Source organism: Silene latifolia, chromosome 2, assembly GCF_048544455.1.
Source record: "Silene latifolia isolate original U9 population chromosome 2, ASM4854445v1, whole genome shotgun sequence".
NCBI classification, from domain to species: domain Eukaryota; kingdom Viridiplantae; phylum Streptophyta; class Magnoliopsida; order Caryophyllales; family Caryophyllaceae; genus Silene; species Silene latifolia.
The window spans coordinates 197,623,942-197,696,030 of record NC_133527.1 but is presented as its reverse complement, the minus strand read 5'-3'; the positions used below and the strand labels follow the sequence as shown (position 1 = coordinate 197,696,030).

The window sequence follows — 72,089 nt, the reverse complement described above, 5'->3', positions numbered from 1 at the left end:
TCATACTTTATTTTAACATAAAAGTAACATTGATTATTTACTTGCTGATGTTGAGAGAGTATATTGAGATGACACATAGATTGATAGCAAAATGACCACTTATCACGTTATTAAATTGCTCAAATCAAGAGTTAGTGGGAAAACTGTATAAACTTAAGGGTACCATGGGAAAATTCTTAAATTTTAATGGATATCTGGGGAAGAATGTATAAATCACAAGGGTACCGTGGAAAAATGCATAAACTTTTATTTTTTTCAACAAATTATGCATATTAAATTGATTTTCTCATCAAGCTAATCTATGATTAATATTGTCACGCCATCACAGGTTAACGCCCCTTTAACGAAGGTTACGCTAAGGGTTATCATGTTGAGATATAAATAAATAATATTTCATTCTTTCTACTTTTACTTCACACATATCAAGTATTTTTTGTATTCCTTAAGTAAGTTTGATTTATTGCTTACAATCCTCGATATGAAAATGGAATACTAACTTAGGGGTTGTGAGGTTGTCATTGAGACAAAACAAACAATCATATAGATTCAAGGGTTTTGGCGTCATTCCTCATTACATAGTTTTGAACAAAACTACAAAAAAAAGTCAAACCCATGATTTTCACGGGTCACAAAACTAGTTTTCTTTTTAAAAGAACGTTTTTACACTGATTTTATTACCGAGGATGCACTTAAATTGGAAGGAATACTTATTTACAAATTACAAGAAAGTGAATGTATTGTAATGAGGTACGTTATAATAATTGTACAACCGAAACAGCTTAATTACTTTTATAGCATTCGAGATCGTAAAAATGTCTCATTCTATCTTCTAATGTAAATAGCCTCACATCTTTTGTTTGCATATGGTCCTAGAAAAAAACTATACGATAATTATTGTAAGGGCCTCACCTAATATTTCGAACATGGCCACCATATTTGTCCGACCGCCCCTAGTGGATCTAAAGGAAGGCCAATGATGGGAGCACTAGAATTTGTTTTTTAACAGGGACAGCTGGTGTTGCAATTGTTGGGCTTTTTGGAGGTGTGAGAGCCCAAGGAAGGTCAATGATGGGAGAGGGAAGGTAGGTATTATTCAGATATAAAGGGAAGAAGATGAATCTGTTAATAAATAAAAATAAATAATAGTAATAATAATAATAATAATAATAATAATAATAATAGTAATAAGCCACAAGCATATTGGGCAGAAACAATTAGTTGGGAAGTCATTATTCCTTCACATAGGATTACTATTTCTCTAGCTCTGGAGAAACATCTTCCTACAGTTGACAACATTATAGGAAAGGCATGCTCATGCTTAACAGGTGTAGCCTCTGTAAAGCTGGAGCTGAGAGCCATATGCATTTGTTCTTCAATTGTATCTATGCTAAGGATGTATGGCAGGGGATGCAAAATTTGATTGGCATCAACATGAGAGGTATGAATTTAAAGCAGGAAATTGGATGGTTTAGAAGCAGGAAACACCGCAAGCATTGGTCATCAAGCTGGTTCATCTGCACTCTTGTTGGCTTGCTGCTACTGTGCATTTCCTTTGGCATGAACGAAACCAAAGAGTCTTTACTGGCCAGGAGAGAAGTCATGAAATCCTAGCAAAGCCGGTCAAATACCTAGTGGGAGTTCGATTATTAGCTTATAGCAAGGATAGTGTGTACAATGCCATAGTTGAACATCTAAATAGTTAGTTTTTTCATTGTTTGGCACTTGGATGCCAAGCTAGTAGATAGTTTTGTAAGTTTACTCCTTCTATTTACCCATTATTGGATGAATAAAATAGAGGTAATTTCTTGCAAAAAAAATAAAATAATAAAAAGCCGCACATTAAAGGTTACTTGTTGCATCAAGTGAAAACGAAGCCATTTCTATTATAAGGGAGGGGGTAAGTATATTTTTTTTTTTTTTGCGGGGAAAACCCCCAAAGGGGATTAAATCATATCATTAATATCGCTAGAAATAGCATCAACAATGTTACGAGGAGCGTCCTCAACCAAGAAACGTCTCCCATACACCCACGATACCGAATGAGCCACAATGTGCGCGACACAATTCGATTCCGTCTAACAAAAGAAAACTCAACTGATAAAAAAGAACTACATAAATGTAAAATATCGTCATAGATACGGAAAACGTCAGCCCTTACCGTCTTTTGTCCCACAACTCTATGATGACATTTAAGCAATCACTTTCAACGATTACTCTCGGATGTCCTACGCGCTTTGCTTCATTTAATCTCATAAGCACCGCCCCTGCTTCCGCCATTTTAGGATCACGAACCGCCTCGAGCTGAAACACCACTGCCATTCCAACACCCCCTTGAACTCCTCGTAACCGCCCCCAAACCAGTTCCCAAACCATTCACCACCCCTGCATCAGTGTTTATTTTTACCACCCCTTCGCTTGTCCGTCTAAAGTGAGAATTTGTAATTGTTCAGAGTATTCGCATTAAATAACCTTATATTTTATTTAACATTTGGTTCGTTCCAATTTTTTTGCTTTTGTGTTTCACTGTTTCTTATGAAGTAGGGGTCAGTAATGTATATATAACTGACCCATTCTTTATTTATAATAATTCTTTCTACTAAATATTTGAGCTAGTTAGGGGTAAGATTATTTGTGAGTCTTGAGACAAGAGTCGCATGAATTTTGAAAGAAGTCTCATTCAAGACTCTTAATAATTTGCCCTAGTCATGACAAAGTTTTAAGTTGAGTCATGGAAATCCAAGACTCAACTTAAACTCTACAAGAATCTTGACCCCACCTGTTTAGAGATGACAACCAATAATTGACTTTCCCGTGTAAAACTATTATTCCTTTTCCTTTTTATTTAAAACCCCGCAAAAAAAAAAGTTGTAGAAAAGTAGAATTATAAGTTGAGTATGAGGTATAATGTAAAAAGTCTGAGAAGAATTTGAACAATAAAATAATAATAAAGTTAGTGATAAGATGATGTGATAGAGTTTTAAAACTTTGGTGAATCTAATCAATTATCACACCCTAACAAATGACAATTGATACTAATTGGCAATAAACAACAACATGTGGCTCCATTAAGGGCTCATCTAGCTTAAAATCCATTATGTCAAACCCAATTACATAATTTCAATATAATGGATCATGAGAACCGTTTAAATATTGCAAGGTTTGAAATTAGGTTATGAGTAGATCTGGTAAAATTGAGCCACTACGAATAACCTGACTTGTACAATCGTATTCGATCCAACTTTTGAACTGAGAACAAACTTAACCTGCATTTGAATTGACCTGACCCAAATGTTTATTGCTACAAACTGATCGTTATTCCTAAATAACTTGATAATACGAAGGAATTGGCTTGGCCCGACCCAAATGTTTATTGTTGCCTCGGTAAGACTCGAACTTAACCCGCATTTGAATTGACCCAATCCGAATGTTTATTGTTGACGAATCGAAAATGCCTCAGCTGGATACGAATTCTGTTACACCTGAAAATAGCATGACCCGAACAAACCCAATCCAAAACTGTCTCAATTGACATATTTATCACGTATAGTTATGAGTAATATCTCCCATCATTTTACCAATTATGTTAATTGACATCTGTAGAAACCCGACACATTACGCACATAAAACAATTCCGAAAAGTCATTATCCTATCTAGTGACAAAATCATAAACGGTAGGCCCAAAAAATAAGTAATGACAACAATATAAAGCCCACATGGCCCAGATCCAAGAAAGATGGGACGTGCACTTCATTGAAAATGGGCCATAGTTTGTTGGTACACACGTTTGTGCACATCGATGTTGGGTTACTACCTTACAATCGGCCCACAACTTTTGATCCGCTAGATCTTTTGTGCTAATAGGCCCCAATTACTTGGTGTGTCATGTTAAGATTTGACATCATTTTTTGGCAATTTGAAGTTGTTTTAATTTAATTTACAATAAAAATTTAACGATACAAATTGTTTTACAGGACGATTTTATAATATATTACTATATTAGTATATATATAATCATAATAAGGCCATTATTAAGCACTTATTTTGTAATATGTTTAATGATATGTCTTAAATATAAATTATAATGTTGTTAAAATAAGATCATAAATTGTATAAACACCATGTAAACATTTTAATCATAGATACCATTAAATAACTTGTAATTTTTTGATACCATTATTACTTTAGAAATATAAATTACAATAATTATATCGTAAGACCATTCTTAAGAGATTTACTGTTGTTTATGTGACGAAAGCAAAAATATAAATTGAACCAACTCTTAATGTATTAGTATGTCGACCTAATGCCAAATTTTGCTTCGATCACTGAACTATAAATATTACTCGTCCATCTTGGTCATTTGTTTAGCTAATTGTTCACCTTTCTATTTTAGAAATGTCTTTACTGAATTACTGGGCAATTCGATCCTCACATTCAATTTTAGTCTCACTTGTCATTTGATAATTGACTCTCTTTTTAATCCTTAATCTTTATGCCAAAATTAAAGGTAAACAAATAAACGAAACAGAGAGACCAGATTCTCAATAATTGAAGCAAATTGAACGTTAAAACAATTTAACCTTGGACTCATGAAGCAATTGGACCCTACGCCAGCTTTTGCTCTCCTCCAAATAATAAAATTTATTTACGAACAATTTTATGTTATATTTATATGGACAATATTAGCTCAATTCAAGGACTAACGAAAAAAACAAGTCATGAAGAGTGTTGTCAAAGGCCGGCAAAGTCAGCCCTGCATGAACTTATTGAGGGAAATTGTGTTGCGATTACGTACAAAAACATTAAAAATGTGGTCCAAATATATGAAGAAAATGAGGTAATGAAATTAATATTATGTCTCATGGATAGAATAAAGGGACCTCTTTAAATTTCGATATGCCTTGATCATTTCATGAATTATGTCGGACCCGACCCGATACGTTATATTCAGTCCTATTTTTTGAAGTGTATTAATATATAATTTTCTAGTACATAATCGAGTACAATTATATGCTTAATGGGTTAGTCTCAACTCTCAACCATAAGAGTGTCCTATAATAACTAATATTGATATTCTTAACATGTCTTTATAGTTTATATTAATACGATTATGAAAGTTTGAGTAAAAAATAAGCGAGTACATATTACTATAGCATCTAATCCCCCTACTACTAAGAGAATAAAAATTCTCTTAGTTTTCCCTCCAAAGGAGATCTAGCTAAATAAGGTAACAAGTAAAAAAAATTCATTACATTATTATCTTTTCAATTAATATATTCTTATAATTAAACTCTAATCTTTTAATTAAAATTCATATTATGACTTTTTTTATTAAAATCCATAATTTATTATGATTATTTCCATTTCCATTGATATTATTTTTTATCAGTAACACTCTAAAATTACGCAAACCTGCTTCTTATGCAGTCTTTAACATAATTATTGTCATCACGTACACCCTAAAATTACGTAAATCTATTTCTTATATTATCATTCACTAGTTACACTCTAAATATATATGGTGTATATTTTAAAAGATCTAACAATTTTTATGTATTTTTTTAAATTAAAAAAAATATTAGTCTAATTATTCGTAAATCGTCTTTTTTAGTGCGTAGTATACTGTTTTTACCTGTTTTTGTTATAAGGTTTATACGCGTTTTAATTAGATTTTACATTTTTACATCACTTAATTGTAATTTAATGTCATAAATTAGTTTCATGCAATGATATAACATTATTTTTTTTTTTCGTTATGAAGTTAATTTTTATAGTAAAGTAAAATGGTTTAAGACAAAAATAACTTAATTTAAAGCGTCTTTTGATGGTAGTAAACCTTCATTTTATACCTCTTACTAAGATTATATTAGTACATTATAACATTAAAGATACAGTTAATTTAAGCAATTAATTTAATGAGAATGTCTCTTTATAAAACAAAATAAAAAATACTGTGCTGTAGCACGGGGATCTACACTAGTTTATATGAACAAGTCATTGTTTGTGACTCGTGAATGATTGCACCAACCCTGATATCAGAAAAAAAATACGGATATTTATTTACATATGAATACACAAAAATTATCAGTTAATAGATCCTACAACCAGTTGTACCCAGTTGTATGCTCTAAAACCTGAGCTATATAATAAAGTTTTCGAGTTTTGTTTTAAAGAAGTCGAGTTATACCATAAAATTTCTGAACTCACTCACTTAAACATAAAAGAAATTAACGTTAAGAAAGCTCAAAACAATTACACATAAGCTCGATAAGTTATAACTTGGTTGTACGATACTATTGTACCACTGGAGGTATAATGTTATTTGTGAAAAATTATAAGGTACACCTTGTTTGCTTTTATAGTCAATTACCGTTTATCAACAGGAATGTACCGATATATTACCTATTATACTCCTATATATTTTATGTTTCAGCTGGTTAGAAAGTATGTTAACATGATATACCGAATATACCAAGTAAATAATCCTCTAAATACATTTATAAAAGCACTTTTTAGATATTCTTATCTTCTGGCCGAAAAAAGGGCAATTGTTGCAAAATAAAGCAGACGGCTATGCGACCCATTTTCTTTATCACAAAATTACGGCGATATCCGTCACAAGCTTGTGACGGATACCGTTTTCTCTCACAAAATACCCATGAGAGTTGAGTGGGAAAGCACATGGGGGATGCCCCACCTTGTCCCCTCTCCCTTTTTGTGAGAGGTCTTCAGCTTGTGACGGGATTAGCCCGTCACAAGCAAGACGCTTGCTTTCTTTATATAAAACAAACATTATGATGTAAATTCTAGCACTTCCTAGACTAGTTTATAAAGAGGTCATGATGCATATGCGCATTATATATATACACGACATTTCAATGTGATCGTACTAAGACGCGGTTGTTATATACTCCCTCCAATTCATCATAATGATCCTTTTAAGATGGGCACAATACTTAAGAAAAATGAATAAAAATGAATAAAGGACAAATGTGGGGTTTGTTGATAGGAGAGAGAGATGAATTATTAGCAGTTAAATAAGGAGTTGTGGGGCCAAAACATTAAGGAAAATAATAAAATAAGAGTAAAAGAGTTGTGTGGTGTTTGGTAATAGGAGAGAATGGAGATGAATGAATAAAATAAGAGTAAAAGTTACCAAAAAAAAAAAAAGGGAACATTACTTGAATAATCCGTTTCGGAAAAGAGGGAACATTATAGCGAATTGGATGGAGTATATTGTACTCGATTATGTTTACATATATATTCTACCGTGAAACAGTCCATTTTATAAAAAAAAAAAAATCTTTTAATACTAATAAATAGTTGTCGTTTTATACAAAATGAAACTGTCTCATAACATAAGACCGTTGCATACGATAAACCAATAACTAAGAGTTTGTTTAATTATAATATCAAAATTAGCTGGCAACAAATAAGTAATTACATTAATTAAATATTTTTTTAATGATCCGTAAGTCAAAGCCTTTAGCCTTTTACTCTTTTAGTCGTCTGCCTTCAACGAAAAGCTGGCTAATTATGCAATCAAGTTTCGTATTAATTTCCAATCATAAGCAAACAACCATCATCATATAATTCTTGTATATATAAGTAGGCATGGCATTATAAAAATGATTTTTTAATTTCCTATATTTTTTCCTTATCTACATTTTCTTAAAAAAGGCGACATGAAAATGTTTAATCAGTGAAAATTTTCGTGAATTTTGTTAGAGTATAAAATCGATCTTGGATTTCCAACCATCAGCATAAATTTTTGGTTGAGATGGTTTCTTGACAAGTTTCACAATGTTTTCACTTAAATCGGCAAATTGTATTGTTACAAGAATTGCAACCAGTTACATTACTCACCTCTACATCGCTTATGTAACGAGTAGTTTGTACGGAGTACGAGATAAACGACAATTTTATGCAATTCATTCCATATTATTGGTCCTTTTAAAAGAGACAATTTTGGTCATGTAAGTTATGTAACACGATAATTTCTTGATATTTTTTAATAAAAGTCCGTCAAAATTTCTCGACACGATTGCGACCATTCATCACCCACCCGGCCACCTCTACATTGCCAATGTATTAAGTTCTTATGCATGGCTCCGGCAACATAAAGAGAGGAGCATAAGTAGATGTTTGTAGTGTCACATTCATATTGCCTAACCCATGCATCGTGCAATTGCTAATACCCCACTCGTATCTTTGACAACCACAAAAGCAAGTTGTGTGTCCATCCATTGTTATCAATTTATCATGATAATAATTGAATCTTTATCTTTGCCATTGTTCATGCATCATTTTACTCTTTGCGATTGTTCATGCATCATTTTACTCTTTGCGATTGTTCATGCATCATTTTACTCGGTGACGGAGTCAGGATTTGAACTTAGGGGAGACAGATGGGTAATAGTATAAGTCACCATCGAAAAAAATATGAAAAATTTAACTAAAAGTTTCGAAAAAATCAACCGCCAGAGGGACGACCGCCCCTGCTAACCCCCTAGCTCCGCCATTGATTTTACTAATTCAAAAAACAATAATTATTTTTGTATAAAATCGTTCTGTAAAACTGTAGAAGTGTTGTTATAAAATCAAAGAATATTTTATTTATATAATTCCAATAAAGTAACTTTTATCAATTATCACTTTCTACTATAAGAATATCAAGATCATCATAATATGGTTTTTAGAATTTTTTCTGTAAAACCGTTTTAAATGAGATTTATTCTTCATAAAAAATGCAACAAGGATTCTCTCCATTTCTTTTTTCTCCATTTTCTCTCACAAACCCATTTAATAATATTATCTCATCTATACTCTATTAACCCTTTATTTTTATGCATAAATCGTGAACCGTTCAATGTTGACATGATACAATCTGAGCCGTTGATAGGTAATGGCCTCTCCATTTCTTTTTAGAAAATGGAGAGAATTTTGGCTCTAAAAAATGAGCTAACTGTAATTTTAAGCTTTTTGTTCTTCAACTCTCTGATTTTGACATGCTACAAGAAACATAATTTGGTATGTCTCAACTTTCTTTTACTTTTTTGTCCAAACTAGATAGGTGCCTAAAGTGAATTATTGTAGTTACTTATTAGGTGATCTAGGTAAAAGCCTCCAACGACCATTGGTGGATCCATCAAGGAGTAATCAAGTAACACGATACTATAAAGATAATTTATTTATGTACATTTTGAGTTTTTGACAATTTTTTTTACTAAAAATTTCTCATAGTAATGAATCCGTTTTAAGTATAAGAGGGATATTTCATATCTCTATATTAAACAAAAAATTGTGTAAAAAAATTTCAGTAAAAGACTCCACATTATACGAGCAAATGAGCAATAAAAGTGACATGATGAAGTGGAATTATTATAATTTAAATACAAATTTTAGAATAAAACGCTCTCATATCATGAAATGGTCTTTTTCTAAAAAAAATTCTAATTTAATGCTATTACTAGATTAATAAAAGAGTGATTTTTAATACAAATTGTTTGTCCTACAGTTTGAGAACCGTCTCACACAATATTACTGTTTTCGATTTTTTTGTCTTACTTTTCTACACAAATTCTCATTTAAGATGACACTATTCATTTTAAACTTAAGACGAATCAAGTATGAGTTATCACTTGTATATGTATGTAAGACAAATATACACAAATAATGTACTTAACCCGTCTTAAATTTAAGATACGAAATTTTCTAAGGTGTTAGAGACAAATGACTTTCTCATTACCTAAGCAAAGTTGGGTATTACCCAAGTGAGAAAAAGATGGAGAAATGGCCACGTTATACGTAACATATTGTACGTGTAATGCTGCATGAGAGTGGAAGAACCAAGTGTACGTAAACTGGTGTGATCCCTAAATTACTCTGTCTAAATCTTGCCTTACATTCAATCTAGTCTTTCCAACATAAACATAATCTTAACAAAAAAAAAAAAAAAAGAGATCTGAAAAAATGGCAAGCCACCCTACAGTCCCCGGCCAAGCCACCAAGACCGGCACATCCGTGCTTGAGACCGCCACCGCTGCCATCCAAAAGTTTGGCCCCGTTAACAAAATCCATCAGCATCTTTGCGCGTATGATCCTTCTTTTCATCTATCATATTCCTTTAGAATATGATCATTACTAATTCATTGTCACATTATCAAAATTTAACGTCCATTTAACAGCAGTTACATTAGGAGGTATTTTAGGCAAATTCTTAAAGGTAGGGGTATCATGAGAAATTGACAAAATTAAGGGGTATCATGACAAATTTCCGTATATTTTATTTAATATTAATAACTTAAAGCCTGCAATTACATGTAAGACCGTCTTATTCTTAAATTTGTGTACATTTTCATTATCAGAATAATGTTTTTCATGTGCATGTGCTAGTTGTAAACTCAACTAATGTTCAAAAGGGTAAATCCATTACTATTGGAGTGATTATGAACCGGTTACTCATGTTTTAAGACGGTAATATCGGTTTTAATGATAAGACTAATCAAAACATTTCCTGGCGATAATAATACAAACGAGTACAATCCAAAATAATTTTGTAGGTTTCATTTCTATGGGCACGATATGACGAGGCAAGTAGAGGCGCACCATTTTTGCGGGCACCAAAACGAGGAAATGCGACAATGCCTGATTTACGACAGCCCGGAAGCCGATGCTCGACTAATTGGAATAGAATACATAATCTCGGAGAACTTGTTCATGACGCTACCAGATTCGGAGAAGCGAATGTGGCATTCACATGAGTACGAGGTGAAGAGTGGTGTACTCTTTTTCCCTGGTATCATTCCGGGTGCTATACAACGTCAAGACCTAGCTAAGGTGGCCCAAACTTATGGGAAAACCATCCATTTTTGGCAAGTTGATCGCGGTGATAATCTTCCTTTGGGTATTCCTCAGATCATGATGGCTCTTACTCGTGACGGACAACTTTACCACAGTCTCTCTGAAGGTAACCACAGTCTCTCTGAAGGTAAATTACGGGTTAAGTCTATTATATTGTGTGAATGTCATTCTCCTAGCTACTGCAGGGGCGAACCCAGAAATAAAATTTTGGGGTAGCGAATTTTTCTGATGTTGTTTTATACTTATGTTAAGGTGCATATTTAAAAAAATTGGGGTAGCAAAAGTCGATAATCTTAACCATTTTCTGGGAATTTGGGGTGGCGAGTCTTTCTGCTTTTTCTTATGTAGGTTCCCCCCGCTCCTGGCGGGGGACTGCTCATGTAAAGACTCGCTACCCCAGACTTCCAAAAAATAGTCAAGATTATCTATATTTTTGCTACCCAAAGATTCTTAAATACGAGACCATAATTTAAGTATAAAATAACATGAGGAAAATTCTTTATCCCAAAATTTTATTTATAGATTCGCCCCTGGATATTATAATGTACTCCCTGTTTGTATTATAGATGTTCAAAACAAGTATAAAATGGACTTTGACAAGGAAAGAGAGAATAGAGCATACATGAAAGGACTAGAGCATGGAATCCATCCATTGGCCAACGGCGAGGGAAAAGGTGTGAGGACTGAGCTCCGGGAAGTTGATTGTAACCCGGGTGCAGCCGCACACGCTCCTCCTAGGGTTTTCGTTTAGTGTTGATAGTTTTGATACAAATAAGTATGTTTAAGAAGGTTGTCGATCTTAGTTCGTTTTGTGTTAATAGTTTTCGTACAAATAATTATGGTTAAAAACGTTGTCGATCTTTCAGTATGTACGTACGTATGTAATTTGTATGTTTCTCTTTTAAGACGATGTAAGATAAGATGTACTCCCTCTGTCCCGGTCATTTGTTGTCCTTTTCCATTTTTGGGTGTCTCAGTCATTTGTTGTCCTTTCTATTTTAAGAATGAACTTGATGAGTAATTTGATCATTCTCATTCAATTTATTCCACTTGCGATTTAGTTATTGGTCCTCTCCTCTTTCCTTGGTCTTTGTGCCAAAACCAAAGGACAACAATTGACCGGGACGGAGGGACTAATAAGGAAGGAATATGTCGTGTAGCGTCGTACAAACATAGCCACCAAGAAAGAAAGACGGTGATGAGTTAGATTCACAGCTAGTAGAATCGTCGGCCTTGTTTGGATAGAAGGATTTGGAAGGAAAGGAAGGGGAGGGATTTGGAAGGAGGCAATATCCATTGTTTGGATAGTAAAATAGAGGTAGAGGGATTTGAAAGTTTTTGCTTAAATAGGGTCGAAACCCAAACTATTTAACAAAATAGGGCGGGTTTCAAACTATTTACCAAAAATGGGTCCACGTCATCAATTCCGATTTTTTTTATTTTTTTTTTGAATTTCATAGCATGTCATTTTGTCCTGACAAATGAGAAGTTGGTTCCATGTTTAGGTGTTTGACAACCTACATTCGTCGTCTCCGTTCTCCTTACTCCGACTACCAAATAATGAAATACAACCACCGTTCTCTTCTTCTCACTTCCCTTAACATATACACACATTTGTTTGAGTTATTAGCTTCATGTTTTACCCAAAAAAAAGACCCGCCAAGCCAAAATGTTTCCCCTCCAACTTAGGCAAGATTTGGAGGGAAAACTCCACCTCTCCATTCTCCCTCCCCTTCCCTTCTCTCCCTTTCCCTCCCCTCCATCCCCCTCCCTTCCCTTTTCCTCCACTTTTGCTATCCAAACACACCCTGAATGAATAGTTCAATTTAGCTATGCTGCCTTGCGTTCAAAAATACAATCATGAAATATTGAAATTGAACCAAGTCTTCTGAAATAATTTCTCCAACGAAAATGACGACACATATTTTGTATGTCGTTCTCGAAGATTAATCAAAGTCGAATATAAACCTGTATAGTAAGATTCAATATACATTAAGCGTTGGTTCAATTTCGTGATATTGTTAGACCAACATTACTACTATTAGACCAAAGTAAGATTCAATTCCATGATATTATTAGACCAACTCTACTACTATCAGACCAAAGCAAGATTCAATATACATTAAGTGCATCAATTATTCTTATTCCGACTTGAATTGGATCTCGATTCTGCAAACCGGATAAACGGGCTCAAGGTCGTTTCCCCTATGTATGTGTATATACTACGTACAACAGAAACCCCGTAATTAAATATCGTGACACTTTTGTATAATTACTTTCCTCTATTAAGGATCTTTCCTACATCATAATATTGTCTTGTTGTGTATGTCGTACCCCGTTTTTCTTTTAACCTCAACAACATACTAATATCACCATGTCTTGTGTAAGACCGCTTAACTTAAAACAACTTTCTCATCGGATTAAATAAATGTGGAAGTAAAAAGAGATTGTAAATGGTCTTAAGCAAAATAAACTCAGTATAGTATGATACTCCGTACAAAAGATATTAATAAATTGAGAATGGAAATGGGTTAGTGGGAAGATGATGAGGACCCAAAGGAGGAAAAAAATAGAGGCAAGGGACCTAGTAATGTCGGGTGGATACCCAAATGGGTGGCAAACTAAAGGACCCACCCGTACAAATACAATTGAAAAGCTTTTAAGTGGATTTACGTCACCGTCATCTATCTATCCTCAACCTACATACGTGAACTTAAATCTATACAATTGTCAATAGTGTATGTCTAGTATTATATTTTATCAACTAAATATCATCATCACTATTGTCCATATATATATGGATGGATGGATGGATGGATGATTTTATGGTTCATATCAATCAACTACTAAATGGCACCACCTCCATCCTTGAAGGGTCACTCTCTTTATTCACCCGACTCATTATGTTTTGTGTGAAACTAATCCGAGTAGTGAGTAGTGACTAGTGACGGAGTCAAAATTTAATTTCAGCTGAAACAAACAAGTTAAAGTAAACATGAAAAAAATCTGAAATTTTAACTAATTAAAGCTTCTGAATTTTTCCGTGGCTAGTAGGGCACCATTGGTACTAACGACAATTTGATGGTCAGGTAGACTCTTTTCAAGATTGGTTTTTTCATTTGGAGAGTTAGAATCAAATTCTTGATGACTCGTTTAGGATATGAAAGTCCTTATCATTAGCACCAGCCAACTTTGCTAAAAAGAGAGGACGTTTTTTTTTAATATTTTTATAATCCTGCCAAAATTATAAATTTCTATTGACGCTAAATCCTACTACATGTTTAGATTCTAAAGTAATTACTTTTACAATTGAATTGTTTACCCAAATAGAAATGAAGTTCATAATGGTGTTATTATCTCTTCTAGGGTACGAAGTACTACCTAAGTGTGCGTTATGCTGCCAAATAAAAATTAAAGGCTGGTCTATGTCTATTAAGGATTAACCAACAAATAGTGGTGCATGCAGAGTTGTAGTATGAGTCGACCAACAAAATTGTAACCCTTTGGAGTTGCCAAAAAACATATATAACCAACAAAACAAATTAAGGGGCCTTCAAAAAATTTAGGACCCTTTAATAATACTTCTTTTCAATAATTATTGCATAAAATCGTTATTTATTGAACGTTTATTTTATGTTAAATATTTAATTTATTGATAATAGTAACCAATGAATGTTTAATCAATACAAAGACCATTTTACGATATAAGACGGTTGTTTTTTCTATAACCTAATAACAACATTAGTGATTACTGTATAATACAAGGGATGACAAAGTGCAAAGGCTAGATGACAATGGGTTATAAAGTTATGTTAATCATGTTATTATAATAATAATATTGTAATTCTACAAAAGTGTTAATTAATTTTTAAATCTTGCTTTCAACCACTTTAAGCCAGTCACAATCTATAGCTCCATTTTGCCTTTCATCATCATCATCAAGGGAAATAATAAATACTCCGTATTAAATAACAACATATATTGATATTGTATATTTTCGAAATTGTTAAATTTATATTTTTTGTATTATTAATCTTTACATCAATTTTTTAATATGAGTGGGCTACAATAATGAATGGAAAAGTGGAGAAAAGGAAGGTACGATGTTTTGTGTCTTTTGATAGTACACATTTCATAAACTCTAAGGAGACTGCCACAATTCGATATCTATCCGTCTAAATTATTTGTTTATCGTTCGTATTATTTAATTAATTGCATAAGTAATAATTTAATTAAAAATAAATAAATGAATTGAACGAAGGTAGCAATATAAAATGAGAACTTTGTGGGAAAGCTCTACCACGAGGATGCATGGTTTTTTTTCTTGGTGTCACGAAGATGCATGAATTCAACTTTCAATGCTATGAGCCTATGACTAATGACTTCATAAGTCTAAGTGCTTATACTATTTTGATTTACGCAAAATCTCATTGAAGACGGCACGTATCCGTCACTTTGGAGTGACGGATACCATTTCCTCTCACAAATGACCCAAATAGAGGAGAGAGGGAAGCACAAGGGGTGCCCCCACCTTGTCGGCTCGGGTGGGTAATTTTTGGGTTTATCAAATTTTGTCCGGGTCGGGTCAATTCGAGTTCAGGTTAGCTATTATCTAATTATTTAGGATAATGCACTGTGTGGAACAATAAATATTTTTGGTTCGGATCATATTGATGTTAGATCGCACACGGGCCTGTGCCACACCCGTCGAGGAGGAGAGAGTGTCCAGTTTACAAGTCCAAGGAGGTTCCATCCCAAACCAATTGGCAACACTCTTCTCTATTTCTCCGATGTGGGAGACCTACATGTGATTCTTCACAATTCATCAGGTAAATTCGGATTACGGGCTAATCATTGATTCTTAGGTTGGATGTGGTCGGATACAAATTGAATTATTCGGATTAGGTCCTTTAATTCGGGTAAGTTTTAGGTCTACTTGTAATTAGTTGAGAGAGTACAACCGTTCAACAAAATAATCCCGAACAGTAAAAAGGAATTATAGGAAAATCGAGTCGTAATCATGAAAGTGTAGGTCCATGATTAGCACGTGGGCTTGGCCTTATAGTCATTCTTGCCTGGCGTGGAGCTCACAAACAGTAAATTAAATATTAATTATTTTTCAATTTGCTATCACTAAATTTATTAAATGAACAAATTTATTTTCAATTATACCCTTTTCTTTTTATTTTCCATTACTATTTGTTAGATGTAAATTCAACCGCAAAATTTCCTAGACTTTTCTTGACACTCTTAAATATACGGGTCACAAAATAGAGATATCTTATAAGTTAAATCAGTTCTTTAATTCTTGTCAGTTTTATTCAAACCATCTTACTCCAACACATGTGTTATTTATTTGTGGAAGGTGATAATTTATGTGTTATTAACTCAGTTCGAGGTACTTGGCAAATTCCTTGAGAAATTTCTAGTATTATCAAGGATGTGAAATTAGACCTTCATTTTTTCGATGAAGTGATAATTAAACATTCTTTCGTGCCCAACAAGGAGTTCTTGACTTCATGGCTTTCTATTGGACATTCATGTCAACTCTTTCGAGTGGTTTGATAGCGGTGGCTTCAACTTACCTCCCTCATTCGAAAGGATGAGATAGGTTGGTCATTCTATCCTGAGATCAACCTAGTTTTCTTTCCTAATCAAAAAAAAAAAAAAAAAAAAAAAAAAAAAATCTTACTCCAACACATTTATTTTGCTTATTTATCGCGTGTCTAGCACTTGAAATGTCTGATACGATAATACACGTTGACAATAAATTTTAAACCACGTATAGGAAAACGTTGCATGCAATAATATATCGTGCCAGGACTGTCCGACACTTAAAACCGAGTCAAAGTAATATAATTTCAAAGTTAATCATGCCTTCTAGCTACTTGTGTAATTGTGAATTTACCACTACTATGATTGATTGGCTTAGGTGGGTGTGGGGATGGGTTTGGTGGGTTACACTTTTGATGAGATTTGGGTGGTTTTGAACAACTATTGCTAAGGTTAAATAACAAGTGCAAGTCCAAATCAATAAACCAAGTGTGGAAATTTGACTTAAATTCACATTATTTTTTTTTATAGATGTTTGATCTTATAGGTAATTGTCATTTTGACCTTTTTCTATAGCATTTAATTTTTGGCCTCCCCTAAAAGTCTTCTTATAAAAAGTTAGTCTTGCTTAGAACGAATATATCCGTAAGTTTAAAATGCTTAAATATCATACCAAAAGGTTATACAATTGGTCTCCCTTGTGACGGGTTACCATTTGTGGCGGATATTTTGTGAGATAAAATGGTAACAAAATGGGTTAGTGGAGAAAGGGGACCACATGAATAGTATTGCAGAGAGAGAAAAAGTGGGTACTTTGTGAGGTAAAATGGTATCCGTCACTCAAGAGTGACGGATATGTGCCGTCACAAATGAGAATTTGTGAAGGTTATAAGTACAAATGTTTTGCTTTTTTCATTCATTTTAAGGTTAAGACGGAAATGGTGTCTTAAATGATGTTTTGTCTCCTATAAAATCTTATTATATTTTTTTATATATATATATAGTATACATGCACACACACCAATATAATAACAAAAACCCACCACTCAAAAAAAATCCCTCCTTTTTTCTTGGATTCTTTTATCATCATTCATTCATCCCAATAAAGATATATTCTATCATAAATTTCCATTAAAGCATCTTGCAATTAGGTAAAAGTTCTCAACTTTTTTTTATATAGTTTTATGAGGTGGAAATTTTATTGGGATTTCTCCATTTTTGTTGTTTTTTTATACAAACTAACCAAAATTTTGTTTTCTTTTTCAAAATTGGCAGGAAATGAATGCACAAATGTTACACTAATTTTAGTGGAGTTACATAAATAAAAGTATTTTTGTGTATGTTTTTTTTTGCATAAAAGAAGCAAAAAAAAGCAAGTGCTCTCTTTGTGCTATGTCCTTTTGTGTTGGTGTTGGTGTTGGTGGTGTTATTCATATATTTATTCACATTTTACAAAAATGAATTTTTCATTTGTTATCAAATTGTTCAACTGTAGCCCATGCAATTTTACAAAACTTTAATAAACTAAATTACTCAAAAATTTCTTAAATTTACATTTATTATCAAGCAATGAAGTTCATGAAACTTGGATCTAAGCCTGATACTTTCTACACTACTGAAGCTGTAAGGTTAGTACTCTCTATTTCCAATCCCTTTTCTTTTTACGAGTTATTCAGAAACAACCTCTATGTGTTCGAAATACGGTTTTAAGTAAAAGGTCAAAATTGTATTATAGAAATCTTTCATTTTGTTCTAATGAATTCTTTACGTTTACTTTTAGATCGAGTTGCAGTATACAAAAAAAATATGATGTATTTGGCTGTGACTGATTAATGTGTAACATGAAACAGGTCAGTCTCCTCAGAAGTCTCCAGTGATCTCATAATTCAAGTAAAGGGCAATAGATACTCCCTGCACAAGGTAAAATATATATAATACTGTATGTTAATATACTCCCTCGGTTCCAGTCATTTGTTTATCATTGATTAAAACATCCTCATACGATAAAAAAAGGTAAAAAAATGACTGAGACGTGGATTTTCAGTTCTTTTATGTGTAATAATTCCTGCAAAATTTGATTACTGCAAGTTTTAATTTTTTTTTTTTTTTTTTTTTTTTTTTTTACAGTTTCCGTTACTGTCAAAATGTTTAAGGCTACAAAGACTATGTGCAGAATCACCAGATTCATCACCACACCAAATAATCCAATTACCAGATTTTCCGGGCGGGTCAGAGGCATTTGAGCTCTGTGCAAAGTTCTGTTATGGCATAACAATAACCTTAAGTGCCTACAACATAGTAGCGGCACGCTGTGCCGCAGAATATTTACAGATGACCGAGGAAGCGGAAAAGGGTAACTTAATTTACAAACTTGAAGTATTTTTAAACTCTTGTATACTTCATGGTTGGAAAGACTCAATTTTAACTTTACAAAGTACAAAGGCTTTTCCTGGTTGGTCTGAAGACCTTGGGATTACTGGTAGATGTATTGATGCGATCGCTACACACGTGTTACGCCACCCTGAAAAAATCAGTCTTGCTCATAGTCATTCTAGGAGAGACGGCGGTGGTGGCGGTGGTGATGGTGGAGAAAGTGCGAGGCATAAGTCGAGTAAAGGGTGGTGGGCAGAAGATGTGGCAGAGTTAAGTATTGATCTGTATTGGAGAACAATGATTGGAATTAAATCGGGTGGACGAGTAAAATTAAGCTTAATTGGTGAAGCGTTACAGATTTACGCTTCTAAATGGCTTACGACGAAGCAAGTGATTCCTGATATTGATTCGGATAAAAATGGGGAGAAATTGGGGAAATATCGATTATTACTTGAATCAATAGTTAGCTTACTTCCTGCAGAAAAAGGCGCTGTTTCCTGCAGTTTTCTGCTGAAGTTACTAAGAGCGGCGAATTTGCTGAATGCATCTGCATCATCTAAGATGGAATTGGCAAGACGGGTTGGGCTTCAATTAGAAGAAGCGAATCTAAAAGATTTGTTAATACCGTCTTCATTAAGTGAAAGGCGGTATGATGTTGATTTATTCATGGCTATTTTAGAGCAATTTTTGTCACAAGGGCCAAGTCCGCCGACAAGTCCCCCTAGAAATAAGGGAAGGTACGATAGGAGGACGAGGTCTAGATCAGCTGAAAATATTAATCTTGAGTTACAAGAGAGTAGACGGTCTTCTTCCGCGTCTCATTGTTCAAAATTGAAGGTTGCCAAGCTTGTTGATGGATATCTTCAAGAAATTGCTCATGACAAAACTCTGTCTTTGTCTAAAATGATTGCTATTGCTGAAGCCATACCGAGTTTTGCTCGTATTGATCATGACGATCTTTACAAAGCCATTGATACTTATCTTAAGGTATATTCTATTCTTCAATGCCTTTTCGAGTTATAATTTCATATTCGCGAATTCTTGTTTAAGGTCAATTTCCCCTGAATTAACTAGTTTACTATGTAAAATAGTGAATGTCCCAAATAATTTGGGTAGGTTACCAAATCCCGAGTTAATTTCATATTCGCGAATTCTTGTTTAAGGTCAGTTTCCCCTGAATTAGCTAGTTTACTATGTAAAATAGTAAATATCCCAAATAATTTGGGTAGGTTACCAAATCCCGAGTTAATTAATTTCATATTCGCAAATTCTTGTATAAGGTCAATTTCCCCTGAATTAGCTAGTTTACTATGTAAAATAGTAAAGGTCCAAAATAATTTGGGTAGGCTACCAAATCCCGAGTTAATTTCATATTCGCAAATTCTTGTACAATTGGGTAGGTTACCAAATCCCGAGTTAATTTCATATTCGCAAATTCTTGTATAAGGTCACTTTCTCCTGAATTAGCTAGTTTACTATGTGAAATAGTAAATGTCCCATGTCATTTGGGTAGGTTACCAAATCCTTTGACCTTCACTAGTTTGGTTTCAAATCTTGAAATGACATTAAGTTAGGCATAACATTTAAGACGGTTTTAAATGATGATTCATGTTCAGGCACACCCGGAGCTCACTAAGAGCGAAAGGAAACGTCTTTGTCGAGTACTAGACTGCAAAAGGCTATCAGTTGAAGCATGTATGCACGCTGCGCAAAATGAGTTACTTCCACTAAGAGTTGTTGTCCAAGTCCTTTTCTATGAGCAAGCTCGAACAGCCATGGCGGGTGGTAAAGTTACCGATCTACCCCCCAACATCCAGGCATTGTTAGCTGCACAGGACGATGAGTCGTCAAGGGCAGGAGTGGCATTAAGCACTAAATCAGGAATCGACGATCAATGGAGTGTTTCAGGTCTTAAATCACCAAACAGCAAGCTGTCAACTCTTAAGATGAAATTGGCAGAAGATGATTTGGAAGAACATTGTGCTCTTAAAGGATCAAAGCTTAAGAATTTCTGTTCGATTCCGAGTCGTCCTAAGAGAATGATCAATAAGTTGTTATCTATGAACAAAAGTAGTAATGATCAAGAATTGAAGAAGAATTAAGAAGAATGCACATGGCTCCTTTGTTAAGGCACAAATTCTTACTTGTGAAGGTCGCCAGCTTTGTGAAGTTTCCCAACCGTTTTAAATAATGTTGAAAAGGAAAAAAGGTTAGGAGACGTCGGAGGCTTCTGACCGTCACAAGTAAGAATAGTTGTTACGGAGAGTTTTTTTGGCTTAAATAGTTATATATTTTGAATTTTGGAGGAACAATTACACTCCCTATTGTATAAATTAGTTTAGATGAAAATTAAATGTGCATTTGTTATTGTAGACTATTCTAATAAGGTAAGGAAAATATTTGGGATAATGAAAAAAAATACTCAAATTATTCTCATATTTTCTACCGTAAACGGTTTGTTCGTAGACGACATTAGGACAGTAGACATAATTCTTTCAAATTTGTGGCAACAACTTATTCAAATAGTATTTGGTAGGTAAATGAAAACACATATGGGACCATAAGACAGTTGTGTTTATTTTTCCAAAATACTTGCCAAAGAAAAATGTGTGTGCATTATTAGAAATAAACCATGTTCACATAACTTTTATATTTATATGACAAAATTTATATGTGGGTATAGTAGTTCTGAAACTTAATATAAAAAAATCTTATAATCTCTTCGCACCTCATTTTCCATTTGGTTTAGATTTATGTTCATACATCTACCGGACCATCAAACGGGGTTCGAACCTTGGCTTAGGTATCAAAAATATTGAACCTGACCCGTAAAATAAGAATAAGTTTTTTGAAGTTTTTAATTAAATTTTTCGAATTTTTTTCGAGTGTGCTTTATATTATTATCATCCACACTCTAAAATTTTTCAACCCCCTAAACTCAAATCCTGACTCCGCCACGGAAATTCGACCAAACCGGGTTCAATGCTTGACTTAGCTAGTAAGCTATCAGATATATTAATCCCGGCGGCAAAATAAGCTGCTAAGAACAACGTATTTTCATAAATTTACTAAGGCTCGACTCGCTAACATGTCTCAAATCCGCTAATTGGATCACTTGTCTCAGTTGTCTGTGAGTAATAAACTTATCGTGGAACCCGACACGCGACACGTATCTAGAGTTCTAGACCAAGATCATCAAGCTAAATTGCAAATCTGTCTCATTGCATTGCTGTCGGTTTAATAACACTAAACGTCATTACAAGATGTGATTATTGGAATTATATGTTTGGAATTAATGAGATCCGATCAAAGATTATGCTTAGCTGGTGTAAATTATGTTCTACGAGATTCTGGCCAAATACGATAAATAAGTACGTTTCTTCTAAGACTGTAGTATCCGTCTTAAAATAAAAACAGGTCAATTAAACTTTCACTTTTTCAGCATCCTTTGTCTGTCTTATGACATATTTTCGATATTTAAACTCGTTTGAAATTTAAGACGTATATCACCGTCTTAAACGAGAATTCGAGACGATAAATAAGGTACAGAAGAGAATAAGAAAGCATGGGAGACAAGATTTATCTTGGCAGTAGAAAATGTGATATCTTTGTCTAACATGCTTAAGTAATTGATTTCTTAAACGCATGTTTTGATTAGATCTTAGGACACTATCTGACCAATGATTAAGATAAGAATGTTAATGTTTATTAATCAAGTTAATCATGTAAAATACAAAGGATCTACGTATTAAGATAAATATAGAAAGTATGATTTGATTTAATTTTGTCATTTCTATGTGGACCATTCAAGTCAATTCCATTTTAGACAACGGCAATTTTGAGTTGGCCTTTAGTTTTTAAATGTTATGTTTGTAATTTAGCTAAATAACAATTGGAGATTTGTTCAGGAGTAGCGATGGCAATGGGTCTAAGATTATGTCTGAACTTTTTAGGTATTATATTGAAGGGTTGTGCAAATCTTTGGACCCAGCTGTGGAATCGAGATTTTAGCTTAGTAAAGGCGAACGTATAATAGTATAAGATAAATCTGAAAAAAATTTAATTGTTTTAACATCAAAATGTTTATTGTTCAGCAGGGGCGAGCGTCCCTACTAGCCCTTTCCTAACTCCGTCATTGTTTGGACCCGTAATCATACTTTTGCATCCTTATATTAACTTAAGGCACATAATCTGATAATCATACTTTTGCATGTTTAAATTAAGTTAAGGAACGTTTCATCCCACCCGGCATATATACTATGTAGATAATATATGAAGTAAAATTTTCGATTTTTTCTGACGTTTTGTAGTATAACCACTTCGCCCCAGCTGAAATTTTTCGCCCCTGCTAGTCTAGAATCCTGGCTCCGCCACGGTGATATTGGTACTCGACATCTTGAATTATTGTTTTCAAATTATGAACAAGGCCGTTTTGTTATCATGTGAAAATAAACCAGAAGATTTTATTATTGATCTTGTATGGCTTTAGGCCCAGAAAATAAACCAAGCTCGAGCCAATCAAAAAATAAAAAAATGTCAGAAGTGGGATTTGAACCCACGCCCTCTCACGAAGACCAGAACTTGAGTCTGGCGCCTTAGACCACTCGGCCATCCTGACGATGTTGTCCAAAGAGTCTCTAAATAATACATAACCTTTTCTTCTTAGGTCCAATAGTATAGGCTCAATCATTCATTTTAAAGTGGCTAAGCCCAATGACGGAGAGCAACATATTGTGCTCTGGGCCTAGTTCCCCCTTGATGGGCTAATCAACCGCTTCCTCTTCCTAGCTCTTAGTTTTTTTTTTTTTTTTTTAGGTGTTGACGAGGAGTATCCCCTACCGATAGCTGGGGCAATCTCGTTCGGGATACTTAAGGCAATTTAATGGGTTGACCCCTCCCAAGTTTGGCTTTTTTATTCGCAAGAGTCAGGAATCGAACCCCAGACCGCTTGTTTAAGAGATGAGAGCCTTTACCACTCACACCAGCCAACTTTGGTTCTTCCTAGCTCTTAGTAAACATCACAAATTCTATCCGTCGTACGTTCGACAAGAAAAACATAACCATTTTTTTGGATAAGTAGTGAGTAGTGACCACTTTTTATAAGGTCCATTTTTTAAAAAAAGTGACAACTCTTTAGCCAAAAATTATGAAAAAACCGTTGTACAAGAGAATTACTAAGTAAACATAATAAAAATAGTAGAAATCACAATTATTATGTCATCCTGGACTTGAACCAGAGACCTCGCCCGTGAAGTAAATCATCACACCTACAGTCCAATCAATTTGGGAATAATTAATAGATTTCTTTTTGGGAGCGATTCATCTTTCCCAAACTTGTATTAGTAATAACATTACCATAATACCATCACGGCCGACCAATAAGGTGTTTTTTTGGGTTCATGGATTCGGGCCCTAAAGTGTAAATAATGGCCTTATTTCTATTTTTCTTTCATATCTGAGTGGTGCGCGTTCGAGTCTTATGCGCGACATTTTTTTTGCTCCCAATAGTTTAGATGAGGAAATTCTCAAAAATGAACGTAGATTTATGTATTCATGTTGAATTAAATTGCGTTCAAAATCATAAAAATAATGATAAAATTCAAGACGGTAAAATTAATTAATCATGTGCATCCCCTATATACTAAGAGAATACAAATTTTTCAAAGTTTTCCCTCCAAAAAGCATCAAGTTAAATAAGGAAACAAAAATACTTCTTCATTCAATTATCATCATTTCATCAAAATATAATCATTTAATCAAATAATAACATTTTCATTAAAATGTAAATTATAATCTTTTAATTAAAATAAGATAAATTCGCTATAATTTTATAAACTGTAAAAGTTCTATATTTTTATTGTTGTTATTATTATATACTCCCTCCATGTCTTGTTGATGTTCCACTTTATTAAAATACTCCTCACATATATTAAAGAAATGGGAACATCATTAAAAAACGGAGGGAGCATTAGAGAATGAGCTGACACATACTTCGTATAAAACAAAACGTTAAACTGATATTATTAGCTCCGTCACCAAAAAAAATCATTAAAATAATTTGAGAAAAATTATAAATTATAATCACTAGTTTTATGGTAAAGAAAAAAAAAGATTTTTTTTTTCTTAGATACACATTTTATAACTTTACTAAATTTTCTTGATTAGTGCACAGTTCAATTTTTTGTTTTCTCATATCGAGATACAATGAGGTGTATGACAAATTAATAACGAGCCAGTTCAAAATATATAAATAATAACTAAAAATAAAAACATTTATATATACCGCACATGTGCGGATCTACACTAATTGTATTAACAAATAACAAGTATTCCGTCTTAATTTAAATTAAAACAACGGTAATATATATTAAATATTAAAAAAAGCACGATCAATTTAGCGATCATGCTCATCAATATCATACATAGATCATCAACAAGATTGTCACTACATCCAGAAACCAGATACACACAAACACATAAATAATAGATCGGTTTTTCTAACGTGTACTCTAGAAAAGAAAACCGATAATTGATATATTCCACAAATTAAAACGTAGGAAATAATATCCATAATTAACGGCATTATCAATTACTGAGCTTGTATAAAATTAGAGTTACTGCTATCATCGGAATTGCCCGTCTTAGAACAAGTAGTAGTAGTAGAAGGATCCATGCTCTTGGTTCTTTGAAAGCTCGGAGCCCGATGAAGACGACACCGGAACGAACCGGCATGGGTGGTTGGTGAGCATAGACAATTGCCTTTGCTACTTCCATAACTTGGTTGTCTAGTTAACCCATGGCTTGACCCTCTTGGACTAGTTTGCATCTCTTTTGCTCCTGGAATTTCCACTCTCATTATTCCTTCTTTATTCTCCATTTTTTGTTTTTTTACAACAAATTAAAATCCTGCAAATATAATAAAAAAATTACATTAGTAAATACGAAGTACTCTGTATTATTTATTTAGTTAGAGATCAGGTGGTTAAACGATTACCCCGGCAAAGGAAGGATTTTCAAAATCATTTCGAAAATCCTTCCTTTGCCAGGAAAAATCTTACTCCCTCTAATTCAACCGTCACAATAAATAATCTGTTGAGTTGGAGGGAGTATTAAACTGAAAACTATTTGATGACTAAATGATCGCCCTTGCAAAGGAAGGATTCTCGATACCCTTTTTTTGCAAGGGTAAATCGTATTAAACATAAAACTTCATAATAATTTGTGTACTTGATAAAAGTATTCAATTTGTAAAGTGTAAAATTAGTAGAAGGGGAGAAAATGAGCATACAAGAAAAGGGTTTTGATTCTTTTTCACTCTAGCTTCTTATTTTCAAAACTTATGAGATTATACACTTGACCTTCTTTTATAATTGGGTAAGGGAATTAAAAAAGAAAAATGATGTTGATGTTTTGTCCGTCTCACTTAATTGTTTATCTTTGTTTTTTCACAAAGAATAAAGAAAGACAGATCAATTAATTGGGATAATTTTTATTGGATGACAGATCGACAAATTTTGCATCAGAAACAAACCTAATATTTGAAGATAAACAAACAAATAAGACACTGAAAAATAAAATAGGTTAACAAATGATCGAACGGACGGAGTATTTGATTAAATGATAATGACACTCAATGCAAGATAAGGGGAAGATAAAGAGATGAGGAGAGTGGAATTATGGGGATGTAGATCACGGGCATGACTATAACAACAACAACAACATCATCAACATGGACATCCCACCTAAAAATTGTCCACTTTAAGCCATGATAATTCAACAACTTTTATTATGGTTATCTACTCTATGATTGTGATTGGAGTCTAGTGGGAATTAGTTAAAAGGTGTATAACTAATGATAATGTATTAAATGAAATTAATATTAATAATTCATTAAACGATTTCCCATGAAAAGTGATGAGATATTACAATTTCCCATGAAAATATCATTTAATACTTTCTATTTTTGGTTTATTATCCTATGCCTAGTGGGCATAGGATAGAAAAACCCTTCATTAAATTACTACTAAAAGAATTAATTGTATGTCTAATTTAGTTGATATTTCCTTGTCATCTTTAATAGAAAAAATTGAAATTTAATTAGATAAATTAACAATTGTTCCGGGTGTAATTCCGGAGCAGGATTTGTTACCACGTAAGCTTGGTGAATGATGTCTTTGCTTGACTCTTCCTTTCTTCGCTCTCCAAACAATGAACAAACCGAGGCTTCTCGGCTTGATGACAGAGCGTCTTCACTCCGACGCTTTCAAGTCGATAAACTTAAAGAGATTAAGTTGTGTGTTACTTGGCAAAGTATATTGTAGAGAGATAAGGGAGTTTATACCAGATTAACAGTGAGTTTATGGATGTATTGTGGATTATTCGATCGTTTTCTCAATGAGGATTGAGGAGTGTTTATAGACTTTCACCTTTTGTCACGTAGTGGCCAAGTGGCAGAGCAGGTGGAAAGACTGTTCTACCCTCGGCCGAAGGACCCATGGCAGGCCGGCTGGCCTGGTTGACTCCATGCCGAGGACTTGGATGTGAGTACGCGGATATGCCTCCTGGCTAGTTAGTTGCCCAGCCGAGACCCAAGTGACAAAGCCGACAGTTGCGTCGGTTAAGGTCATGTCTAATACGTTGACTTTCTGTCTTTTGGCTTTGACTTTGCTCAATATGTTGACTCGGTCAGCGGGTGCAGAATATGCCCCATCAACAATCATTCATAACCTTTCGAGTAGAGACGTGTGTTTAATGTTAAAATGTTAAAAAAAGAAAAAAAAGGAACTTTATGTTATTTTGATTCAGCGAAAATTTTGTTTACATTAAGTTACTGTAAATGTTCTGTAACATTGTATAAAAAGTGCATTCAACTCGATAAGCTAACTAAACTGCGAATATCATTTGTTACTTTTCTCGAAAAATTGTTATTTAACTCTGTATTTAACTAGTTGACCAGTTAACCTGAATCTAAACATAAGTTAAAATAATATACCATGAAATAAAATCATCTCATTTTTCTTTAACAACTTGAAAATGCACTACTCAACCAATAATTCATTGGATAATTAATTAACTCATTTATAATTGGATTGTGATGAATTCTTCTTTCATTTTCCTACTTCCCCCTCCCTTTCTCAATATATAATCATTTTTTTTCAAGTATGAAGGATAATAGATTATAGAGGTGCATGCGATGAGTGATGGCTCTTGGTACAAAAGTCTTTTCATTAAAATGGGCCTACCTTATCATTATCATGGAAGACATTCTTATTGAGGGTGGGCTTGCGTTAATGGTTAGATAAGACAATAGTCCACTATCTCATATATGTACATACTCTATACTCGTTTGTCTTAATTATTTGTTTATTTATCTAGCTCAGATTAAATAATCGGGACAATAGAAGTAATTAGGGTTGTTGAACGGGCCAATTTGAGAGTTATTAGGGTTGTTAAGTGAGTCGGGTCAGCTCGACTCAGCCAGTACCTCACGGCTAAATTTTTTTTGCTCAACATGCCCGCTCCTCCCCTCGAGCGAGGCTAGTGCCACATTTTCTTGTCCCGGACCGATCCTAATGCTAAAAACATAAAATAAAATAGAAAAAAAGGTGGCCTAGTCATGCCTAGCCCGCTACACAATGGATTGTGCTCAAGCTGGCACAACACTAACCCGACTCCTAGTCTCTTGTACTGACGTACAAGCTGGGCCAAGCTTACCCCTGGCCTGGCCCGGCCCGATCCAGTACTCCATCTCATCCAAATTCAAACTACTCATAACCCGTACAAAGGTGAGAAGTTTGAAATGTGAGTAGCTTGATATGAATTTATGATGATCATGAACTCATGCAAGCCTAATGCTCATTAATCAATACTCATTTAAATTTGTTTATTTTTTGGGATATTCTCTCGTGTATCCCTGAACTTTTTCATTTTCTATGGTATACTCCTCGTTTTTTGCAAAAAAACCTTTGACCGACAATAATTCTCTATTACGAGTTTAGAAAACGATAATTTTTTTTTCCAAACCAATTATCTCGTCAAGGCCTTCAATTTGAAAAAAAAAATTCACCGCTTTTTGAACTCTTAGCCGGTAGTTATGGTTGGTCAAACATTTTTTAACAAATAAACTTTGACCGACCATAATTCCCGACTACGAGTTGAGACGTCGGTGAATTTTTTTTTAAACGAAAGACCTCTTAAAGACGGTCAATTTGGAAAAAAAGTTTATCGTATTCTGAACTTGTAGCCAAGAATTATTGACGGTCAAAGTCTTTTTGCATGAAAAGAGGGTATATCATAGAAAATGAAAAAGTTGAGGGGTACACGAGAGAATATCCCTTATTTTTTTTGTCATTTGGTATTTTCGTACGAGTCATACGACAATACGACTTTCAATTTAACAATAGTAATTTCAAATAAATTTTGGAATATGCGCTACCAAATAACGTAGCAAATGATGTCTTTTAGAAACGTCTCATATTAAGAGAATGACTTACATGAATCGAAAGGGTATCAATATTGTTCCTTTTGAGCCATATGTAATTTTTTTTTTTGTTTCAAAGAGGCCATATTTACGTACTTCTATTTATCTATTTTCTTCTCATTTCTCTAATATATGTGAGAATTATTTTAATGAAATGGAAAGAAAACAGAAAAATAGAGGGAATAAAAACCCATATTATATTAGGATTGTGTGATCCATTTTGCATCATTGATTTATTATTGTTGATCGTATAAACCAAAATCAGGATAAGATGATCCATTGCATTATTGTTGTGAGGTCCGTATCTTAATTCTCAACTCTATCTGAGTGATATCATTTACGATTGTAATGATATACTCTCTCTGTCCCGGTCATTTGTTGTCTTTTTCTATTTTTGGGTGTCTTAGTCATTTGTTGCCCTCTTTATTTTAAGAATGAACTTGATGAGTAATTTGATCACTCTCATTCAATTTGTTCCACTTGTCATTTAATTATTGGCTCTCTCCTTTTTTCTTAATCTTTGTGACAAAACCAAAGGACAACAATTGACCGGGACGGAGGGAGTAATTAAAGTATAAACGTACTCTACAACGTTTGGGTGGTCCAAAGAGGCCTAGAACTCTAGAAGCCATAGGCCAATAAGGTCGAATATTCTTTAATTTTTTTTTTTTTTTTTTTTTAAAAAAAGGTCAAGTCAAAGTTGTAACGACATACATTAATAAGTTCGGTTCGAGAAAATGATTTGTTGGGTAGTTTTAAAGTTTAAATTACTTCTCATGCATTAGAGAAATTTATGAATATATCAGTTGTACTACGTCATCAAGAAATTAAATAATGTATCTACCTTAGAATTTTAGTATTTCACCATCTATTATAGATAGGTCATGAGTTATCAAGAAATAGTTGATTTAGGCTTCGTTCTTCGATTATCTTGGTGATTTTTTGTTCATAAGATTGATTTTCTTGCGTCTCTTGTATTTTGATGGCCTTATAGCTTAGTTAATGAAATAAAAAAAATGCTAAAACACGTAATGGTTAACATTTTTAGAAGGTTTGTGAGATCATCAATTCATCATTGATTTACAAAAATAACTATGGTAGTGTTTTTGTCATGGATTTTCCTTTTATTAAAACTAGTGTACTTTTCTACACATAGATATACCATATGCGCCACGTATGTGGACATATGCTCCATAATTTGTGATGTCGCTCAAATTTGTGTCTTTAGCGCACCGGTCAAAATTGTAGATGTCAGCTAGATTAATAGATGAAGTCATAAAAAGTCACATTTATGATTTGAATTAGAATTCCGGCAGTAACTTATTTAATATTTATCTATGTGGCTTCCTTTACACACAAAAAAAATATTATTACGTAATATTATACTGACTCTTATTCGATATTTTGATGAGTCATTAAACTTCTCGTCAAGTGTTACACGGTATTTTTCTCTAGGTTTCTTTATTCTTTGGCCTTTTGGCAAATCCATTAATCTGAATTTTCTTGTTTATTACAAGTATTATTTTAGTTTTTTTTGGTGTATAGCAGAGTGTATAGCGGAGTATCCACCGTTGACAACAGTGTATAATCCTCTCGTCGTGGGTGCTCTCACGAAGAGGTAAACGGCTAGTTAAAAAGTTTGCTCTATTCACATGGGCAGTGATCGAACCCATGACACCCATGACCTGCTGGTTAAGGGATGAGGTGAGCAATCGCCACACCAAACCCATTTGATTATAAGTATTATTTTAGTTAGATAAGTTTGAAAATCGAAAACTAAAAATGTCAAGTTTTCACATTTACGTTCCATTTCTTACCCTCAAGCGTAGCGTTAAGGCACAAATTGGTCCTACAACTTTCAGCTTAAATATATTCTGACTGTATAATTAAGATTATTTCGGTTATAATTATTACTATCACTACAAATACTTATGTATTATGGGTTTTTCTATCATGTGTCCAATGAACACATGTTAAGGAGCCATTTAAGTAAAGAATTACATGTGTCCATTGGGCACATAATAGAAAAACTCATGTATTATATTCAACTTTAATTTTAATTTTTATTATCTAATTTTTTATTTTTTTTTATTTTAAGAAATTAGTAGCTAATATTAATATCTTTATTGACATACAAAATAAGTCTGTCATTATGAAGTCTTAGTGGTCCATATAAAATAAAGATACATTATCTTAATTTAGACTTTTCTCCATTTAGAATTGTCCAATTTAAAAAAGAAAAAAAAAGTTCAATTTTACCGAAAGAGAGTATCAATGTAGTGGGCCTCGTCCATACCTTAGTTTATATCTTTGTAGCCCAATAACCAATTCAATCCTAAATTGACTTTTTAACGAAAATGGGCCATATGTATGGAACATACCCAAAACTCAAAATCACGGCCCGTCAGCACAAGTTATTTTGGGATTTCGAAAATTTTTGTTTTAAGAGTCGTCTTAAACAATTAATCGGGTCAAATAGATAAACGAGCTATAAAAGTAAAGTGCTTAAGGAAAAGCAACATCTTATCTATATGGAAGTATTTGACACATTTTACACGTATGGGTTAACACGAATATAACTATCTTAAGACAAATTATTGTACTTTATGTCTTTGTACGTATGTTGTAATAACGAAGTCGAAAATAACTTTAACCAGTCCCAAAGTAAAAAAACTAAACACACTCACGATTTGTCACTTTGAAAGTGATACTCTAAAAAGGAAAGAAAATACTTTGGCTGACTATATCTCAGCACAAGTTCAGAACGTAATTTTTTAAACTTCCTTGATCAACCGAAGTTTATTCGGTCAAATAATTTGACTTGCAAAAACTAGTAATCATGAAATTAATATACAATTTTTTTTTTTAAATTGCAAATTGGTAGATCATCAATTTGGATAAAAAAAACATTTTTTTGACTTGTAAATCAAAGTTTTCTTATTTGAAAAGCCGAGTATCAAATACAGTAGCAAACCTCAAAATACCTTTGTAAATTTTCCATTTATATATTTTAATGACAAACATTTTAAATATAATTAAGAGGATTTACAAAGGTACATACATTATTATACATATACTAACAATATATGATCTCAAATATGTTGGTAGGAGGTCCAATGCCAATTGACGACATAAATCTATATATTTTTTTTGAAAAAAATGATCATTGAACTTCCGTAACCAGGTATCTTGAAATAATTTTTTTTCTTAATACACACTATACTATATTTTAAAATCTTAACACCTCTAATTTTTTATTCGAAATTTCTCAACTTGTTCCATATATAATGCCTCGATTTCTAATTTGATTGTCATAGTTACCATACTTACCAATAGAGGACATTGTACACCAATTGCAAATTTTAGTAGTACAACTCCATAAGTCACACAGTATATTCCTTACAAGTAATGGAATGTATGTAACAAAGAAGGGAATGAATGTATGTAAGTTTTGTCACTATTATTGTTTTCTTACAAATAATTAAAGTTTTGGAAACTTGTGACGCACGGGTAAACTAATCAGTCTCTATCACAACAACAAGTTATTAAATAACATGGCAGTAAATGTTGAACATAAGTCTTAACGCTTATGCAGGCCCATTTCATTAATTATTAATGCCTTCTTCAGTTACTCCGTAATTGTTTTCCTTTAATTTTGGTATAAAGACCAATAAAAGAAAAATGAGCTAATTATTAAATGACAAGCAAGTGGAATAAATTGAGTGTAAATTATCAAATTATTCATAAAGTTCATTCTTAAAATAGAAAGGACGACAATTAACTGAAACACCCAAAATAGAATAGGATAGCAAATAACTGGGACAGAGAAGAAGTACATGGATTATTATTTAGGGTCATGGAGTGTTTGAAGCAATAACATCCAGGTCAGGTTATACTGATCACGTCAATTCGATTACAAATCAATCTCTGGCCTTAGTTCGTGTGTTAGGTCAAGTACGAGGAAGATTATTCGGATCAAGCCAATTTTACCAGGTCTAAATTTTTATTAATAAAAAGTGGAAAATATCTAATATAAAAAATGATCACCATTTATTCTAAAATGATAATTTTCTGATGTACTATATAACGGTCGCATATTATAACATCAACAACATACTCTTCATACTTAATTCTCAATGTACTTTCACAAGAATTACAAGACATAATCTAACAATATCCCCAGACCCCTGACTTTCGTACTCTTCATATATGTTCACACATTTACTGCGATACAGTAAATACTCAACAAAAATTACCTTGGATACCGTTAGGTTTTTTGGGTTTTACCCGTGGTGAACCTTGGATTGTGCAAAAGTTGTTGCTTCAAAAGGTAATTCTTACTTTTTCTAATCATCCCTTCTTTTGGTGATTTAAAAGTCAAAACTTTTAACTATCATTGTTACGTAACATTCATCTTTTTATGCAATAATTACATGCAAAGTAGCACTGTAAGATTTATACAACGTCTTCTAACTTCTAATTATGTAGCCACGCGTGTGTTATGTGATAAAAGGCTCAAGTTGACTTTGGTTAATGATGCTATATTAAATAGCTTTATTTTATTTTATGTGTCGGTTACCTTAACTGTTAAAGTTATAAGAGTTACTTCGTGATACTTTTAACTGTTACTCCCTCCTATTCACTAACATCTTCTACATTTCCTTAAACGGAAAATTCACAAAGATCTTCCACTTTCCTTTTTTGTCTAGCATTTGTGGTTAATATAACATATAACCCCACATTCTCTCTCCTACTTTCATTTTCCTCCACATATTAACACTCCACTAAATATTGGTCCAAAAGCAATGTGGAAGATCATATAGAATAGGAGGGAGTATAACTTATAAGTAAAGATCTCGTTAGCATTACAGTATGTGTTACCGTATATGTTCATGTATTGTGTCAAGTTATTTACAAAAAAAGGATGTTCGACGCCTTAAGCTGATCTAAAGTAAAGTCGTGATTATATGGAATGAAAATTTAATAAGAATAATTGTATTTAGACTCGATGATTGCATAGTGAAATGAAAATTGGTTCATTAAGTCACATTGTAGTGAAATTTCAACGTAACGTAAATTGTAATGGAATTAGTAAACGTGGCGAATACATAATTACTAAAGATGACAAATACATAAGTACATATGATTAGCACTAATTAATAAGAAAATACTTAATTAAGACCAGCCAATACACCAATATTACACAATTTCAACTTAATAAGACCAGCCAATACACCATAACTTCAAAATCATTTGGTGCTCACAATACTTAATTAAGAACGAAATTAACCTAAACATAAAATAAAATAAAATACCTAATACTAGGATAGTACTACCCTAATTAAACGTGTAATTACCATAATATCTAGCTAATTAATTAATTAATCAACTTCCTTAAACAATTCCCAAAATAATATCACCCTAAACTTTCCACCAAAGTAAAACATCTAGGGCAACAACCACCACAAAACAACTCCGTATTGATCAGGAGTATTCCCTATCGACAAACCGCTTAAACACCAAGACATGGTGCACCAGGAAAGATACCATAGAGTTCATTATACTGAAACATTCCTTCAAATCTATGAGCATCAACCACAACACCATCAACCACATTTCCATACTGTTGATCATAAACATTATAATTCCCTTCAAATGTAGGCATCATCTCCCCACAATACGACACCGTATGATCACCATACCCTCCACCAACACCAACACCATAATCATAATTAACATCATGATTAGGGCATAACCCAAATTGATGATCTTCGTCATTAATCGTCATTCGATCGTAATCTTGATTGTTGTTCGAAAACGAGGGTTCATTATAATTAGGTTTTGTGGATTTGCTCTTAGGGAAGAATTTTTCCACAATTTCTTCTAGTAATCCTGAAGATTCTGATTCTTCATATGGAAAAAACTCCTTTGAATTATCATTATTATTAATATCGTTATCATTATCATTATCATTATCATTAATCGCTTCCATGTCATCATCGTTAAGATCAACACGTGGCTTAACGGTAGATGATGACGTGGAAGCTGGAGTTTTAGAAGATGGGAACAAATCACTAAACACATACACATTCTTAATATTATTATTATTATTATTATTTATTTTATTTTTTTTCTTACTTTTGACATTATTATTATTTTCATTGTTAATAACATTACTATTATTATTAGGGAATTGAGTGGAACAACAAGGAAAAAGCGTATGATTCGGACGGCTGAGATTAAAAGCAGAATTAATGGACGGCTGAGATGATTGCTGACGTGGAGGATGATGTGTAATAGAGAAAAATGGAGGAGGAGGAGGAGGTGGGACCGAGGTGGGTGCACCAAAAAGAGTAGTAGGGTAAACCTCATCTGAAATAGTAGGGTAATTGAAATTGGTTCGAGCCCGGGTCCCACGCATGGCGCGAGCCGCGCAATCGTAAGCGCAAGCCGCTTCCTCGGCCGTGTCGTAAGTACCAAGCCAACGTCTTTCTTTTGATTGTGGATCGCGGATTTCAGCCGCATAACGTCCCCATGGCCTACGCCTTACACCTCGGTACCTAGTAGTGGTTGTGGTAGCGGAAGCGGTTTTAGTCGTCTTGGTTGGGTTTTTGGGTTGGCGTGGGTGAGGTGGTTCAGTGTAGTGGTCTAGTGTTGGTTCATTAGGGTTTTGTGTTTGTGTTATGTAGTTGGAATAGTAGGGTTCCATTGATTTTTTTTGGAGTTATTTTTTAATTTGTGTGGTAGAAAATGAGTGGAAGGTAAAATGTGGAGTTAGAATGTAAGTAGTTTGGTTAGAAAGTGTGGATGTATTTATAGTGATCAAAGAGACACACGTGCGTGTGTGGTAAAAAGTTAAGGTAAAAGTAATTAGGTACGTTCACACGTGAATAAGGACGCATGTACTAAGCTAACTAGGGTTTATGGTTAGGCATTTGAATATTTGATCATCAACTACATACAACTATTGGTTACTAACTTACTACTATTGCATTTTGGAACATTTTTGGCTACTAGTTGAGTGGATTGGGGAAGGTTGTCTTGGTCTTATGGTTGATGATTTTTAACATTTTTGTACTTTGATATTGGGAAAATTGTCTTGGTCTTAGACCATCCCCAAGCAACGTCACGAGGGAGGTCGCGACTTTGTTGGGCCGCCTTAATCAACAATTAAGTATGAGATTAGCGTGACTTTTTGGTTGTTCTTGACCTTATAAGGTCAATTTGTGACCTCTTTGGTTGCTCTTGACCTTATTAGGTCAAAATGAACTAATAGGTGTCAAATTAGCAGAGTCGAAACAAAACAAAAAGGGTTGGAAGGTGAATAATGATTGGGTTGATAACCTGGTCGCCCACCTTCTCCCCTCTGGGTCAAGGTTAATAAGGTGGGATTAAAAGTAAAATCGGGTGGCGACCTAATTAGCGCGACCACTGCTTGGGGATGGTCTTATGATTGATGATTTTTAATCTTGTGTTTTGATATAAAGCAAAAGATAAGATGATTGGTAATTTTTTGAATATAAAATATAATGGTTTTGTTTATTAGCATAAAATAAAAGTTGGTTCGCATCAATAATGTTTGGAAACACTTTTGATAAGTAGAATTCTACAATGTATGAATAATTTGATATCAAATAGTAAAATAATTTACTTATCATAACTCATAAGGTGTACTTCGTAGCTTGTAAATCAGAAATGTTTGTTAATGAAAGATCGTAAGATATTGATGTAGACGCTTAGGGGTCTTAGATGGAAGAATTATATAAGAGTCGATAAAATTTACATGATCAAAGTAAAATGAAAGCTAGTAAAATGAAAGCTAGTACAATCGAATTTCACAATCAAAATGTCTCTTTATTTTTTCTCTAATTGTGTACTAAACTATAACAACAGGGTTGCCAATTATCCTTTCAATAAACCATATGTTTATACTTCATCAATCTCAATTTTTTTTTTTAATTAAAGTTCAAAACTTTGAGCTTAAACCGGTGTTAAAATATTACTTGTAGATTTTATAACAGATATTCCTAATAAAATACATATATTCATCACTTAAGTTCTTTATAAACACAAAATACTGGACACAATTTTGCTAAATTTTTCTAAACTGAATTTATATAATTTAAACTAAACTGGTAAAGATTAAATTAAACTTATAAAAATTTGCGAAAAATATAATTAAAATAGGGTTTTAAAAAATAGGGAAAATTAATTGTAAAAGATATTTTGTAATTGAGGAATTAATAGTTTTGTTGCAATGTGCAACACCAAACAATAAGGCCCTTCATACAACTTTGTAGGAATACTAAATTTTAATCGAAGAAGGTAGAAAATCGAGAAGAAGAGGTTGTAGAGAGTAAAAGGCGGTTCTGCAAATTTAGAGAACACGCGATAAGTTATAATGATTAATTGAAGAAAATATTGGTTGAAATTGAGGAAGTTAATTGTTATTGTAATTTCCAAGGTCAAATTAAAACTCCATGAACAACAAAACAAAATTGAAGAATTTTCTAATAATATTTGAAAATATGGATCTTTGTTGGGGTAAATACTAAACGCTTGAATAATCGATAAAAGGTAGTATAGTTAATATACTTCTGCAAATAAAGAAACACGGATTGAAGTTATAATGATTGCTGAGAGAGTTGAAGAAGCCGGGTAAATAATTACTCTTGTTTTATGACAAGTGCATAGGGATGGAGTTGAAATGGAGGGCATTAATTTTATTGTCAAAATTTCCAAGGTCAAATTAAAACTCCATGAACAACAAAACAAAATTGAGGATCTTTGTTTCCCTCCCCTCTCTTTCCTTCCCTTGAATAATCCCCTCCCTAAAACACTTTAGTTCCAAACACACCCTTAATATCATCGATTTTGCTTACTATGTGCTCTTAGGACAAATGTTAAAAGTTATTCCCTTCATCTCGATCAATAGTTATCGATTACTTTTAGCACAAAGATTAAGCAAAGAGAAATGAATGAATTTGAACCACACAAAATCTATAACCTCACATGTATATGAAAGATGCCCACAAAAAATGACCAAATAAGAAAATAGGTAACTATTCACTGAAAGTGGTTAATAATATTGCAAATCTATATGGAAACGAAATAAATTATGGAAGATATGGTTCAAGTAATTCAAAAGTGCATTTAAACATAATATCTTCACCAAATTTATTTCAGATAATTAAATATAGACAAAAATTTATTTCATACCTAAAATCCTCAAATATATTGGAAATCATATATTTCCCATTTTCCCATGTACATTGTAATTAAGTATATATATAATCCAAAGTGAATTTTCTTAATACTTCGTCTCAAAAATAGAGAATCCTTCAAAAAGCTCCCTTAACATATTCGTCAATCAACATCTACATTATGGGTAAAAATACAAGTTTCATTTCTCTCTTCATGGCTATTATGATTTTCATGTGTTGCGGTATGTATTAGTCATTCTTTACTTTGTCTTAATTTTGTTACTACACTTCCTCTGTTTTAATCATTTGTTTAACATTGATTAAAATAATTGTGACAAAGATTAAAAAATTTAAATAAATGAATGGTACGGTTGTAAGTATTTTTTTTTATCCTAGCATTGGTCTTCAAATTTGCTAGATAGAAAACAAAAGCAAAAGGGAGCAATTAGTACGAGAAATGAAGACATAGGAATTACACGTTATTGTTTTTAACTAATAATTTACGAAGTATGATTATTTTATATCATATTTTTGTATATTTTTGAAATAATTAATAGTCAAAATTTCATTAGGTACTCGTTAGTCATAATTGTCAAAATCAATTAGATGTGGTATTATAAATTTTAAACAATATGTATAAGACCTAACTTGAAACATAAAGGCCAAAAGTTATACTTTAGTATTCCGTACATATTATACGTTCGTATTTGGGTTGATTTTTAATATGGCCGAGTTTTTGGTCTTATAACAGGACTCAACGATGGCAGACTAATTACCGAACTTAGTGCACGGGAAAGTAGACTGAACCCCCAAATAGGAGGTGTTTGTTACATTCAACCTATTGGATGTACCGATTACAATTGTCGACTTAGGTGCAAGGATAATCCCAACTGGACATGTTCAACGGATACATTATGTTGCTGCCATTAGGAAATTCCGAAAAGATTTACAAGTTTAAGACAATAATTTAAGATATTTTACCTTCGATTATACTCGTTCTCGCTTTTTTTTTTCTTCTTTTTTTTTTTTTTTTTTTTTTTTTTTAATAGAGGCTTTACTTTCTCTATACCTGATTGCCAAATAGGCCAAAGCAATGTTAACTTATTTGGCTGTTACCTTGTTTCGAAATCGGACTTATACGGAGAAATATTTACCAAACTCAAATGATATCGAATTATAATTGACATCGAATCTTTTCCATTTAATAACCCCAAAATGGAAATAGATAACTAATGACCGGGACGGAGGAAGTATTTAAAAGGAACATTTTGTGGATAATATCATGGAAAATGAAAGTAAAAAATCAAATGTTTAATTCTTAATTATATACTCCGTGTATAATGTCATATTAATATGTGACTTGAAGACACATATTAGAAAAATCGATATCAGATAAAATTGTGCATACTATCTATTAAATATTTGAAGGAAATTTTGAGAAAAAAAAACAAATATTTTGAGTGAGATTGTGAGTAGTGATATGTTTTTTTTGGGCTTAATTTCAGCTTTTTTTTTAGCTCAATTTATCTCAATTTAATTTATCTCAACTTATTACAGTTATATTTATCTCAATAATTTCAATTCATGTCAGCTCAATTTAGTTTAATTCACCTCAATTCAACTCAAAAAACATCACCTAAATATACGATGTAAAAAAAAAACAGAAGGTCTGATATGTTACCGCAATGAAATTGAAGCTTCACGACTTTGAACTTGATTATTCTACTCTCATTTCACGTAATTCACTGAACCATGTGACAATGTTACACACAATTACATTTTTAAACCACGTAATAATTTTCATGCATGTATTAGTAAATTTTCAATTGTTACAAACTGAGTAAATACAGATGATCTTCAATTATCATTTTTGAAACTCCTAACTATCTGATTTGACAATTACTACAAATTGGGTTTACATAAATTATCAGCTTCAATTATCATTTTTGAAACACTTAATGATTTGACAATTATTACAATGAGTTGAGCTGATTATTATGAATATCAGTTTAGTCTTGCTAAAGACGGGTCGGAGCAAGTAACGGGTAATGTCACTCACAAAACGGATAGAGGGGACAAGGTGGGGGCACCCCCATGTGCTTCCCTCTCTCCTCTATTTGGGTCATTTGTGAGAGGAAATGGTATCCGTCACTCAAAAGTGACGGATACGTGCCGTCTTCAATGAGATTTTGTGTATGAATATTACTTCCTCCTATTCATTCATTTTGTCCCTCTTTCCTTATCGAAGCTAGTCGGATTTTTGTCCCTCTTTCCTTTTTTGGTAACTTTTGTGTGGTCCAAATTTAATTACATGTGGGGTAGAGTGGAATAGAGTGTTTTGTGTGGTCCAAAATCATTTTCTTAATTCTTGTGCAAAATAAAAGGGAGGCAAAATGAATGAATAGGAGGGAGTACTTAGTTTTGTCCTACTTAAGCCCGGTTCTTTCGGCTTAATTACAACTCTTATTCAGATCACTTTAAGCCATTTCAATTGTGAATTAAATTAATTCATGCGGTTGCAATCCATCCGTTTTACTATGCTCGTATTAATCTATTTTATTTTGCTCTCATTTATCTCAACAAATCTCAACGCAATGTTCATCAACGATTTTTTTGCTTAAGCTCATTCCAATTCCGTTCAACTCATTTCAATTCAATTTAACTTATTTCAGTTTTCGGGCAAAAAAACAAGGTCTTATTTATTGAATTAGGTTTTTCCATTGTCTAATTAATTTAAGCTAGGCTTTACTACAGCAAAAGACATTATGAAACCTAGAAAAAAGGCACATCGACATGTCTTTATTGACTCTGAAATTATGTAAAATGTAAATAGTGTACGTATGTTACAAGAGACTACAAAAAAGTCTCTATCATCATTGTATAAATAAAAACATAAAAGCTGAAATATAGGACCAAAGTGAAATAGTAACGTAACTTGGGAGAGACCAAATGAGCGTGTGAATTAAATTAACAAGGTGCATGCGGTTGCATGTCCATCCGTGTTTACTATGCGTATTAATCTTAACCAAGTGATGCGAGTCTAGTGGCGTGGGTTTAACTCTCAAAAAGCTTGCCAATTGAAGAATTAGAACCTCCTCGTCGTTGAGAGGTCCTAACTTGTTGAACCCAACTTCCTCTCTTTTCTTTTTTTTGCAAAATCATGCGGTTATCGGTCCACCGGGGACTTTAAAAATGCCGGTCCTTCGTACACCAAAAAAAAAAAAACTATGCGTATTAATCTTCCTCAATTATTACTCTGCCGCCTCTCAGGTATTGTTCCTCCATGTCTTTTTTTCTTATTTACCAATGTTCATCAACGATTTTTTTGCTTGAAATTATAGTAGATTTTGGTACAATGTAGAGAATTATGTGAATAGGTGTGTATCCGGTTAATGAAATAGATAAAAAAAATAACGGGGGTGTAACATAACTATCGGAAATGAATTACGTCTACAAAATGTAATTGAATTTGATACCGTGTTTTTATAAATTCACTTTGATTATAAACAAAACGGTAATGATAAATACAACCCTAAGAGCTGTATTTAAGAACTAAATTACTTCCCAAAATGGAATTAAATTAGGAATTTATGACACAATTACGCGTAAATTGATGTCATTAATGCTTGATTTAAGGTTTTTATTCCTTTTTTGGCACCTTAAATACAGCCTTTTATCATTTTAGGGCTGTATTTATCATTTTCCTAAACAAAATACCCTTTTGTCCCGCATTGTTATTCAAAATTCGAGTTTAGTACAAACACGTTTAGTGAGCGTAAAATAACCGAGCATTGTTTTGTTATAAAACCGTTTTATATTTCTGTATTTCTAGACGAGATTTTATCAATAACAAGAATTGCGCTTTCTTTCATTTTTTATCTACTTTTCTGTGAGGAAAATGATAACACCAACAATAACAATCAAATGTACTCTACCAATTTATAGGTGATTGAAAAAAATATATTTTTACTAATTTGATTTTCTTAGACCATCCCCAAGCAAGGTCAATTGCTAGGTCATGACCTTGCTTGGTCACACTAATCACCACTTAATTAGAAAATTATGGTGACCTTTGGAGAGAAGAGGTCAATTTGTGACCTTTGGTGGAGCAAATTGACCTACCTCATGACCTATATGTGGCGATATATGATTGGTTGACAATATTAATAATTAATAAAAAAATATATATGAAAAAGGTTATATAATGTGGAGAGATGTAATTGGTTGGAAAGTGAAAAATGATTGAGTTGATGACCTAGGTCGTGACTTTCTGCTTGGGAGGGTGAAAGTAAGTCAAGATAAATAAAGTGGGATTAAGAGTAAAACCGGGTCGCGACCTCTGCTTGGGGATGGTCTTAGGTGTGTTTTAAGCATCAATATATATTTCGATCACAAATTCTTATTTAAGACAGATATTAGTAAAAAACATGTCTTGTCTTTACAAATGAAATGTTATTTCACTTATTTTAATGTTAAGACAGATCACAAATTTGTTTAAAACTGTCTAAAGTTAAACGATGACACTCAGAGCCAGTTTTAAAAAATGCTACAATATAACGAAAATGTTCTTAACTTAAGACTATCCTAATTAACTCTAAAACAAGACTATTAAAAACGGATACATCTATCATAAGAAAGACTAATTGTATTTCTATACTAGGTGGAGTATTTAGAAAACCTAGGAAGGGCCGTAAATAATAAATGTTCACATGGCAATGTCTCAAAAAATATTGAAAAACGGAGTACAAGTAAAAACACTCGAGTCATTGTTTCAAGGATTTACGGGGGATTCAGTTGAAGACATAATGATAATTATATAAGTGTAAACTGGTGTTGATGGAGACTTGCAATGAGAAGGAATTAATTACGGGAGAAGGTTAGGGTATAGTGGTCTATATATATATACGGAGTACTTTGCAGATCAGATTTTGTAAGTGGGAGTGACTTTGACATTCTCAGGATTTTTGTATCCCTTTTTTGCGACCTAATTGTTGTACATCATTAATTCTTAATGTAGTTATTGATCATAGAGTTCTTTTTAGGTTAGCCTTTTTGGGTTGGTTATCGCAAATTCTTGTTTAAAACGAGCATTATTGATTTTAAGTTTAAGAAGGGTTAAATATATATTTACGTGAGATGAATACGACAAAAACAAAATACATCGAAAAAGATAAAATGATTGTCCTACATACCCATGTGAGATGATATTTGATCTGTTCAAGCTTAAGACGGCACTACATATCCATGTGAGATGATATTTGATCTGTTTAAGCTTAAGACGGATAGTGCCGTCTTAAGCAAGACTTGTTGGCGAGTTATAAGTTATAACTACTCCTTCCTAGTCGCTCATTTCTTCAAAAAAGGAAAGAGAGAAGAAAATCAGACTAACATAAAAAAGGAAAGAGAGAAGAAATGAGCGACTAGGAGGGAATACATCAAGAGGTATCCTTTATTTGGACAAAATATCGAGAAAACACTTAAATCAATAATAATAATAATAATAATAATAAAAAAAAGGATAGAGATTGGCAAAAATACTTTTTTAAGAATTTATAAGGAAATTCAGTTCTTGTTTCCAAAAAAAAAAAAAGGAAATTCAGTTTTCATTATTGAGAAACCACAATATGATAGCGATACTAATACCGATTCAAATAGAGTAAGAAGTTGTTTAGTTGTGAATTTTCGTAAACCCGATAAAAAATACACCATATGAACTATAAAGGGCTATTTCATACAAGTATACACTAACACTTCATACATCAACCAAATAATAACCCCATATGAATTACCATTTCATACGAGTATAAACTCGCACTTCTTACGTCAACCAAACAACAACTAATTTACGATACATACTCCGTAATAAATTTTAGTTTAAATAGAAATGACAAGTGGTAGTAGGAGATGGTGGTAGAACAGAGTTTGGAGGGACAAGTAGGTGACTAGGTCACAGGATTAGAAATCAATGTAAAACAAAGTCATCAAGGACTTTCAGTTTGTGTGCACACGATTTCAAGCTACCTGCACAATTTCGTTGTTTTCTCAAATTCTCTCTTTGGACGTACTCTACGCGTCACAAATTACAACGGAGAAATATGACCAGTTTTATGATAAAATATAACCATTATAAGATAAATAAGAATTTATTATTACTTCTTATCATAAAGTGGTCATAATTTGTCTGTCACAAAAGAGAGTAATTATAATTTTTATTACCACATGATTCATTTTGTAGTTTGCAAATTTGTAAATTTATAACTTGATTATTTCTCAAAAAAATTGTTACCAATTCTCCCTAGAAAATTGAACTTTTCAAAATATAAAAGGGTTGTATACTTATATCAACCGAATGAACAGAAAAAGTATTTGTCCAATTACTTAGAATCAATAATTTAATAAGTTTGTTAAAAATTCACCTCTTGTAACTTCCAAAACCGTTAGGAAATGACTTGAAAGAAGAGAGTATTGTTTAAGACAAATGCGCCCTGAGCACGTTTAATATGGCCAATTGCTCCATGCTCATATGTGAGCTTGTTCGAGCGTACTGTGTACTAACTCATTACTCATTCGCCAACCATTGCTATAATTTATTACATTGGTTCGAAAAATAAATACATTGTTGATTGTTTCGACAAAAAAATTCTCAATATTATAAAATCCTACTAATATTATGGAAGTAATTACGAGTAGAAGTAATATTAATATCTAGGACTGAAAATGGAAGGCCAACCACAGCTTACTGTACTGTCATTCGCATCTGTCTGCTACCATCTTCATGCTCAACCTGCAAAAGAAGACACAATTATCGCGGTAACACAAAAACAAATTACTCGTATATGTTACGGAAAAGACTTCATCCTCTTGATAACTATTGCAATCACACAAATTTTTAAGTTTTAACAACGACAATGTGAATATAATTGTTTTATAAATCAAATGCGCCAAATTGCGACAATGTGAATATAATCCATAACAGAGCATAGGCAATTTTCATACCTCGACTGTAACTGACGATTTCTTCTTTGACTTGGAAGCCGAGTTAAAACTGCTCTTACTTGCTTTACCGTCAGCTTCTTCAATGTCTTCATCATCGTCTTCCAATTCATCTATATTCATTACTAGAATTCATAATTTATTCAGAAAACAAAAAACAGATATTCTGCAATATTCACAAGCGTTTTTTTTCCCAAGTCAGAAATTTCATTCTCTTGCGAGACTAGACTACCTTGGTCGTCATCAATGCCAGTCATTCCAAGATTACCAAAATCCTCTATATCGTCTTCTTCCTCGAGTTCTTCGTAGCCCTCGACATACTCCACTTCCTCTTCCTGAATAACGATGACAATGACGATGACAATGACAATTGTATGAATGTTATATTTTTAAGAGTAAATTAAAAATTACTCTATTTTAAAATCAGTTTTTTGAAATTACTCTCTTATATAATTTTTTCCTAAAATTACTCTCTTAAAATACACTTTTTTCAAAAATTACTTCAAAACACTAATTTAAGTTACTTATTTCGTCATTTTATGAACTTGTTTCTGTCTTAACCAATTTATACTTTCAAATGTATAACAATGAAAAATAAGTTCAAAAACAGACATAATAAGTCACCTAAATTGGAGTTTTGAAGCAATTTTTGATAAAAGCACATATTAAAAGAGTAATTTTAGGAAAATATTATATAAAAGAATAATTTTAGAAAACAAGAATTTAAAAGAGAGTAATTTTTAATTTACTCTATTTTTAATGTAACGGAGAATTTACCTCCTCGGCCGCTTCTTCAACCTCTTTTTCGATATCATTTTCTTTAAGAATCTCGTTCCAAACTTTCTGATGATAGTTGAATATCCCATCAGAAGAAGGGATACCTAAACGTAGACGTTGAATAAGTTCTTCTTCAATTCTCTGCAAAATACTACAAGTCATGATCTGAACAACATAAACTGTACTCCGTATTCCCTAAGAAATTGAAGCAAGCGATGTACATTCTACCTTATCGATTAGTGCTGCTTTCTCAGCCTTCTCTAATCGTCTAGCATCCCTCTTTTCTATCATATGTGGCCTCGTCCTCAACTTCTCCCTAAAAAAAACATATAAACAGTAAAATATCGATGAAATTCTTTCCCTCTTGCGAATTCAGTCCTGATATTACATAAAAAGTAACATTAACAACACATTACTGCAATATCACAACATTCTGTTTCGCATAGTTAATGTAATATTACGAATTGCAGATCACCTTGTTTTTAAAGCGAGCTTCCTCATACGAATCCACATTTGAGTCATCTTTGTCAACCGCTGCTTCATTTTGTGCACCAGTAACTTTGGCCAATACATCTGTAAATGTTTTTCTTTTACATTATTGACAAAAACAAACATACTTGTCTCAATTCAACCTTTCAACTAACACGTAAGTCTCCTGTGAGACAGTCTCATGATAATCTTGTCGTGTGAACGTCTCATATAAAAATTATTGTAAATTAAGTATCATAAATAGAAGAAAAAGCAAGTACCATATGTTTGTCAATGATATTCATGGCATGAAGATAACTCTTGGGCAACTTAACCCTTTCCCACAATTTGTTAGGCATGTGAGCTCTCTCTATTGTTTTCATATACAAATAAAACACCCCTGCAATTTTCATCACAAACAAAAAAAAAAAAATCGATCAACCCATGAGTAGTGGCGGAGCCAGAATCTTTTACCTGTGGGGTTTATTTTAATGTAATTGTTAAATCATTTTTTATTAGAGGTCTTAAAGACATCAAATTTTCAAAACCGTATATGTGGCTACGCCATTGCCCACGAGCAGGAGCGTAGCCAGAAATTTTTTTTCTGGTAGCTTAGTATCTTGCTAAGACCGCATATTTAGAGAATTGCGTGTAGTAGAAATCAATAATTTGATTATATATGTTCTGTAAAGTTGCACAAGTATATTTCAAAAAACGTATACAATCAATTGGAACAGAGAATCGTAAATAGTACGGAGTAATAAGGAATACCATCATGGTCGCGAATGGTTGCATATCGACTGTTAGCAAGTGGGCAGGAACTCCGGTTACATATACCCGTTACATTATATGGGTTTCGACAGAATTTTCCGGTTTCAATCCTAATTAAATCACAACAACAAACATAAACATGCAAAATCAGTATAAATTAAACATAATTAAACAGAAATTAAACAAAATTGAAGATTGAGAATTAGGGTTTATAAATTATACGTACTTGGACATAAAACTACAGTGATTATGGCGAATAACTTGCCAAATGACTTCATCATGCTGCATTTTGCGTCAATTATGTTGATTAATTGATTGTTTAAAATGTTTATACAACAAAAGAAATTGGGAATTTTATTGAATTGTTGGGGAAATTTGGAGGCTTTTGTGTGCATGAAAATTTTAGGGGTGTTTTATGAGAAAGACGAAGAAATAAGACGGTAAATTTTGTGGGATTGTTTATGGAAACAAATTGGGTGGATCAACATAGTGAGAGTTTCGGGCCCAAATTCAGCGATTTAACCGGCTATTAATGTAGAATATTGGGCCGTGGAACACTTTATAGCCCATCTATTTTAATTCTATTGCCATTTTTCCCTCACAAATAATTGTTTAAGACAGATATATGTTATAAATTTATTTTAAAGTAGGAAAAAAAAGTAATATATATACTTCCTCCATTCAACTCCACTCTACCACTTTCTTTTTTCACGACGCTAAATATCGTTAGCATAAAAAATTATAAAAGTTTATTTTTAAATTTAGAATTAATAATAAAAAGTGAAAATAAGGTTGAATGGAAAAAGTAATAAAAAACTTACGAGTTGACAAAAACCTTTTTACATTTTTTGAATAGGTTTAATTTTGACATGTTTTAAGTTTAAGATAGATATGTTCGTTAGAAGAGAGTCTAATTGACTCCTTTTTAACTTTCCCCGAATTAGTCGTGCTGCTAATTTTGCATATTCACTCCTTTGCGTGTTAGTTCTCAAAATGGTCTTGTTTGGTACTTAACAGATTAGTATTAGTAGAAGCAGAGTAATCAAGCAGATAATAAAAGATAGATTGAATTGACATGTTTGACTAGTATATTTCAATTAGCAGATTTCGTAAAAGTGTTTGGTAATTAGCGGATTCAGGTTAATAGATTGTTGCATCTACGTGCAAATGGTTGATGATTCATTTTTTAGAATCTACTGTTTTAATATGCTATTTACCAAACAGTCAAGTTAATATATCGATGGATTTAAAAGCAAAATTTTCCACAAACACCTCCTTACCTTTTTTTCTAAATCTTTTTTTTTTTTTTTTTTTTTTGAAATTGTCATCTCATTAATAATCAACTAGGCGTTACCATTTAACAAACAAAGACAAAAGAAAAATCAAGATTGCTAACGTACATTCAAAATAACTATTGATATCTTAATGACAAAATCATAAATTTCTTGAATTGAATAAATATCCTTCTTGAAGGGAACAAGTGTTCTTGATGTATTCAATCCACGAAACAAATCGATAATCTCCCGTTTATCAAACAATCCTCCTTAAAAATGGAAAACCTTACCTTTTTCTTTCTAAATCTTTGGATTGTGCACAACTTAGAGCCTAGGCGACGTCGAATGATGAATCATGTTTTTTTTAGTTAATCGTCAAATTTTGATCAAATTTTTGATTGGGAAACCTAAAATGATTTGTTGCTCGATCATTGACTAAAGCTTTGACCCTTGAAAAATGCTTCTGTGTCAATTTCCTTTTAACTTTGGTAAGAAGATTGGTGATCCGGTAGTTCATAGTCCCAGCCCATATTATCATAAAGGTTATTTCTTGCATGCACCTTAGAAACCCAATTATCACCACTACATAACCCCCAAATGCTTCAAGATAATTTTTGATTTGATTCCAAGCACATACCAGGGTGAACTTTCTTCACAGGTTTATTTTTGCCTTAAAAATCGCCATCTCGAGACCATGGAAACAGCTACTGTAAATGAGAATGAATCCCTGAGGATGATCTCAACCTTGTCTTAACGCTATTTGAGAAAGATCATTGCCTTCCTGCAAGACTCCTTTCCAGTCTCCATGAGCTTAACCTATTGCATGCTACCATGCTTGATCGACTTTAATGTCGCAATGGGTAAAAAACGATCTTCCCTGCACAATCGTGATTATATAACAATAGCCCGCAGCTACCAGAGCTTGACTGCTCGGCATACTAAGATGGAAAAAATGTAACTGAACTCCCTTCGGCCTATATTTCAACAGGGACTTGAGCCGTACATGCTAATTACTAATTAGTAATTACCCACCGCTCCCACAACTCTTTTTCCGCTTTGAAATCCAGTACAACTTGATACAAACACCAAAAGGCAAAAGGTCATCACTCCATATCAGATTATCAGCAACAAAAGCATCACTATCGTAAACATTTAATTCGTGGAATTAACACAAAATAGAGATAAGTATATGACATGACAGTACGTCTTTGCTATCCTAGAACACAAGTTCTTATTTAAAGCCGTCTTAACTTAAGTTATTTAAATCAAAGTCAAGTCAGCAAGCGTCTTGTGATGCCAGTTCTACGCCTTTGGATGGACTTCACCTTTACAAATTCAGGAAAATCCATGCTGGTTCCTAGCAGTTTAGACGGGTTGCGCAAGAGTCCAAAACGAAGAAAAACTCCAGCATTCTTAAGTTAGCTAAGAAAAAAGATCAGCCAAGATAAGGTGTCCACAAAAAAGTAGTCTCAAAATAGTCCTTTCACTTATTATCTTCAGAGGATAATGCTAATGATGTTACAACTTACAAGTGATCCTTAACATTTATCATCTACTTACATCCTTTCCTTATCACCATTACGCTACCGACCCTACGGATAAGTCGATGACAGCAACAAAATCTTTAATTAAGTTTCCCTTCCTAAAAAGAACACTCGAGTTTCAAAATAATTTGGGTCGGCTAAACGAAACATTGAGCAATTAAGGCTACCAACAAAATCAAAGACTTGTCCTACTTTGACCGTATTAGCGTAAGTAATCTCCTTCTCTTTCGACTAGCTGTAATGGGACCTTTGCCATTCTATCCCCACACAAAAAACGTCGAAGAATGTCACTTTTATGACGTGGAAGCCAAGAGGTCGCTTGGAAATTTCTAAACTTGGAAGCTGGAACCATTAATATGTACAAATAAAGGTGTATGGTTTTTAAGCAAACAGGTCTGTCCTTACTCCTCCAACAATCTGGTTATAACATACGCCACTCAATTATTCTCTGAAGAATCCATTAAATTAACAATAGCATTAAATGTGTGAAAAACATAACGAGTGTCGTGGTTTTTTGTCTTTCAGCAACAGCAGAAATATCTGAGTTACAGACGCTACACCATTAACCTAAGTCTCAAAGCCGACAACTTAACCTATTATTTCAAACACAGGTTTGGGATGCATGACTAAATGTACTCCCCAATGCTAAAAGTACAGACTTAACTGAACCGTCTCTAGATGCAAATAATGAAAATTGTGTCATAACACGCAATGACTTCATTCTACGAGTCATTTTACTTTATCGCACCATATTCAAAGCCAAAGAATACTCAAATTTTATTTGTCACCTTGACAAGCTTTAAGAAGATTTGGATCATACAGAGCCAGAGGGAATTGCTCTAGCCTGTAGGGGAGCATCATTTCATATCAGAGGGTGCTTACAAACAAACACAGCCTTGGGACGAAAAATAAAATCTATGTTTCGTAGTGTTTCTACGAGAGACTTTGAGACTTAAAATACCGAGTACAAAACATAAGATTCAGTTTATGTTTACCATCATTATTGACAATTTCAACTCTCAGATTATGTAATAGTTAAGGCAGCCCTGGTAAAAGGTCGGCTCCCAAACTCGAGTTTTATTTTATTTACCATCATTATTGACAATTTCAACTCTCAGATTATGTAATTTGATTTCTGAGAGAAAAGAAGCAGCGTATTTGGCTCGAAAACATCATATCCGTGACACAGCTCCTAGAGCATATCCACCAATCAAACACCAATCGAGATTCAAGACAAAGTATGGGGTGTATCTATACTCAAGACGCAACATTGATCAAGACACAATGCATCTTTGTTTCCTTATCCAATTATCCTAATGTTTGTTTCTATGTCCCACATCAGAAATTACGACTTCACTTCATTTACTACGGGACTAACTCATCATAGCAGTAAATCAGTCAAAATGTAAAAAAATACGCATTCTAAGGTGTTCAAAAGTGTGCTTACATTGTATCAGAAGTCTCCGCAACACATTATGCACTAATGCGCATGACAACATCGGATCCTCTTCATCTGCTCGCATCCTGTCACAGTACAAACAGAACACCGGCTTTAGTACATCGGACCCTCCTCATCTGCTCGCATCCTAGCACAGTAAAAACAGAACACCGGCTTTAGTTAGAATAAAAATAGAACAGTAAGTAAGAACTTACTGTATTCATTAATTGACATAACTGACGATAAACATAAAAAATTTAGTCCGTCACAAAATGTAAAACGATCTAACACCCGTGAATAATACGGAATAACAAATACTCCGTATCTCATAAGATGGTTTTAAACACGACTAACAAATGACAGATACAGGCCTAATACATGACAACAAAAAAATGTAAGTTGCGTGTAAAAGCATCAAGATAACGAGAAAAAACGCGGCATCAACAGGTGCATCCTCTGCAAACCTAATCTCACACAATTACGGCGGCGCCATAACGGTGTCGTTTACCTTAACTGCTACTCCACAATACGACACACCACCTCATTCAAAACGACAAACTCTATCAAAAGAATTCTCCAGCTCAAGAAAAAAAATCTAACTAAAAGTTGCAATTCACCGAATCAAAATTGGAATTATGCGCGATAATATTATCATGAGACCGTCTTATATGAGAATTAACGAAGAATTTCAACTCCATGAATTTCTATCATCATAATATCATGAACGCATTGGATACATCACAGTATACTACATAATCATAATCTTTAACACGATTAAAACAACTCTATATATTATATGCAATTTTTTTATAAGACTCTACGGTCTATGATCTCCGTTATTGCCAGTGATTTCCGTTATGAACGAGGTAAACACGGCTCGTATTCCGGCAACAACGGTGACAACCGGAGCTCCGAGGAATCGCCGCCGGATTTCTCGCCGCAGATTTCGCGTAGTTCACCGGAAACGCCACCATTGATGGCGGCGGCGGCGGCGGCGTGTATCTGGGAGATGATCCGCCGGCGGAGTTGAAGGATGATGACGGTGAAAGTGAGTTCGGCGAGAGCGAGTTAGGTGACTCGGTTGATGATTTGAGTGGTAAGAGGAAAGCTCGGACTTTCATGGCGGATGGTGTGGTGATGCGGTCGTATTCTTCGATCATGTTTCCGAGATCTTCGTCTGATTTAATTGTGATTAGTGCGTCGAGGTCTTCTGTTGGTAATTGACATCTTAGACGTACTTCGGTTCCGCATAATTCACCCATTTTGAGCAATAATTCTGTTTCACAATTTAAAAACTCGTAAGCGAGACCGTCTCAAATTAAGATAAGTTTACATTAGAAGAGTCTCACGATAAACTACGAGTAGTGAATAATCAATCAATTGTCATATTGAATTCCAAGTTGTGAAATATTCTATAAGACGGTCTGAATTAAGACAATTCTCATAGCTGATTAAGTGGAATAAAAGGAGGTTGTGAAATATTCTATAAGACGGTCTTAACCAGGACCGAGTATTCTCAAATCTCACATATATAGGTTGGGGAGTATTACAATCTTGTGCAACTAATAAGAAAAACTCTAATAAATGTAACTATGCTCAAAAAATAATTAACTCAAAATGTGAGAAAGACATATAACTAACCAGGATAAGAAATAGAACGGGGGACAGAGAGGACACGGGTATGGCCACCTTGGTAACGAAGTTTACCGTCAGGATAACGAGGGAGAATTTTACCGCCGTAACTGCATAAAAATTTGATGACATTGTTTGATTCAATTGGTGGCCTAACCATGTTTAAAGCTTAATTATATTATGTAAATTGGATGTTTATTATTATGAAGGGAGTAATAAGTTTGTTGTTAGGAGAAAGTTGTTGTTTTCTCAAGCTTATGGGATGTTCAATTGTGGAGTTATTTATAGTGGAAGGTTTTGTTGAGAGAATTTAGGAAAAGAAAAAAGGTAAAAGTAATAACTAGAAATTGGTTAGGAATTATGACGTCATTTAGATTCCTCCACGTATTGATGAGGAATTGAGGAGGAGGCTTTATTTGTCCCTTTCTTCTTTCTTGTGGTCTTGTTATTTCTTTCCACTTAATTTTTTCCTTATATGAATGGTTTCCAACATTTTGAATCTATTTAGTTAGATTAGTTAAAAAGTTGGATGAATTATAAAAGATTAGTTAAAAAGTTAGATGAAATCTAAAATCTAAAAAGTAAGTTAAAAAAAATTAATTGGTTGAAAAAAGATTAGTTAAAAAGTTAGATGAAATCTAAAATCTAAAAAGTAAGTTAAAAACGATTAATTGGTTGAAAATTAGAAGCTGATGACAGTGATGAGGTAATTGATGATATTGTTAAAACAATTAATAAAACTTACTGAAAAAGTCGTTGATATCTGAAAAGTGATAAATAAGTTCAAGCTTAACTCATTTAGTTAACTTATTTCTCGCGTGCAACTCTAATTAGCTATTTTGTTTCAGTTAACTTATTAGTTAAAATAAGTTAGTGGTAGTAATTGTTAAACATCTACACCTAAATAAGTTAGCTGAAATTTTGTTTGATTAAAGAAGATGAAATGACACGTACCAGCATTCAATTAGGATGGATGTTTGTTACGTACTTTCGAGTATTATTGGTTTAAATGTTCTATATTTGTGATTCTTATTCCTTAGTCCTTACCATCTCCTACCCAAGATATAAATTATAATAGTGTAATTTAATTGTATTACGAAGTAATGGAGTACATAGTATTAATTATGGACGTCAAGTCTTGAAATTTATTTTCATGCAATATGTCTTCATAATTGAAAATACTCTTTTTCATGTGGATGAGAAAATTGCTCGATTATTTTGCAAGTGTGTATGCTAAAGTTTCATGCTTAAGATGACTAAACAAGAGGGCATAATTTGTAGGATGACATCGTCACACTTTTTTGTAAGCACTATATCAGATAAGAATGTGCTTATACTTATGCTTTAATAGCCCTACTTTGATAAATGACCAATGACCTTTTTAAAATATAGGTTATATACTTCTATGGCTTGTTGGTCACCATGACAGTCCTAGTTTACACGAGCGCTTATTTTTTTTTTTTTTCATATCAAGTTTTATACACGTATTTCATTATGCGTATTTTATTTCGAGGAACTCGACTAAGAGAAATTCTTAGATCCACCGATAAATTATGTGGTTATGCAGTATACCTAATCGAAAAATTAGAATACACAAAGCCATAAAATATAAAGTAGAATCTAAATATACGAAATAAAATTTCTCATATGTTAATTAGGGTTTAAGATGATTTGGCATACCTATATCCAAGAAATTTTCTTTGGAAAATATTTCTTTCGAGATGATGGCCTTGTAGAGCTACTAAGGGATTTCTATTTTTAAGTTTTAACTATTTTATTGTAAGCATATCGATAATAATTAACTAGTCAGATATCTCCACATGAAATCTGGTCTTCACCTAACCGCGCTTACCTTCATCTAACTCATTATACTAATAAAACATCTTCGATAATAACTAGTCAACTGTCTCTCATCTAAAATATGGAATCGTAGGTTGCTTATTCGATATATACTTTCTTGTATCGAAAATAAATTAGAATTTAGTCTTTTTTTTTTACAAGTGATTTAGAGGACTTAATAACAATATGGCGTTATGTGAAGATGAAATCTATGATTTGTCGTTATTAAGGAAACGTTAAATTGAGGAAGGTAAAGGTTAGTCGAGTAGATATTAGTTTGGTGAGATGATCGTCATGGTCCCCAACGAATAGAATTAGGTTTATCACAACATCCTTTATCATAATTCACAATGGCCAATACTTTTTGTGTGTACCCAAACCAATATTATTGGGTCGTGCGATGATAATACTTGTGCAAACTTGCTAAATAAGTGTGACTATTTTTTTGTCCCATCATGTGTGAATAAAATATTTACATATATTTTATATAAAAAATTAAAATTTAAAACGTAGAAAATTATTTTTAATGTTATTAAAAGATATAAAGCGTACACAGAACAAAAACATAAACTATTGACTGAAACACATAAAAAGAAAAGTGTAAATAATTGATCGTGATGGAGGGAGTATCTCTTTATTCTCGTCAAAACTATAGTTTGGGATCGTCCTTAGTTAATAAGACTTTCACAATCGATTTCAATAATTTAAACTAAAAGAATGTTTGTAAGCTAAATTTAAGACGATCTTAAGCAAAACTGACCTTTCTTTTTAGGGGGCTTGTTCGTTACTTGAAAATATACTATGTGATCCTATATAATGCAACATAACTTTCTATTTTATGTTACGATATTTGTTTTCAAAATTAACATGTAAAATAGTAAAAATGTACTCCGGATTTTTTTCTTGGTAAATAAACTTATCACTTGTATCTTTTTTGTCTAACAACTTAGGCTTTGTTCTTTCTGACTTAATAGAGCTGAACTGATCGAACTGAAAGGAGCTGAACTTAGCTGAAATGAACAAGATTAACCGACCTTTAATAAAAGGTAATTATTATTTTATTTTTCTTATAATAAAGCCACAAATACTAAATTTTAAAATTGAAGAAGTTTAAATTAAGGACAAAAATACCACCTCTCAAAACTTTATCAACTGCACGAGCTAACATCTGCACTGATATGAATATATGATATAATTAATGGCGTTTAACTAGAGATGGCACAGTGGGCCGCGGGCCGGTGGGCGGCACGGCCAGGCACGACTTCAAGCCCAGCCCGGCACGGCACGGGGTGGTTTTCGAGGAAGCACGGCCCAGGCACGAGTGGGTGGGACATGGACATGCCGGCGCGAGTTTGCCCAAATTTCCGTGCCAGCACGCACGGCACGCCCCAGCACGAGGTGGCACGGCCCGCATTGCAGACACGGCGGGCCCGGCACGGACGGCCCGACAAAGCACGGTGGATTTTTTCAAATTTTTTATAATTTTATTTATAAATAGTTAAATACCACTCTAATTCAATTCATTTCTTCACAATTCAATCCATCTCTTATTCTTCTACTTATCTTAATTCTTACAAATTACAATCTTACAAATATGAATTATTGTGATATATAAAAATCTTATATAAAATAATTAGTAATTAGTTATTTGGGTTTTGTGATAATTAGTTGAATTGGGTTTTATGATAATCAAGTTGTTGAGTCGGGTTCAAGCAAGGCTATTTTTTTTAACATTGTTTCTTAATCGTTTAATAAAAAACTCTTTTTTTTCATAGTTTCTTAATTATTTGATTAAATCGAATATATTAAAAATACAACTAATCAAGTACATTAATATTTAATAAAATATATATTTTATTTAAATTATTATATTAATAAACAAAAAGTACTAAAATCATACAATTATTATAAAAAGTTTGTTTTTTTTTTTTAAAAAAAAAAAAAAACGATGATACGGCGGCCCATGAACAAGGCACGACCGACCCATGGGCCGAAAAGACGGCCAAAGACGAAAATAACCGTGCCATAGGGGGCCGCGGGGCCGGGATATTCAAGTATGGGCCAAGACGGCACGGCAGTGGGCCTAATTAGCGTCTTTTAGGCCGCCATTTTTTGGGGGTGGCGGGTGGGCAAGACGCGGGACGCGCCGTGACGACCCAACGCCATCTCTACGTTTAACTAAGATTAAGGCTTTGTTCTAACCTTTTGATTTAAATCCAAATCACTTCAGTTCAGTTTAGCTATATTCAATTTAGTTTAGTTTAGCTTATTCTTTTACAAATTAATTCTTACTTCAATTCAGCTCATTTCACCCGGAAAATAGACCTATCAAAAGTATCGCTTTTCAAAACTTTATCAACTGAACTAGCTGATATCTTCATTGATATGGTAATAATGGTAATGGTAATATCAAACCCTATAAAATCAATAACTCTCCCTTAAAACGGTAATAAAACAAATTTATTGTTTTTTTTTTCTAAGCATTATGTTTTGATTTTACTCTAATTACTTAACCCGTCTTAAAATTCGTCCTAGAGTTTTTTTTTTTTCTTTTTTTTTTTTTTGTAAAACTTTGTTATATCTCCAATCTCCAAATAATAAAAAGAGACATTTGCCATCCTTGCAAAATTCATATGGTGGAGAGGTGACATAAATCCAATAAATCATATCCATGCATCTGTTCATTATTATCAGTCCACATGGCATGGATCCCACCATGCTTAGTGTCCCTCTCTGTTAGGAGAAATGGGTCCCACATTTTATGACACTTGTCATTTAATCTTGAAAGTTTAATTTTAATCAAATTAGTTTGATGCAAAATTAGTACGACAGAGAAAACAACATTACATGCATATGTCTTGTAAATTCATTTCCTAATTACATTTTCTGGCTATTTACGTGTTCTAGGTTACCCATCCGACCCATCTTGTTAAGCTTTCTCATTATAAGTGTGGACAATTTCGATAAGTCTTGCTGAAGACGGTAATATTTCGTTACAATCATAATTAGTTTCACTTTTATGACACTTGTCATTAATCTTGAAAGCTTAATTTTATCAAAATTAGTTTGATGCAAAATTAGTAGTACAACATAGAAAACAACATTGTAAATTCATTTCCTAATTACATTTTCTGTCTATTTATTAGTGTTCTCGGTTACCCATCTTGTTAAGCTTTCTCATTACAATTGTGGACGATTTCGTTAAATAACGACAACCTTGGTAGTGAATCGTGGAAGTAGCTCATTAGATGGAAAAACGATCAAAAACAACCGACTTGTTCCATGCAAACTTGATAACTTCCAATAGATCGCGAGGACGGTAAAACTCCCCCTTATAAGTTTTAACACTGATATAAGCTGATATAGTAATACATAAATAAACTAAAATTGATTTCCTTGATTGAAAATAGGGATAAAAGACACTCATCATAAATATTTAGCTAAATTTCGTACATTTTGTATATAACTAAACAAAATTTGACTATTTAAAATAAAATATTCCGTATAATATAAAAACCCTTATTAAAATACTCGTAAACATTAATTTCGCGTATACTCCGTAGATTTTTGTTGTAAAAATTTCGTAAAATTCTAGTGGAGGAAGGTTGGAAAGAGGGGATGGGCTTGGTATTGAATTTAATCATTTAATGTGGAATAAAGTGACAAATAAAAGATGGTCCAAAGATAAGAAGTCGGCCCCTGATTTATGGGAAATAAAGCATAAGGACTAAGGAGTATGAATACTGAATAGATACAATGATACACAAAGAGTATAATTCTAACAGTCCGTCTTGCTTAAGACCGCCTTATTTCACACTGCAATAAGACCTCTCACAAGTGAGAAGCACATGAGTGGTGGGACACCCCCATGTGCTTTCCCACTCACACCCTAAACGGGTTTTTTGTGAGAGGAAATGGTATCCGTCTGACCATTTCAGACGGATATGGCGGTCTGAAATAAGAATTTGTGTAATTCTAACCATGCTATTTGGAATATTCCTCATGTATATAAACCATACGAAATACGAGTTTAATATTAGGTGATGAACCTTGCATGGACAACTTGGACGTGCATGGTATGGTTTACTATGTACTCCGTAATTTAATGTTATTCGATTTTAAAGGGAACCATAAGAGTAGATATGATTCGGAATTTATCTAACTGGTTTAATTGGAGGTAAAAAAACGTAAATTTTGAAGGGATTTTAATAAGTAATACGATAAACTAAATTTTGAAAAAAAATTCTGTGGAAAATTTCATCAATTTTACTATTACTCGAAAATGTTCTTACCGGTTTACTTTATTACTGGATTAGTTTATATAAACCTAATGTATGTAGAACTTTACATAAATCACATCTTAATAATTTTGGGTTTATCAACCAGACTTTAATTTAATCCAATAAGATCGAGATATTTGAGATAACACAAAAACTTTGGAGAGACGGTCCTACTGTTTTATATAAGTACCGAGTAATGTTAGTTTATAATTGGCATGTTGATCCACATTTGGATTTAGGCTTTGGATAAAGTCATATGATGATCAATAATGTATCAATGCATGTTATCATTATTTATCGACTAAGCTAGTAAATTATTAAAATTAAGTTCATTTGTAAACAAATAGAGTAATAGAAGTGCTTAATTAAGTTCTCTGTTGAAACTGTACTATTGTAGATAAGACATACCCAAAGTAAGGTGGACCATGATAATTACCTCAATAAATTAAATCACGATCCTTTATTCTGTCACGCACACAATTAAGGATAAGATGTGATGGATACTAAAAAAAACCTCCAATAATAATATACTAGGTCTTCCTTGTCTTATTTGTAATACTCCTACTTGATCCATCATAAAGTTAAGACGAATATGTCCGTTTTCTAGCTAAATGAATTTTTTGATAATAATAATACTTCGCAATACTCTCTTTGTTCGAATTATTTGTTTACGTTTTATATTTATGAGGTGTGTTTAAATTAAAGATAAATAAATGATAGAGACATGAGACTAAAGGAAAACAATTAATAAGATATTTAGTTTTTTTTTTTTTAAAATAGTCCTATCCGTTATTTTGAAGTTTAAAATACACTAATTAGGCATTACTCCATATGTTTTTGATTATCTACCTTATTTTCATCTGTTTTAAATTTAAAACTGATATAATCGTTTTGAACGATAATTTGTGATGATACATAAAAAGGGTTTAATACAACCCTTAGCCTTTACTTGGATTACGTAAGTAGCCATAATATTAAGTCCCACAATAGGGAGAGCAATACGACTGCGTACGTGTATAGTAGGGTTGTCGTTTTGGCTAATGGGTCTCTTTACACTGATGCAATCATACTTTAGTGGCTCATTTGACAAATTTTTTGGTATTTTTGTTTACATTTTTCACTTTGTTTTAGATTGCTTACCTCACCTAATCCTATTATCTACTTATCCTGATTTGGACGAGATGGTGATACTTTTGCTATTATGACATCCACGAAGTACTACCAAAAAAATTCTTAAATAAGAAAAATTGGAGAGTATAATCTACATCCATTAATTGGCATTATATTCGATACATTCATAATTCATGGACAGATGAGAGTCAATTCTAAACTTTTGAATTTAAGATGGCTCTCAGTCACTTATACCCGACCCGATTAAAATAGAGTGGAAATAAGAGAAAATTATAAATGAAATTAAGACGATGTTAAACAAAATTAATTGAAAATGAAAATATACCGAATATGGCAAGCCAAGAAGGATCCACTTAGTCGCAATAGCAAGTGCACAACTGCACAAGTATAAGGGTCAAGTGACCCGAGATACAACCATTATTCATGCAATCATGCAAGTACACAACTGCACAAGTATAAGGTCATTTTTTTTTGACAACGATAAACTGTAGTCGAAAAAAAAACCAGGGATTACAATACAACATGTGAATATCCGAGTTTTTTAGACACTAGAAAGCCAGGTACACGAACTAAAATTACAAGAGTATTTTACCGAAATAGAAAGACGACTTTTCTTGCGGGGAGGATGATAATGGTCATCGAATTGGAACAGGTAATGGTCAACCTCCTTTATCTTAGCCCCGTTAGACACTGCATCATTTTTGGGGTACCTGCAAATAAAAGATGAAAGTTCCACAGAAACTGAAGATCTTTTCTTCAAATTAACGTTAGCTTGAACCACTCGGTTTCGGCGGTGGTGGGAGTAATCCACCTAACGTCTACACTCCTTGTTCGAATGTTGTCGTACCGCAACAAACTAAAATTGAACTGTTGATACCTTGCTAACTAAAGAGGAATATGAATAAAGACGCTTCTTTTTATCAATTTGGAAGATAACTTCCTCGGGAATATATGTTGCATTCTTAACTTGTTGGAGGAATTTCTGTTGCCCTTGAAGTATCTTCATGGGAGTTCCCGTCTGGATAGAAGTTTTGGAACTGAGGGGGCGAACCCTCAAGAAAACCCCAGATTTGCTTGGGGTGGAAGAACTGAAGATTCATTTCGTGCATCAAATTATTACTGTAGTAGTCTTGAGACGAAACATGTAGTCGTTTCTTATGGACATGTTTTCTGTTGGAGATGATAACCTTGGCAGGTTTCGAGGTAGAGGCACAAAGGGAGTAAGATTAGTACAACCGTCAACTTTGATAGACAAAGACAGACAAGTATCATTAACGCAATCCATTACATCTGAGTTAGTGACCCCATATTGATCACAACCTAGATCAGTGGCTGATGTTGATGGTATTGCTGGTACTGCACTAAGACGTTTCCCCTACTTCCTTAAAAGGAAGTACACATTTCTCTGCCTGTCATAACGAAGTATAGGTTTCTTACCTTTCTTGGTTGTGGCTAAATGGTCAGAGGATTGATAAGCGACCCGCTTTTCATTGAGATTTATAGCTAAACAGTCAAGCACATTATGGAGCTCGCGACTGACATCTTTATTACTCGGGTCAAGTTTTAAAGCAGACTCAAAGTTTGCAAGAGCCTTAGTAAAGGAGTTCAGCTGCTTGAAAGCTAATCCTCTACGGTATAACGCCTTAATGTTGGACGTTCAAAGGTTAAGACAAAGTTGCAGTAAGACTAAGCCTTAGTATAATTGGAAAGTCTTATTAGTTCGCAAAATGCTAAATTCAGGATCAAGGAAATTGCAACGGAAGAAGCCTGTTAAGATATTATTGTGTCAATAATATGTTTATGGTTAGTTTCCATAATATGTTCTCGAGTCGGTGATTATAATATTGTATTAGGGTTTTATGGTATTTGTCTACATGTATATATACATGTTATTCTTCTTGTAATTACACAGATCAATACAATATACCAAGTTTTCCCATATGCTTTTCTCTTCTATACGTTTTACATGGTAATCAGAGCAAGGTATTTCTCTAGCATCGTATGAGTCAGGAAGACGGCGCAGAGTCCGACGGTAGTCACCATTCTCAAGACAGTAGTCACCATTCTCAAACAGATAGTCAAGGTTCTCGAAACACCTCTCACACAGACTCTAGTTCCGAGTCCGACGATATGACGAAAGGTGAGAAACTCAGTCCTTATTTTCTATCGACCTCTGATAAATCCGGAGATAAGTTAATTGTTGTAGAATTGAAGGGAGATAATTACGATGAATGGGCCGTGAAGATGAGGGGCGCCTTACGTTCAAAGAAGAAAACGGGATTCATTGACGGCACCATAAAGAGGCCTGCCGATGACTCAGATGATCTCGAAGATTGGTACATGGTAAACGCCATGATTGTTAATTGGATATTTAATACCATCGAACCAAGTCTGGGTTCGATGATTTCGTATGTTGAAGAAGCGAAGGAGTTATGGGACGATATTGAACAACGGTATAGCGTTGGTAACGGTCCAAAATTGCATCGCATCAAAGGTGCAATTCATGATTGTAAACAAGGCAATGAAGAATCGGTGACTGATTATTACGGTCGTCTTAAGAGGCTTTGGGACGATCTTGATAAATATGACCGTAATCCTACCCGTAATTGCGGAGGTCAGTAAGTGCGGTTTGAATCAAAAACTCGACAAGAAGAGGGATGAAGGGAAGTCGCACGATTTTTACGTTGGGAATTGACAGTTCCTACTCAACAAAGTGGCTTCAAATCGCTTTACAGAACCTCCGCCCTCTCTTAATAGGGCTTACTCGACCATGATTCAAGAAGAAGGCGTTAAGGGAAAAACTACGCGTGTTATTGGGTCAAGAAGCAGCGAGAATAGGGCAGAACCTATTGGTTTTGCTGCACGGTATACACCTCCAGTGGCTACACGCAATGGGGAAGTGAATGATAAACAAGCAGAATCACAACGACCTTATTGCGATAACTGTAACAAGTATGGTCATGTCATAGCATCCTGTTTCGACATCATTGGTTACCCGAAAGGATGGAGGGATAGAAACAGGGGAGGAGGTCGTGGAGGTCGTGGAAGTCGTGGAGGCAGAGGAATCAGCGGTTTTGGTCAGGGCAGGGGCAATGCAAATGCTTCTGGTAACTCCAATGCACATGTTTCACGTGTCAGTGAGGAAGCATGCGAGTCTAAAGAGCAGTACGTGAATGTGCCGAAAGAACAATGGGATGCGTATGTTAATAGTGCCAAAGCATCGTCTTCCAAAGCGCGGATGAATGGTAAGACAGAAAATAATGTACTTTGGTTACTTGATTCTGGTGCTACGCATCACATGACAGGTTGTTTTGAAATTTTACAAGAGATACGTGATACCGATCCTTGCGTGGTGACTCTCCCGAATGGGAAATTTTCGAAATCGTCCAAACAAGGACGTGTGTCTTTAGGCAAAGAAATTAATCTTGGAAAATGTTTTGTTTGTCCCTGATTTTGATTGCAACCTTGTCTCCGTTTATCAATTGTCTAAAGATCTAAATTGCGATATGCTTTTCACTGATAAAACTTGTGTGATACAGGACCGCATAACGAAGAAGACGATTGGTACGAGTGAGCAGCAGGGGCGGCTATACCTTCTCACAGGGGTCCGTGAACACGTTTTTGCAGCCAAGAAAAATGACACAGATGTTGAGATTTGGCATCGTAGATTGGGATATCCTTCGAGGAGAGTAGTTAATTATTTACCATTTATTCATAATAAGAATGATAAACGTGATGCTCCGCTTTGTGATATTTGCTTACGTGCCAAACAAACACGAAAAAAATTTATTTATGTGAGTGAAAATAAAGCTAAGACGATTTTTGAGCTTATTCATTGTGATTTGTGGGGTGACTATCGTATTGCTTCGTCATGTGGTAGTCGTTATTTTCTTACGATAGTTGATGATTTTTCTCGTGCCGTATGGGTTTATCTTGTTAAGACCAAAGACGAGGTGTCACATTTGTTACAAAATTTTATTGTCATGGTCAAACGACAATTTAATGCAGACGTTAAAGTGGTGCGTACCGATAATGGTACCGAGTTCACATGTTTGATTAATTATTTTGCTCAAAATGGAATAATACACCAAACTACTTGTGTCGGGACTTCCCAACAAAATGGTAGAGTTGAAAGAAAGCATCGACACATTCTTAATGTGGCAAGAGCTTTACGTTTCCAAGCTTCTTTACCTATACAATTTTGGGGTGAATGTATCTTAACCGCAGGTTATCTTATTAATCGTACTCCTTCGGTCCTTCTTCAAGGCAAAACCCCCTTTGAAGTATTATACAATAAATTACCTTTGTATGATAATTTGCGCATGTTCGGCTGTTTGTGTTACGTTAAACATTCTCGTAAGGATGGTGATAAATTTGGTTCACGGAGTAGACGATGTGTGTTTATTGGTTATCCCTTTGGTAAGAAAGGATGGGAAGTTTATGACTTGGATACCAAGCAGTTCTTTGTATCACGAGATGTGGTTTTTGATGAATCTGTTTTTCCTTATGCTGTGCATTCACCGATTGGGGATCAATCATCCATACACGTTCCTGTTGATCAAGGAGATGGGGATGGTGAATTTATTTTGGGTGATGTAGGTGGAGACAAATAGACAGATTCTGGCCAAGAGAAGACGACAGGTGATGGAGAGGGAACGGTTGAGTCTCTGGAGGAAACACGAGACTCCCCTGCCCCGCAAGAATTTGGACGAGGTCATCGACCTCACGTCCCTTGGTCTCGGTACAGTGAGGATGAATATGTTACGGTTTCAGCTCGTGTTGTTGATAACGCAGAGAAGTATAGCCCCCTTTTCAGTCACTCAGTACAATCGTCGTCTTCAGGTATGCCGTATCCTTTATCTCATGTTTTGTCTTGTGATAAATTCTCGTTGGCACATCGTTCTTATGTAGCTGCTGTAGACAATTGTTTCGAGCCTTCCTCTTATCGTGAGGCCGTCAAGGATAAACGCTGGTGTGACGCGATGAACCTAGAAATTGATGCCTTAATTCGTAATCGTACTTGGGATATTGTAGATTTACCCGTGGGAAAGAAAGCCATAGGTAACAAATGGGTTTATAAGATTAAATTACATGCGGATGGGTCAGTTGAGCGCTTTAAAGCGCGGCTGGTTGTTCTAGGCAACCGTCAAGAAGAGGGCGTGGACTTCTTTGAGACGTTTGCACCTACCGCAAATATGGTCACTGTGCGAGTTTTCTTGTCCGTGGCAGCTGCTCGAGGTTGGGAATTACACCAAATAGATGTGCATAATGCATTTCTTCATGGTGATTTGGAAGAGGAAGTTTATATGCGCTTACCGCTTGGTTATTCTGTTGATGCTCCCGGTAAGGTTTGTCGTCTCAAAAAATCTTTGTATGGTCTTCGTCAAGCTTCCCGTTGTTGGTTCGCAAAGTTGTCGGCCTCTCTTATGGCATATGGCTTCAAACAATGTATGTCTGATTACTCCTTGTTTAGTTACATTGCTTCTGGGGTCGAAGTCTTTATATTGGTTTATGTTGATGATTTAGTCATCGGGGGCAATAATACGGAGGGTATCCGTCGTGTTAAGAATTATCTTAGTACGTGTTTCTATATGAAAGATTTGGGGAAGTTAAAATATTTTCTGGGTCTCGAAGTTGCGCGTCAGTCCTCTGGTATTTTTCTTTCTCAACGGAAATATGCGTTGGATGTCTTGACTGAGACGGGACTACTTGGGAGCAAGTCTGATGCGGTACCACTTGAACAAAATCACAAATTAGCACTAGCCACTGATAAATTCATTTCGAATCCAGAAGCTTATAGGCGCCTTATTGGTCGGTTAATTTATTTAACTAATACTCGACCCGATTTATCGTATAGTGTGCATATTTTATCACAATTTATGCACCAACCGAGGGAAACACATTGGCGTGCTGCGTTACGTGTCGTGCGTTATATCAAGGGTAGCCCTGGTCAAGGCTTATTGTTTCGGGCTGGTTCACCTCTTGATTTGTCCGTTTATTGTGATGCCGATTGGGGGAGTTGTCCTATTACGCGTCGCTCTTTATCCGCTTATTGCGTGTTGTTAGGGGGCACACCAGTGTCTTGGAAAACAAAGAAGCAGCATACTGTTTCACTTTCTTCGGCTGAGTCCGAATATCGCGCTATGGCAAAAAGACTACTTGTGAGGTGAAATGGTTACGAGGTATTTTACAGTTTCTTCATGTTTCAGTGGCGTCTCCGGCTCTTCTTCATTGCGATAGTAAGTCCGCTTTACACCTTGCGCGTAATCCAGTTTTTCATGAACGCACGAAACATATAGAGATTGATTGTCATTTTGTTCGTGACGCGATTCAAGGTGGTCTCATTTCCCCCGTTTATATTCATACGACGTGAGCGACTGCGGATATCTTAACCAAGGCGCTCGGTGTACGTCAATTCCAGAAATTGCTATCCAAGTTGGGCGTCGTCGATCCCCACGCTCCAACTTGAGGGGGGGTGTTAAGATATTTATTGTGTCAATAATATGTTTATGGTTAGTTTCCATAATATGTTCTCGAGTCGGTGATTATAATAATATTGTATTAGGGTTTTATGGTATTTGTCTACATGTATATATACATGTTATTCTTCTTGTAATTACACAGATCAATACAATATACCAAGTTTTCCCATATGCTTTTCTCTTCTATACGTTTTACAAAGCCTTGGGTTGGTTATGTGAGGTTGGAATGCCGAGGAAACATAAGAACTTGAGGGCTGACATGTAATGATGGGATGTCAAAGAGTGATTACCTTCCTTAAAGAGAGGGTTTCCTTATCCTTTAACTAATTAACATTAGAGATAAACGACTCAACAATACGAATAATACAATTACGATACTCGAGATTCTACCAATTATAATATAGTTATCACACATGGATTGTTCAAAATATCCTTTTTATATTATTGTATCGAAGTGCGTCGCATTATAATAGTGGGTAAGGGGATTCAAACCTAAAACCTATAATCCACAGTAGGTCCGGAGACTAAGACATCTTCGGTTCTACTTTTATATTTGTAAGAAAACGAGAGAGATTACAAAGATAATTGGTCGTCCGCATCAAGAGGATAAGGAATGAAAGACGATAATTCGATAAATTGGCCGCTTGATATAAAATTGGAAAGGTTGTATAGTCTAGCATTATATTGTCAAGTCGAGGAAGATATGCGATGTTACTTGTATATTTTGCTATAAATTTCGTAGCATTAGGATCAGTTTATTTAATTCTTAAAAAATCACTATAAAACGTTAGACGCCAATTATAATTCGATATCATTTGAGCTTAGTTTAAATCTCGTCATTTATGACTTATAGAGAAGCGGATTCGAAACAAGATAATAGCCAAATAGGTTAATATAGCTTTGGCCTCTTTGGCTATAATCTATAGACAGTAAAGCTCGTAAAAAGAAATGGACACACACAATGTATAATTTAATGTAAAATATCTTAATTATTCTATTAAATTTTTATGATTAATTATAGTTTGGGAATTTTCTAATGGCAACAACATAGTGTTGGGGTTGAACATGTGAAGCTGTTATCATTCCTGCACCTAAATGCGCAATTGTTATTGTTACATCCAATAGGTTGAACATAACAAACGCTTCCTATTTGTGGCTCGAGTCTACTCTTCCCTGCTTCAACTTCGGTAAGTAATCTGCCATTATTGAGTCCTGTTATAAGACGAAAAACTCAAAATCATATTCCAAATTGAACCAATTATAAATTAACTATGACGAAAACATGTGTTGTTCTATATAGAATAGTACAGAATATTACTTAAAACTTTATAATTACCGTTTTCACATTGTTAATTATTAACTTTAACAATTACCTAATAACAATTTAACTCTTAATTGTTTCAAATATGAACAAAATTATGATATAAAATATTATATTCGGTATTTTATTACTCTCTAGTTATAAACACCTATTTTCAATATCGTAACAAAATAACGAGACAGTAAAGAATGATCAATACATACCGCAATACATAAAGAGCATAATAACTATGAAGAACGAAGTGAAACATGTCTTTTTACCCATAATGATATTGTTGATTGATGGAAAAAAAGTTAAAAGGGAGTTTATTAAAGGTTTCTCTACTTTTGATATCAAAATGAAATTGACAAGAGTTTTTGAGATTATATATATACACTTACATGAAAAGTATTTTGATGGTCAAATATCTTTATGGATTCTAAACATGATATTAATATTCTTCTATTTTTTTTTTATTCGAAAAGATTTGGTGAAGATTTAATGTCTAAATGCACTATTGAATTATTTGAACCATATCTTCCGGAATTTATTCTATTTTCATATTATTGTAACATCAAATTAAATATATACATTGATTATATTAAGATGATTACCCCCTACTTTAATAATTAATTAACTTAGATTAGATAAAAAAAGGTTGTAGTCATAAGATGAATCTTCACATTTGTTAGTCTTTCCTAAATTGGCGAAATGATGGTGCCAGACCCATATAATTAGGTAATTACGCATTAATCACTTGGATAATTAATATTTCTACATTTCCATTTCAGACCATCACGTCTAAGAAATTAAAAGGAGTTATTATAGACCGTCGAGATTTAACATTAACTAACGAGGTACAAAGTACGTATATATTGAGCTCATGTCGTAAGAACAAAAATATTGTGAGAAAGAGCCCACTCCGTAAGACAATATTCAGTTACTCCCATTGTCATATTGATTGAATAGTTTATACTTCTTTTATTTTGTGAGAGAAGAATAAAGTATGTGTAAATTATTGACTGGAACGGAGGGAGTAATTGTTAATTCTAATATGTTTGATATAATATATCAGTTAGCTTATTTGACTAAAATTTTAGCTAGATTTTTTTAAAAGTGTTTGACAAGTAACTTATTTTTCAAAATAAGCTACCTGAAATGAAATACTATATAGAGTAGCATTTGAGATGTCAGGAACCCGAAGTAAGTATTTTTCCATTTTTTACCTCTTCAATCTATAATATTAAATAATTATTATACCATTTTACGTCATTTTACCAAAAATCGGCTATCGTTTCAGCTAGTTTGTCAAACATTTTTTATATAATCAGTTAGCTTATTAGCTCCTAATTTTCAGTTACCTTGTCAACTAGTTTTACCAAACAAAGCCTAATATCGAATAAAAATTGACGTTCAACTTTTTCCAATGAACTTCTAAGAATAAATTGAAGTCTCATACAAGTAGAAAGATCCTTATAAAAGCCAGGGGCGATTGTGGTGGAGGTCCGGGGGTCATCAGCACCCCCAAAGATAATTTTGTAATTTAAAACCAACATAACTTCAAAGGTGCAGGGGTTTGAACATTTACCGTCATAGTTTGAGAGGTTGCAAGTTCGAATTACACAACTAGCTTTTTTGTTTATCTTTTCCGTAGGCATGTTGGGTAAAGTAGGCAACTAGCTTTTTTGTTTATCTTTTCCGTAGGCATGTTGGGTAAAGTAGGCCTCAAAATCTCTTTGTACACGAGATTTATTTAGTTGTCGGAATTTTTATAATAAATTGTATTTTTTGTCTAAAACTTAAAGCTACCGTGCGCTCAGTCAACTGGATTACAAAAGAGATACGAGTACAACTTAACAAGCAAGTACCACAGAATTTACCTGATTTAGAGCTTCACCAGGCTTACAATCAATGGCAATGTCCATACGGGCAACAAAGAAGTGCTGATGCACTGGTGCATACAAGCCAGGAGCGATAGTTGTTCCTTATTTTCAAATCTAGTTTACACTTAGTTTGTTCAAATTTAGTTTAGTCAAACAATAAGAGGTTTATAGTCTCTTTAACTATTTAGAGTGACTGAAGCGAGAATTAAGCAATGAGATGTAAACAAATGATGTCTCAGCTAGGGTCTTCGAGTCCCCCTAAGTGGGACGAGATAAACTAAGGTAAGGAATGGGGTATGGGTAGTAATTAGTCTAGGTAAAGACTCAATCTCTTGGTCTTCCTAAAGATAGACATAAAATCATCATTAAGCATCTAATCCCATCTTAAACATGCTATCAAAAGACACTGCAAACTTTCATCTATAGAGAATTCAAGCAAAGAATGAAGAAAGATGCGAACTTTCATTTACACAATTTCACAAACACCATATATGCATGGCTAAGAAGACTAACAATTCTACCCAACACCCAAATATTAATCATCCAAGTTGCAACATCAATCACCACTTAGGTTCCCCTTAAACCCTAGGGAGTCACTACTCACTCATTATGGTTAAACAAATGCCAACAATTGATGAAAAACAAACAAACATAATGGAAGACATGATATACACTATGACAATAATAAAAAAGAAACTAGAAATGTAAACAATTGAAATTAAAATTAGAAAGGAGGAGAAATTGTACCAACAACAATGAAATGTTGAGTCTTGGATTAATAAGAGAAGAATTTATTCAAAATCTTCTATTACAATTTAGTACTCAAATGTAAACTATTGAATTATACTAATCTTATACTAATTTGCTAAAGGATTAATGTTTAGTTAAGGAAAGATTGATCCTAGATTAACAAAGTTTGAATATAAATTAAGTGCTTAGAAATATCTAGGGTAGTGTGTCTAAATGAATTAGATGAGGCGGGTATATATAGTCTCACACAAAATTAGGTTACAAAAGAAAGTAGGTGGGGAAATGCATGTAGATGGGCCATCTGTCGGTTTACCGGCTGCCGATGCCCATGCCGGTAGCGAGATATTGCTTCAAAAATTGAATTCTTCTTTCTTCAAAAGTTAATAAGTGTTGGGGGGAGTGCCTCTGCCGGCTGGCCGGGTGCCGGCCTACCGGTAGAGGCATCCATTTTCCTCCTATTCTTCATTTCCCCCTTCTTCTTGGGTTCCCTTGCCGGGACACCGGCTGGCGGCGCGTCTATTGGTAGCGAGCATTTCTTCAAATTGACCTAAATTTATTTTTCAAATTTGACCAAGGCATAGGGATGGGTTCTCTGCTGGCTGACCGGCTGCCAACCTACAAGCTCAGCCAGACACTCCTTTCTTTCTTACTCTAGCCCGAATCTCTTTCTTTCTCGCTTCTTTTCTCCGATTTCGACTCACCCCTATAAATAAGCGAAATAGTGAAAGCACGGGATCAAGGGCACAAAATAGCGAGATAAGACTCGGGGAACGCCTCTAAATAGGTCAAAACGCAGGGGGGGGGGGGGGGGGAGGGAATGGTACGAATTTGACGTGCATCAATATACAAACTTAAAATATTGGGTACCATGTGAAAAGTGTCAATGTTTAGGGTACCACATTAATTTTTTGTTAAATAATTGATTTCTAATCGAATTTTATTTGTCTTTAGCGTTTTTAATTATTTAAAATTATTCTCAAGTTTATTCTTTGAATTTACTTTGACAAATCATTTTTATTCTTTTAAAATGACCACTTTTAACAAATAAATGTGT

General features: G+C 33.7%; 5 protein-coding genes, 1 long non-coding RNA gene and 1 other non-coding gene across 8 annotated transcripts; 2 read left to right on the top strand and 5 right to left on the bottom strand.

The window, feature by feature from the left end:
• Positions 1-9,843: 9,843 nt before the first annotated feature.
• LOC141632621 (oil body-associated protein 1A-like) lies at positions 9,844-11,808 on the top strand. 2 transcript variants are annotated; one of them, XM_074445156.1, is made up of 3 exons: positions 9,844-10,095; positions 10,564-10,970; positions 11,431-11,808. In XM_074445156.1, exons 1-3 carry the CDS (start codon positions 9,974-9,976, stop codon positions 11,613-11,615), a joined length of 714 nt encoding a protein of 237 aa, XP_074301257.1. In that variant the 5' UTR covers positions 9,844-9,973; the 3' UTR covers positions 11,616-11,808. The 2 variants fall into 2 exon arrangements, with proteins under 2 accessions (XP_074301257.1, XP_074301253.1); XM_074445152.1 differs by having other exon boundaries at positions 9,852-10,095; positions 10,564-10,991.
• Positions 11,809-17,393: 5,585 nt separating this feature from the next.
• On the top strand, positions 17,394-21,240 carry LOC141644323 (BTB/POZ domain-containing protein At1g67900). Its single transcript, XM_074453816.1, has 5 exons — positions 17,394-17,568; positions 17,693-18,045; positions 18,268-18,337; positions 18,545-19,777; positions 20,407-21,240. Exons 2-5 carry the CDS (start codon positions 17,987-17,989, stop codon positions 20,890-20,892), a joined length of 1,848 nt encoding a protein of 615 aa, XP_074309917.1. The 5' UTR covers positions 17,394-17,568; positions 17,693-17,986; the 3' UTR covers positions 20,893-21,240.
• Positions 21,241-23,324: 2,084 nt separating this feature from the next.
• On the bottom strand, positions 23,325-23,408 carry TRNAL-CAA (transfer RNA leucine (anticodon CAA)). Its single transcript has one exon. It is a non-coding gene; the product is annotated as a tRNA-Leu (tRNA).
• Positions 23,409-25,130: 1,722 nt separating this feature from the next.
• Positions 25,131-26,188, bottom strand: LOC141644322 (uncharacterized). The gene is made up of 2 exons (XR_012544005.1): positions 26,079-26,188; positions 25,131-25,696 (listed from the first exon to the last, which is right to left on the bottom strand). It is a non-coding gene; the product is annotated as an uncharacterized LOC141644322 (long non-coding RNA).
• An 8,280-nt stretch (positions 26,189-34,468) lies between these two features.
• On the bottom strand, positions 34,469-36,043 carry LOC141632617 (uncharacterized). Its single transcript, XM_074445150.1, has one exon. It carries the CDS (start codon positions 35,977-35,979, stop codon positions 34,783-34,785), a length of 1,197 nt encoding a protein of 398 aa, XP_074301251.1. The 5' UTR covers positions 35,980-36,043; the 3' UTR covers positions 34,469-34,782.
• A 9,037-nt stretch (positions 36,044-45,080) lies between these two features.
• Positions 45,081-47,884, bottom strand: LOC141632612 (protein mak16-like). Its single transcript, XM_074445145.1, has 9 exons — positions 47,709-47,884; positions 47,483-47,592; positions 46,993-47,111; positions 46,719-46,816; positions 46,472-46,559; positions 46,244-46,384; positions 45,699-45,801; positions 45,470-45,579; positions 45,081-45,257 (listed from the first exon to the last, which is right to left on the bottom strand). The coding sequence occupies exons 1-9, from the start codon at positions 47,768-47,770 to the stop codon at positions 45,210-45,212; spliced, it is 879 nt and encodes a 292-aa protein (XP_074301246.1). The 5' UTR covers positions 47,771-47,884; the 3' UTR covers positions 45,081-45,209.
• A 4,540-nt stretch (positions 47,885-52,424) lies between these two features.
• Positions 52,425-53,639, bottom strand: LOC141644327 (RAF-like serine/threonine-protein kinase PRAF). The gene is made up of 2 exons (XM_074453824.1): positions 53,380-53,639; positions 52,425-53,014 (listed from the first exon to the last, which is right to left on the bottom strand). The coding sequence occupies exons 1-2, from the start codon at positions 53,528-53,530 to the stop codon at positions 52,575-52,577; spliced, it is 591 nt and encodes a 196-aa protein (XP_074309925.1). The 5' UTR covers positions 53,531-53,639; the 3' UTR covers positions 52,425-52,574.
• Between the last annotated feature and the right edge of the window lie 18,450 nt (positions 53,640-72,089).

Excerpts from the sequence above, each read along its gene's own strand:
- LOC141632621 (XM_074445152.1), top strand. The coding sequence starts at position 9,974 with ATGGCAAGCCACCCTACAGTCCCCGGCCAAGCCACCAAGACCGGCACA. Across the intron at positions 10,096-10,563 it reads ATCCATCAGCATCTTTGCGC|GTTTCATTTCTATGGGCACG; the intron begins GTATGATCCTTC and ends ATAATTTTGTAG. Across the intron at positions 10,992-11,430 it reads TAACCACAGTCTCTCTGAAG|ATGTTCAAAACAAGTATAAA; the intron begins GTAAATTACGGG and ends TTTGTATTATAG.
- LOC141644323 (XM_074453816.1), top strand. The coding sequence starts at position 17,987 with ATGAAGTTCATGAAACTTGGATCTAAGCCTGATACTTTCTACACTACT. Across the intron at positions 18,046-18,267 it reads TACACTACTGAAGCTGTAAG|GTCAGTCTCCTCAGAAGTCT; the intron begins GTTAGTACTCTC and ends AACATGAAACAG. Across the intron at positions 18,338-18,544 it reads ATAGATACTCCCTGCACAAG|TTTCCGTTACTGTCAAAATG; the intron begins GTAAAATATATA and ends TTTTTTTTACAG.
- LOC141632617 (XM_074445150.1), bottom strand. The coding sequence starts at position 35,979 with ATGGAACCCTACTATTCCAACTACATAACACAAACACAAAACCCTAAT.
- LOC141632612 (XM_074445145.1), bottom strand. The coding sequence starts at position 47,770 with ATGCAGCATGATGAAGTCATTTGGCAAGTTATTCGCCATAATCACTGT. Across the intron at positions 45,580-45,698 it reads TGGCATTGATGACGACCAAG|ATGAATTGGAAGACGATGAT; the intron begins GTAGTCTAGTCT and ends TAATGAATATAG. Across the intron at positions 45,258-45,469 it reads AATCGTCAGTTACAGTCGAG|GTTGAGCATGAAGATGGTAG; the intron begins GTATGAAAATTG and ends CTTCTTTTGCAG.
- LOC141644327 (XM_074453824.1), bottom strand. The coding sequence starts at position 53,530 with ATGGTTAGGCCACCAATTGAATCAAACAATGTCATCAAATTTTTATGC. Across the intron at positions 53,015-53,379 it reads CCGTTCTATTTCTTATCCTG|AATTATTGCTCAAAATGGGT; the intron begins GTTAGTTATATG and ends ATTGTGAAACAG.